The sequence below is a fragment of the Lepisma saccharinum genome, chromosome 6, assembly GCF_977018435.1.
Source record: "Lepisma saccharinum chromosome 6, izLepSacc3.1, whole genome shotgun sequence".
Taxonomy (NCBI): Eukaryota; Metazoa; Arthropoda; class Insecta; order Zygentoma; family Lepismatidae; genus Lepisma; species Lepisma saccharinum.
The window spans coordinates 27,861,916-27,934,004 of NC_139234.1; positions in this window are offsets into that span (position 1 = coordinate 27,861,916).

The window sequence follows — 72,089 nt, forward strand, 5'->3', positions numbered from 1 at the left end:
CTACCTGCCCTTTTACTTGATGTTATTCAGAATTGTATTAGTATCTGGAGTACTATCGTTACATAAAGTTATTAACCTGGAATACATTTTAAAAAAAGAATGGGGAGTAATTCTGTGTTTCGAAAGAGTATTGAAAATAAGTTTAGGTATTCATTCATTACTCTCTAGAATAGTCTTCTTTTGACTTAATACACGTTTATCAACGTTTCTAATTGAAATACTTTATTCCAAGCAAACAAGTATTTGCAACTGATTAAATATTTTGCTTTTATTTTTTCGAGACATTCGAGACGAGACGAGACTTTTCAAAAGCCGTCCCGTCCCGTCTCGTGTCTCGTCTCGAAAACGAGACGAGAAAGGCATTCCGTCTCGTCCCGTCTCGAATTTCAAAAGGCTTGTCCCGTCTCGTGTCTCGTCTCGAAAACGAGACGAGACACGAGACGAGACGGGACATGTCCCGTCCCGTGAGCAACACTACTTTGCGCGCACGCATGGAAGTAGTATCCGCGACTGTACATAACATTAAAATGTGTCAGGCCTTTTGTAAACACCCTGTATATATAATAAATGGACCTCACTGATAATGAAGTGGGTAGCACTCTTTCAATGTAATCCATGGATCCCCGGTTTGATTTCTTGTGGAGGCACATTTCGGATTTCACTTTGAGGACCGTTCCCAATGTTACTCTGTGAGCAGAAACTGGACTTAAGACAAACATTGCCAATAATTTGAGCGATACATACATTCATATACTATACATAAACATAAATAAATTATAATATAATAATAATGTTTATTCATCCGTTGACCCATTTTATTTGGGTATGGATTTAACTTCATACAAAACTACACTCAGACATTAGCTTTCAATGATGCACATCTTTCCCAGAAGTCTCGCTTGAACATGAAACGTGACTAGCCTATTTAGATAGAGTTTAGAGATAGTGGTTGAAAAAATCCTGCTTATTCATAGATCGAGAGCGGGAACGTATAGCAAGAACCCCTAACTCACGTAGGGTGAGTGGTGCAGAGACAGGTCTCGGTCCCGTCTCGAAATACGATATGGCATTGTGAAAGCGAGCCGAGAACGAGCCTAGGGGGGCTTCTCGAAACTAGACCGGGATCGATTCAGACTTCTTAGATTCAACACGAGACCGAGACTTAGTGTCAGAGTCTTGGGTATGACATGTGAAAAGTTGATTAAAACCAAATTTATTTCACTGTGCTAATTCTTCAGTCAAACCAAGCTGATATGTAAGTACCTGATTACCTGTAGTTTTATAGTAATGAACAATCAATCCATTAGTGGTTACTGTGAGCCTGTCCTGCGTGGTTGCATACATTCCAGGCTAAAAACTCCTCTTTTCGTGGGTTCATAATGGCGATGAGAGGTGTCAAACAGAGATACGTTATTGAGAGAAGTTGTTTACCTTAATGGCCTCTATACTGTGTAAGTTTGTGCAGTGACACGATTTATATGTTGTCTATATATTTCGAGACTCGAGACGGATGTTTACAAATCGTGACGAGACCCAACACTTTGCCAAGTCTCGTGGCGGCGCCGCAAACTTAACTCTACCATTTCTCACTGACCGCTTCGGAGGAGCTTTCCACCCTCTTAGGCAATCGAAACACGATCCGCTTAGAATTCATCTCCTCTTTCAAATGCGATTTTCGAATCGCGATAAGATCTCAATCCAGGTGAGTTATCTTCCATTGCGATCTTCTGCTCCGATCTCTCCAGCTAACAAGATGTATCTGATTTTCCAAACCAAGAAGCAGATACATCCATTAAGGAGAGAGAAAAAGGAATTTCACACTAGTTTTACTTCATGGAAACGCGCTTAAACTCTGATTGAATCTGAAAAGTAGATGAGGGCTTGATACGTTCTATCAAGCACAATTACTTCACGCGTCGTATTATTTTACTATTAATATTAACTTAATAATACTCAGTGGTGAACGATGAGACTCGGTGAAGTACACAGACTCCTCTCAGGTACAGAGATAGTGTTAGGCAAAGACAATATTCACAGCTCAGAGAAATAAAACCACGTTACTGCAGTATGTATAAACTGAAAGGTTTTATTCTTTATTTATTGCAATTATAATGCAAATATACTTCAGACGAAGGCGAGGATTTCGCTTTGTCGATGAATTGACTCAACTAAAACGCATAAACTCAATGCGTGGCTATCGGCAAGCTTATGATCACATAGACCTAGCTTGCGCCCCGAACTACCACACCAAGAGATATGCAATGATAACTCATCCAATATTTGCTCTTTAGCCTTTTATTTCCAAATTAATCCTTAGGCTAACTTTATTATTTGACGTAGAATGGTTGCAGTATTGTGCACATCATCAATGTATGGCTATCGGCGTACCTATGATCACATAGGCCTAGCTTGCGCCCCGAACTACCATACCAAGATGTATGCACAACACCGAGGAGTTCTTTTTAAGTTTAAAAGCTTCGTCGATCCGTGGCGAAAAAGTGTGATGATTTCTTATGCGATATCCTCGCTTTTGTACTATTTTCGAGAACACAGATTAAAGTACAGATGAATCACTCACTATCTACAAAAAGATACTATCAACAAAACTGACATCTATACATCTTTAGAAATACAAATTCGTATAGTGCACTCTTGCAAACATCAAGATACATTAAACTACTTTTAACAGAGCTTAAAATACAATAAACATTAAACAAAAGATATATATTACAAACAGGGTGCAATATTGCATATAATAACACAACTTTCATAAAGGTATAATATATCAGTGACATATTTTAAAGTTGTTACGTCACATAAAAATATGGATCATATCATCTGCCCCTTCCTTTCGGAAACTAAGTTTCAGGAAGGAAGTTATCTACCTGGAGGAAACTTAGTTTTAATGTACAAACTCTTTCTTTTTATCCTCCGAAAAACGCACCAGTTTTAGGTTATCCAAGTTAACCTTATCATATAATTCTTTAGTCCTTGGAATAAGCAATGTCACAACAATTTTTTCCACTTTGTCCACTAGATAAGGTCCTATCCACAACATAAATAACTTTTGAATGGTCCTATCTAGTGAGGAGCTTAAGGAATGGTTTTTAACCATCACGAAGTCTCCAACTGTCACTGTCTTGGCGTTTCTCTTCTATTTAAATCCTTCGACAGCTTCTTCTTTTCCCTGACTTGGGCTAAGAATAATTTGGACTTCTAATCCGGTTGGGCTTCTTCCCGTTCGGGCCAATTGAAATGAGTTAGAATCTCTCTGGGTATAGGATGATTGAAGAATAGTTCAGCAGGCGAATATCCAGTTGTTTCAGAAATATAATAATTAATTAACAAGACGACTGCAGGCGTATGTTACCATCAGACTTACGAACAATTAAGGTGCTCATTCAAGATGAATATCAAGGCACAGTAATATCTCGTCGTCTCCATTTTTTTTTCAGTTCTTCTTTCAGGAGCTTTCTTTAGGCTATCGGTATGGGATATGGAGATCGATACACAGGTTCTGTGGTGGTGAGTTCAATCTCACACTGGAAGTTTTTAATAGTACCTGGTCTCTCGGAAAATACATCTCTATGCTTCAATAAGACTTCTTTCAATTGGCTTCTACCCCATTCGCATAAAATCTCATTCGCATTGACCTTCTGAAGAATGTCGTCAGGACTAGCCGTCCACTGATCGACATGGGAATCTTCACGGACATTTCTTACATACGTCCCTTTCGAAGATCCATTATTCACGAGGTCCTGCTCTACCGGAACTCCGTCTACGGTGAGGGATAACTTCTCGCGCTGTAGGTCAATTCCTGCTTCATACGCGTATTTCCTGAGGAATGGGTAGCCCAAAATAAAGTCAGCTTCGAGACCTTTCAAGACAAACATGTCCTCCAATAAATTTCTTCCAGCAATCTCTAGATATACTAGTCTACATCCCACAACTCTAGTTTTGTTTCTCCCAGTGAAATCAGTCAGCCTAACATCTGGACATGTTTGTAACTGCAATGACGGCAGCTTCTCTTTAATCTTCTTCCAAATGGCGTAGCTCATGAGATTACATTCGCTGCCAGTGTCCAGAACACAAATAAAATCGACGCCTGTTACAGTTGCCTTAATTAATGGAGCCCTGGGTAAATTTTCCTTTCTAACTGCCTGTTGTAGTGCTCTCTCAAAACTTTGTTCTCCTTCATTGAGAGTCAGCACAACAAAAAGATGATTATCTTCACTATTTATAACGCTATCATCTGTTCCCAGAGAAGTCCAAGATTTTAGCCCAACCGTGATCGGGAACGAAGAATTCACGTTGGGCGACTGGCTAAATCCGACTGCATACCATTCGGATTAGCACTAATCGATGGTGCCCAACAAAAGTCTCTTGTTATGTCGACGCTTTGACGTTGCTCGTTCGTCAAACGTGAAGCAGAAGGTTCAAACGGAGGCGCCGTCGCTCTGAAGTTACTGGGTTCAGAGGCGTTACGTGAAGAGTCACGGGAATGGTCTTCTGGATCAGATCTGGAACGACGCGGCCCACGTGCGTAGTTGTTCCTGCCATCCCTTCTAGGAGGATTACATCGTCTGTTGTAATTGGAATATCCATTCCTCTGGTTCTGCATAACTTGTCTGACTCTGGGTTGTTAGTTTCCAATTCTATTTTGTCTGGGAGCATTTCCCTGGCCTGCACCTTCCCTATTCCACACAGGCTTCCAACTGTCCTGCTCTTCAAGCACCTCGAATCTTTTCAAAAAATCAGCAAGCTGTCGTACAGTTCGAGGAGAATTAGCCAAACTCAGGCTGCGGGCTCTATATGGAAGCTGAGAAATTATTAAGTTCACTATCTCTGGTTCTACATAACGGGCAGACAGATTGCGGTAGGCTGAGTAAATAGACCAGGCATATTCCTCCATGCTCATACCGGACTGCTTTAAGTATCGGCGAGATCTCACTGCTGTCAGCTGCCTCTCTTTGGCCTCTTCTGAAGCATATTGTTTGCGAAAACGACGGCAGAAATCAGAATAGGACTTGAACTCTAACTGGTTTGCTCGAAACCAATGCTCAGCCTGGCCTTTGAATAACCGAGGAATAATTTCCAATCGGTATTCGTATGGAACTTGCATTAAGTCAAAGTTGATATTGAGTTCTTTTAAATACTGTTCAGCATTCTGGGCTTCCAGGTCTCCCTTGAACTTGGACAAGGAATTAAGGTCTGCCATCCTTGGGGTTCCTGTCGTCGTTGATCGCTGAGTTCGCGGTGGTGACTCATCTGACCCGCTTCTCACATTTCCATGCCTTCGTGTTCGCTTCCTGATATTCGCTTGATACTGAGAGTCCGAGCTGGTGCTGGAAGAGGAGGAACTGCGATCTTTCTTCCTTGCTAGACGTTTCCTCTTTGCCCCTTCTTCATAACGACGATGCCGTGCCCTGGGAGATTCACGCTCTCTGTAACCTCTATCATCGCCCGAAAGACTAAAGGTAGGTGGAACTGCAGAGGCCACTTCATTAGCTCTTGAATCAGCAGTAACTCGTGGGCGACATACTTGTTTGTCCTTTCTAGTTCTCTCTCCACCTGTTCTGTCCATCGCTTCATTTAGTTCAATGTTAATGGTTGGCAACACTGCACTCTCAGCAACTGCAGACGGATGACCAGCTGTTCGAGATCCAGTTTCTGTTTCAGTTTGCCGGGAAACGTGCATAGTTTCTAACTGATTCGTAAGTTGTTCTACTTGAGTCTTTATTTCCTCAACATCCTTGCTTCTTTGAGACACAACTACGGAAATCTAATATTTTCTTGGACCTCAGCCCGGAACTGTATTTTGTCAGTCTCGGCCAATATCTGTTCCATCGTCAGCTGTTTTTCAATAATCTTATTGCACTCCTCAGTGAATCTCGAATTAATATCCTCTACATCGATGCGAACACTTTCCGTGGCTTTATTAACATCGGCTGCCAAGCTACGCCGGAACTCATCAAAGTCCATCTCTCTAGCCTGCCGAATTTCTTCAGAGAATCGGGCCCTAGTTTCCTCGTTCTCAGACTTTAGTTGTTGTATTTCACAGGCCATCTCGCCTATTTCAGCTCTTAAAGCTTTCATAGATTCATCTTGGTGCTTACCGATATCATCCTTTAATAGCGCACATTGTCTACAGATATCAGCCTTCAAGTCGTTAATGGAATCAGCTTGCTGTTTAATATCAGCCTGTAATGTTTCAGACTGTTTGCAGATATCAGCTTTCAGTGCTTCAGACTGTTCGCTAATATCAGCTTTCAGTGCTTCAGACTGTTTACACATATCCGCCTGCAATGTTTCAGACTGTTTGCTAATATCATTGCTAATATCAGCCTGTAATTTTTCCATACTTTCGACTTGTTGCTTGCTAATCCCTTCAATCATGGCTTTTAATGCTTTGAACATATTTAATGGATCAGATGAACTATCCGTAGACAATGATTCACAATCTTTACAAACCAAATCGGTAACATCGTGGCTTTCAGTTCAAATATCTAAGCCACAACATTCATAATGTAGAAGCCTTGTACATTTCTTGCATACAAATGTGGTTCTTTCTTTATCAATGGCCCGACAACAATCGGGAACATTAAGCTCTGAACTTGAAGCAAGATTTTTATTTGCGCTACGCAAATGTTTTCTTTCCATTTCGAACGAAGTAGTTCTGTGCTTTTCTACAAATATAAAAGTTTAGTGCTCTTGCACAATGAATCTCAACTTTAAACAATTATCTTGCCCTTGTACACTACAAAATCGAGCCAACACGTTGAGCCGCCACTTGATACGTTCTATCAAGCACAATTACTTCACGCGTCGTATTATTTTACTATTAATATTAACTTAATAATACTCAGCGGTGAACGATGAGACTCGGTGAAGTACACAGACTCCTCTCAGGTACAGGGATAGTGTTAGGCAAAGACAATATTCACAGCTCAGAGAAATAAAACCACGTTACTGCAGTATGTATAAACTGAAAGGTTTTATTCTTTATTTATTGCAATTATAATGCAAATATACTTCAGACGAAGGCGAGGATTTCGCTTTGTCGTAGAATTGACTCAACTAAAACGCATAAACTCAATGCGTGGCTATCGGCAAGCCTATGATCACATAGACCTAGCTTGCGCCCCGAACTACCACACCAAGAGAGATGCAATGATAACTGAGCCAATATTTGCTCTTTAGCCTTTTATTTCCAAATTAATCCTTAGGCTAACTTTATTATTTGACGTAGAATGGTTGCAGTATTGTGCACATCATCAATGTATGGCTATCGGCGTACCTATGATCACATAGGCCTAGCTTGCGCCCCGAACTACCATACCAAGATGTATGCACAACACCGAGGAGTTCTTTTTAAGTTTAAAAGCTTCGTCGATCCGTGGCGAAAAAGTGTGATGATTTCTTATGCGATATCCTCGCTTTTATACTATTTTCGAGAACACAGATTAGAGTACAGATGAATCACTCACTATCTACAAAAAGATACTATCAACAAAACTGACATCTATACATCTTTAGAAATACAAATTCGTATAGTGCACTCTTGCAAACATCAAGATACATTAAACTACTTTTAACAGAGCATAAAATACAATAAACATTAAACAAAAGATATATATTACAAACAGGGTGCAATATTACATATAATAACACAACTTTCATAAAGGTATAATATAACAGTGACATATTTTAAAGTTGTTACGTCACATAAAAATATGGATCATATCAGGCTGTTTTCAGCAGCCGTGTACTTTTTGGGATCATACCAATTCAACGCGGTTCCCTTCCATCAAATAACTCTGTGGCATTCCTAAACCAGAAGGTTTATTGCACTATCAACATAAGCCTTCTGCGAGTTTCTTTCATGAGCTGAGTTTTCCTTTAAGCCCACCAACGACTGTCCTTCCATCTTCTTTGCTTTCTACAGGCATCCTACCACAGGGTTTTTCCATCACTCGTTCTTTAACTCCCCCTTCCTTTTCCATATGTACCACAATGCTTGCCCTTCAAAGCTCTCGTAATTATTCTAATAATTTGTTTCCTAGTGAAATTGTAATGAAAACTAGTGCTCAGTAATGTCAGTAGTTTTTCACCTTGTCTTTTTAGTCACTATTTTTTGTATTTTTTAAATTGAAAATCGTGTATTATTCCATTTTGGGTAAAACCTTTCCAGTAAATGACACTTTTTTCAGTTGAGTTCATGGAATGGCATTATTATGCTTTTTCCTTAACGTGGTAATAACTGTTATTGCACCGACAAAACACCCCAGTTGTGAAAGCGTTTCTTGAGCATTATGATATCATAGGCTAATCTGGAAGTGACCTTCAGTTTAAAGTGGTATCCCAGCTACTGTACCCCCTGTGGGTACACCCGGGACCCCTTGATTACAAGGCGACAACGTTACCTCTACCCCATTTGAGACGCCGTCGCTTGTTGATATCAAATTACAATTGTGAGAAAACTATTCAACATAGACACTTCCATTTTTCGGCATCATGTAAATCAACTCAATGTTTTTATTCTTTTTAATTTAGTGCACTTCTACGTGGGCTCCTTTCGTAACCTCCAAAATGTCTAGCCGATAATCGATCTCGTCCCATGCGCGCACTTGCATGTCAAGGGTGATGGAGTTCTCCTGCGGAGATCACGAAGGTAACGTACAGGTGAAGTGTAGCTATGTCTTTTACGTAACCCATGTAACCCACAAGAAGAAATCCAGAGTGGTTATGTCCGGAGATCGCTGTGGCCACCTGAATGGTTAATCGCGTCCTATCCATCGCTGTGGAAACGTTCTGTCCAGAAATTCACGAATATCCAGATTCCAGTGCGGTGGTGCACTATCCTGCTGGAAGATCACATTTAGCTGCAGAGGAAGGAGCATAGGGACAACAAATTGCTCAAGCATATCTAAATAAGAGGTCCCGGTTACTGTTTGAAAAACGGTCCGATAATTCTGTCTTTCATCAGTTCACACCACACATTCACCGTTTTCTGTTCCTGACATGTTCCCCCCTCCCCCCCGGGAACCCTGGATGCAAAACGTTGTGCCGATTAACCTTCCCAGAAGTGTGGAAGGTTGCTTCGTCACTGAAAATCACATTCGTGAGGTAGTAGGGATTTTGCTCGAATTGGCCAGCATCTCAATAGCAAATTGTTCGCGTTGTGGTCTGTCTTGTAGCTGCAGAGCCTGAATAATTTGCACTTCTGTATGCATACAGATGAAGGCGTTTGTGCAGCACCTTGTGAACTGTTGAGCATGATGCCGCAAACAGCAAGGTTTTATGTCGAAGTTTCCTCAGAACTGTAATTTCAGAACAATGATTTTTCATGTGGACACCCTGTATATTAAGCATATCAAGTCATGCATATTTAATGTGTGAGTGTGCGATAAGCGTAAGTAATATAAATAATAGCTACTGTAGAGGGACCTCAGTATACTGACCTCCACTGCGAGGAACCCTCTTTTTGTTGTCGGTAATCCATTTTTGCTCAGAGAAAAACAGACTTTGTAACTTATGGGCATGTGCAGAGTACGCCTTGCCACACGCGTTCATTAATGTTGAATGGAGTCCGGAGAACTGTCAGCTTAATCAGACGGAGCAATGGCCTAATCCAGTCGACCACACAAAAGGCATATCACGGCCGTATAATTTTTTTCTCTCTCCCAAGGGATAGAAGATCGGCGAATCAGAGCCGAATTATGCATGAGAGAAGCCTTAGCTTTCGAGGAGTTAATCGATTTAAGGAGATACGGCTCTGCGTGCGTAGTGTGACGCAAGAGTTCTCCAACAGTACATAATTGCGTGCTTCTGTGTGTGTGTGTGTGTTCAGGATGTGGTGGGAGGGAAATTGCTATTTAATACTAGACGCATAGATCATCTACAATTGATCGCCACCCAATTGGCGGCTGACCTTGAGAGCTATTTCTCTCTGCCAATCGTGTTCGTGGGTGTGCACAACGTTGCCAAGCGAAATTCTGTCTTGGTGTGTTTTTGTGTTCTGTGTTTATTGCCGAAGAAACCATCACATTTTTTTTCTTTGAGGTGCTTTGTGAGCTTTGTTCCCTTTTTTGATATTTTTAATTTTGGGCTCTCGCTGCGAAGGAAACTATGCGCTTACAGTAGATATGGCAACACGCGGCAACGAGATGACAATCGGCGATTCGTTGCTTCCCGAACGCCAATGGAAAAGGCTGTGTAATGGGTGAAATTCTGGTAAGGCACCGACAGGTCAATCTCACCTGCACGTAGTGCACCTCGGTAACTGCTCCTTGCAGGCCATCGAGGCTGTGGCGTCTGGATTTACGTGCAGTATAATCCTCTTTAGGGTTGTCAGTTTTCTTGCGTTTTGTCCATATATATGTGCTGATTAGAGCCTCAGCTTTTAACCTAGGTAAGGAGGTTTTAGTCCTCGGAGACAATATAGTTTTACTTCTTGTTAAGTAATGAATGAATGAATCAGTCTTAAAAATTGAGTGAGGAAGTTTTTAAATTTTCTTGTTAAGCGTCTGTCCTCAATTTTCTTTTAGTTAAGGGGCTTATCCCCGTATTGCGCGACGCGCAAAAATAGCCTATGTGCTAATGTGCCCATACTATAAAAATCAACGAATCAATGAAGCCAATTATGGCGGCCATTATGATCGGCAAGAGCTCAAAAAAGTACTTCATGCGTCAGTGGTGAGATTTGATGGACTGATAGACGTGTGAAATAGTAGCCCAGTAGCACATAACTTTATTCGATCGACCTGGAAATGAATTCACTTTTCTTACTTATAACAACCACACCTTTCACTGTAGCGTCGCTGTCTCCGAAAACCCGGGTTCGATACTCTGCTGCTGAAATTCAGAAAGAAATTCCTGAGAGGAAGCCGTGGGAAATTAAAAAGAAAACTATCATAATTATGTGTATTAATTTCAGTATCCTTGTGTGAATGTCCTGCTCAGAAATGTTTAGTTTGTATGTATGTATGTATGTGGTGTGTTTTTCTATTTTCTTTATTTGTATGTATTCCTCAGTTTTATTATTTTTTTGTCTTTGTTCTTCTCTTTGTAACCATTTTTCTTCTTTTTTATTTGGTTTATGTAGACAAGTTAAATGTATAAACTGGGTTAGGTGAGAACAGCCACAGGCTGAACCTCGCCCTTTAATAAAGAAAATTTGAATGAAAATTATGGTGAAAAAGTTGCCAGGAGTAGGTAAGTAACACTTTTTTCACCATAATTTTCATTTTCTTTTTTTCCTGTTTCCAGTATTTCCATGTCATAGACCATCACTAAACACACCTTTTGTTGCCTTCAAACATCAACAGTGTTTCCACTGTACCTCATATATTTTTTAAAACACCCATTTGGACCGGTACGCCTTTACGAGGCATTTCAGGATTGGCTATACGCGAAAACGATCGGTTTTCTTCTCTGAACTATAGATGGCGAAATAGTCCACCTACCCAAGGTGGAAATTGACGTCCAAATTTCCGTACGAATGTTTGACATGCAATTTTCCATGCTTTGTGGAAAAATAAATTTACACTTTCACTTCCATTTGGCAACACTGCATGAACAGCACTGCACCCCGTTTGTTGTTTCTATGTTTAAAAATATCTACTTGGACAGGGCTAACATTTGGTGTATGACTTATGTATGTACAGGTTTCGGTTACAAAGTAACGCCACTCTTAATTCCCAGTTGCGCCGTTCGTGAGACACCCTGTATCATTCTACCTGATAGACAGAGAGATATAGCTATCTTCGTGTGTGTTCTATCAGAGAAAGCCAAACGATAACATCCACCTCGTCTGTTATCAACCGTATCGTTCTACTGGTAGGCCGAAATATGGGGATACCTTTCGCATCAGTTCTACCTAGCAGGCAGTCTCCCGACAGATACCCTACATGCACTACGAAGAGTACTATTTCTACGGGGTAGACCGCACCGCAGTCTTTGATGACACCGCACAAATGTTCCCAGCGTATAGAGGTAATTAAAGCACACCTCTTTTCTTCAAAAGTTTTGTTGTTGTTGCTGTTGTTTGATGCCTCGTTTTGTAGGCTGCGAACCCTCGAGAACGGAATTTTATCCTGAATTCATGCAACCATGCATAGTTTCTCAAGTACCTCTCCGGGTTTGACTAACTCTCTATTCTTGTTAAACCTGAAGGATAATGGCTGCAGCAACACAAGCCTTTCCATCTGTCCCTATTCTGGGCAAGATCAATTCTTGGCCTTCCTACAGGTTTATTACCATCAGGTTTCCCAACAAGAATCCTGTAAATAATTCTTTCCTTTCCCATTCGTGCCACATGCCTGCCCATCTAAGTCTTCTTCATTTTATTATTCTAATAATATCTGGACATGGATACAAATTATAGAGTTCTAAATTATGTAACCTTTTCCGCTCACCTCTCATCGCTTTTACGTCCAAATATTTCCCTAAGGATTTTATTTTCAAATACTCTTCATTTATGTTCCTCTTTTAATGTAAGGGAAAAAGTTTCATATCCATATAATACTGCAGGCAAAATTACTATTTTGTATGTTTTAACTTTTAGTTTGTTAGATATTATACGAGAATATAAAAGTTGGTGAAGAGAAAGGTAACACGCATTTCCTGAATTATGTCTGCTTTTTTATTTCCCCTTTAATATCATTTTCATTTATTAGTATTTCTCCCAAGTACTTGAATTTGGAAACTGAATCAAACAAGTTATCAAATTTTGATTATTACCTAACAATTGGTTAGGTAATATATTTAGTTTTCTGTTTGCTAACTTCAAAACCTGTCTCTTTAGCTGCTTTTAAAAATATTTTAGCATTATTCTTAATTGTCTAATAAGTCTACATCATCTGCATATGCTAACAACTGAGTCATACCATTTAATTTTAGTCCTTCATTAGTTTCTTTTACCTTCCTTGCAGCATATTATAAGGCAAAATCAAAGAGCAATGGAGATAATGATCTCCTTGTTTTAACCCATCATGAATTGTAAATTTGTCAGACCTATTAATACCCACACGAATTTTACTTTCCGTTTCATTATTACATACTTTTATCATATTAACAAGCTTATTAGGTATTCCAAACTCGACTAATATATAATTCATCTCTTTTAACCGAGTCATATGCTTTTCTAATAACAATGAATACCTGATGGACATTTTGATTATATTCCCACTTTTTCTCAAGTGTCTCTCTCCGGGGTTGACTTTTCAATTATTATGAACAAGATATATGACGTTTCTGTACGAAAAATTCAGGTGTCCCGGGTTCTTCGAATCCTGGCCTGGGCATGGATGTTTGTAAGTGTCCATTATCAGTTTCATCATATCATCAGTCATCACCATCTTCGCAAATTAGCCAAAAGTGGCACAAGAAGCGACGTAAAATAAAGGTAGATATCTGTTTGGTATGTATGAAGAAGTTGCAAGTAAAGTAAATTTGGGTTAGGTGTTTTCAATATCGTACAGCCAATGGCAGAGATAATAGTAGGCAAATTATATATCTCTCTCTAATTTCATTATTTTCTGTTCTACTCCCTGTGTTGTTTTAAAGAATGTAATTCTGTTTACTCGAAGCAGATATTGTCCTCTGCTTAGTGACGTTTTTATTTCAATTTGTGATCACCACGTTGGAGAAAACAGACTGAATGAAAATGGCGATGTACGGTTCATCTTGTGATAACCAGACGAACGTAATTTCAAATAATGCAGTGTTTTGATTTAATAACGGTTCGACTCGCTTTGGGAAGCTCCCTTTGGAGTTAAATCGATGCGACGTATCTTCAACTGTTCTCCTTAGCGGTAAAATGCGGCAATATATTGATTCTTTTTTTTTTTTTTTGATGCGTCGATCAAAACGAGTTTGCCTACATTTTTTTGTCGATGGGTGTACCTATCTGTCGCCCTCGTCTCGATTCTACAGAGCTCCGCCTCGTTCTCGTATCTACAACTCTCGGAGGGTTTGATCACCTCCTCGTCTCGCTCTCGGACTAGATTTTCGAGAAGAGAAACTGAATGAGCGCATGGGTGTGGACCTGCTCCCAGTGAACGATCCATTGCTGAGGAACTAAAGGTCGAGAAAGGTTCCTGAAAACACGGAAGGAATCCCTAATGCACACTCATTGTTGCAAGGAAGGAGCCCCTTTTCTTCACAATTCAGGGGAGCTAACCTCCAACAATGGGTTAATAATGTTGATTTTTTTATGCAGAAATGCAAACAGGGCTTGGTAGGGTTATTCTACTAAAAGCTCACAATGCTCGAAGAATGAGGAAGCATGTTTAATGAAGTCCATTGTTCTAAGGTCAACGAAGAAAAAAGCTGTTAGGTTCTTTGTAAAAAGGTCAACACACTTCTCTATCAAGTCCCTGTGTTCTGTCATTGCTTAGGAGTAACGCAGCATCATGAAGAGAACCTTCGGCTAATGAAATGCATTATACTTCAACGAGAAATGTGGTACTTTAGGTCGGAATTGAGCATTAATAAGTTGATTGATTCGTAGATGGACTTGTGGCAGGCTCTCCCCGACTGGATAGAGGCAACGTCGCCGCCTTCTGATCAAGGAGTTCCGGTTTCGATACCCGGTTGAAGCACATAGTGGTTTCGATCCCACGTTATACTATAAGTCCAGTTCCGATTAACGTACTTCTGTATAAAGTGGACTTAAAAGCATACTCAAATTCAAGACATGTCGTAGGCCTGTTTTGTCCTAAGGAATATACACCATTGTTTCTTATGAAGTTGCGCACATGTTGTAAGTCATCAGTAACGGTGCACAGTTCCATACGATCGTGTTCTGCCCCATGACAAACAACGGAACAGCGCGCACAGGTTTTTCTCTTGTCACCCGTCCTAAGTGTGATTAAAAATGGGAAGTTCCTTGTGCGCAAGCTTTCCAACATGCCATTGCCAATAAATAAATAAAACTTTCATTGATGAACAGTTTCGCCAAATATTGAAAGTAAATGTGAATAAAAATTTGCTGGTAAGGGAGGTTTGATATGCGGCATACTGATTTGCAGTTGGAACGATGGATGGGACAATTGAAATAATCTAAGTCGCGTTGAAGAAACATTTACGAGGTTCTCCATCACATGTGATGTTATTCGGGATATCGACAAGTTGCTTTAGATAAGTAATGAGTTTAATCTCAAATGCGCAAATCATGTTTCAAGCTTCCAGTGCGTGAGGAGTAGTGAGTTACTCCCTAAGCACTCACTGAGAATGAAAAAGAATCATATTTAGAATGGGATTTGTGCGCTACGCGCTCGAGCATTCAAAGCTCCTCCACCCACCCCCCACCCCCAAACCTCTTCCCATAAGGACATAGCACTGAATAATAAATATCTCAGTGATATGATCCTTATTTTTATGTGACGTCACAACTTTAAAATATGTCACTAATATATTTATTTTGAGCAAGGAAAGCGTAATTTGCGTGTTATTATATGTAATATTGCACCTTGTTTATAATGTATATCTTTTGTTTAGTGTTTATTGTATTTTATGCTCTATTATGAGTAGTTTAATGTATCTTCATGTTTGCGAGAGTGCACTATGAAATTGTATTTCTAAACATGTATAGATGTCAGTTTTGTTGATAGTATCCTTTTGTAGATAGTGAGTGATTCATCTGTACTTGAATGTGTGTTCTGGAAAATAGTATAAAAGCGAGGATATCCCGTAAGAAATAACACACTTTCTCCACGGATCGTCGAAGATTTTAAACTTAAAAAAAGAACTCCTCGGTGTTGTGCATACATCTTGGTATGGTAGTTCGGGGCGCAAGCTAAGCCTATGTGATAATAGGTATGCCGATGGCCATCCATTGATGCTCTGCACAATACTGCAACCATTATTCGTTAAGAAATAAAGTTAGCCTAACGATTAATCTGGAATAAAAGGCTAGAGAGCAAATATTGGCTCGGTTATTATTGCATATCTCTTGGTGTGGTAGTTCGGGGCGCAAGGTAGGTCTATGTGATCATAGGCATGCCGATAGCCACGCATTGAGTTTATGCGTTTTTAGTTGAGTCAATTCATCGACATAGCGAAATCCTCGCCTTCGTCTCAAGTATATTCGCATTATAATTGCCATAAATAAAGACTAAAACCTTTTAGTTTATATACTGCAGCAATGTGGTTTTATTTCTCTGTGCTGTGAATATTGTCTTTGCCTAACACTGAGAGGAGTCTGTGTGCTTCACCGAGTCTCATCGTTCACCGCTGAGTATTGTTAAGTTATTATTAATAAAAATAATAATACGTTTAATAAATAAATAATACAGGCTTGAACGTATCATGAGTATGTTGCCAGTGTCTCGAACGAAATCGAGATTCTTGGACACTACGTCTCGGTCTCGTCTCGAAGGGTTTGCTCTCTGTACCATCTGTAGTAAATGTTTACAGCCAGATTGCGTCAAAGTGCCCTGACAATTATGCCAGCTGCTATGTTTTTCTCTCCTTGTGTTAGGATAGTCGATCAGTCATCTGACTTTTAAATGGTCGCGTTGCATATTTTATTTTTGCCCACATGACCATAACGTGTCGTGATATTAAAGCTGAGTCGCTCTGTTAAACCGGCAGCGCAGCTTTTGGTGTTTGGTGGGTTGAGCGAAATGGGTCTCCTGGTGTGTGTGTACGCCGGTCATAAAAAAAATCCCCACACTGTCACCCGTGCGCAAGCAATAGTGTTCCCCTTCCACTTCTCTCTGTCAGGTGAACTGGAAACCTCGTGCCTAATGAAGTGTGCGGGGGATATAATTAGCTTTTAGACATTAGTTGAGCAACCAGCAAGAAAACAGCCAGTCAGAGGTACTAAAAATCTCGGATTCGTTTTTCATATGGTTGTATGATCAGTACTTTGATGCATGTTCCCTGCGTTTGTTGGCAAAGCTGTGGAATTTTAGTGTGGCTAACGAAGAGTATATGGCACAAATATGTCACTTTTCACATCTCCTACAATATGACTATTTCTAAATCTATGGTCCCAACCAGTGAATATTTCATGACTGTTTTTTCCCTCCGAAATTAACAGCAGCATTATTAGGCAAAAGCCTATTTTCTTCTTCCTCGTTTTCCTGGGACTGACTGGCTGGTTGACTGTAAGAGTTTTCGCCTGTCTACCCTGGATGTATGCTAGTCGACATCCGGGAGCCGACTGAGACCACGGCCTTACTTTCTTCGCTGCTTTTATGCCTTTGCGATGGCAGTGTAATCAGGTGGAGGAAATCTCAACTACACCTGACGTCATCACGAGCAGCTAGCAGCTTGGAGATATATTGTCAGCAGAGCTGTTATGACATAACTTTTAATTGTCTGCGGTCCAAAACACACTAAATGTAACCTACCTATCCTATTAACATGTTTCTTTGTGATCTCAGATTCATAGGTTAGGCACGTCAAGTTTGGTGCTGTCAGCATATGGATATTCAAGTGGTCGTGACGCCACCTACCTCAGCAAAATTAATATAACTAAATCACATGATCTGACAATACAAATTACATATCTATGTGCTAAGGAATTAAGCTTTACAACAATGGTACAATAAACCACTCAACGACGTATCACACAATTCATTTAGGTAAATCTAAGGTAGCTACATATTTTGTACTTAAGGAACACACATTATTTGGTAATTAGAAGTGAGCAGTACAAGTAAGAGGATTGCGTAGATCTAGTAGGAGCTTTCTTATTAACTTTTACCTTTTAAATTCACATAACAGTATATAAGTTAAGAATTATACTAATGTGGCAACCTCACTGGGTCGTTACAAATCTCCCAGTTATCTTTGAGCATGGTCACTGAACTTTGGCTACAGAAAATCGTTTACAAATTTCATTGTAAGAAAATTTACATTCCTTCTAATGCCTCGCCGAATGATTCAGTCGATAATATCTTAAAACGTTCTTACGCAGGCTGCACATGACATCTTCATTTCTGCTTGGCTGTTCTCTCTCTCTCTCTCTCTCTCTCTCTCTCTCTCTCTCTCTTTCTCTCTCTCTCTCTCTCTCTCTCTCTCTCTCTCTCTCTATTTCTCGCGAGTTGCGGAAACAAGGTCTAAAAGCAAATTATGCGCACGGGAGGAATTTCGATCGCCGCTATCGCGCAGTGGATCCTGCTTCGCCATTAGCATGTGAGGTTGCCCTCGCGTCATGATTAATTTGTGAGAACTTATATGCATCAGTAAGCGTTAAATCATCTCGGTGTAGTGTAATTTGCATATTACATGAAGCTGCGGTTTGCTCGAGTGACCCGACTCTGGAAAGCAATGAATATCAACGACGTTATTGGCTCCCCGCGTTTATTATTGGTTGTTGCGCGGCTTTGGTGCGAATCCCGAAGGGATGCGAATTTCATCTCGTTCGCTCTGCTCGCTCTCTCATACCAAATCCACACACACCTGCTGTGTGAGTATCCTTTTGTCGGCATTTGTCCACTTATTATTTAATTCACATGAGAGCACAAGTATATACTCACTTCAAAACACGGTTACGATATCGAGTAACAATGTCGTCAGTGGATAAAAATGCTTTCAAATCAGGTAAGTATATTATTTGAACGTTAGTTCTGTCATGCAGGTCACTGTTTTGTTTTACTTTCAAATACACCGGGGATATTTTATTTAGTCCCGCTAAAAACCGTAAAGCGTTGATTGTTGACGGGAGGTGGTTATATGTGGATAAAATGAAGCACTAATGGTAATTTTTTATGTGTAGTAAGTCACAAAATGGAGCTCCTGTGATCCAGTCGGTATGAAGCCTGTCTTGTTCGATCCTGGGACAGGTGATCTCAAGTGGGAATTTTTCTAACAATGTCCTTGAATAATGAGGCACTGTGGTTCACCCAGCCAGTAATAACTTGGATAACTGATGGGGATAAAGGCGGCCGGAGTGTGGTGCTGATTCTTTCACCTTCAGAAATATCCGAGATTATGAATGTGTGGGGTCCTACCTCCACCTCCCCCTCCCCCATACCTCACACCATGTTGCGTTATGCTTTACCTAATTCGCGAAGTGACGTGAATATCATATTTTACACGATTTTTGAGGTTTCTTGCGAATTCCACCATTCTTACGTGTATGCAGCGAGAGTACAACGATTTGTTTACAGTACTTGAAAATGTCTTCATTAATAGACTCAAATTTATTTCTCGCGTGTAAGTTTTATTTACTTTACAAAGCCTTTCAGTTGGTTTACAAGAAAGTGTTCGTGAATCTTTTCTGTCTCGTCCCGAGCATAAGTAATAGGCGATATAGTGTGTGTCCCCTTGCAAACTTGCAATTTTGAATTGAATTGACTGAATTGTTGTTATAAGTCCACTTTATGCGCAGAAAGGCTAATCGGGACTAGACCTACAGTTTAAAGTGGGATCCGAACCACTGCGCTATCTGCCTCCACCGGGTATCGCACGAGGGACTACTTGATTACAAAGCAACGACGTTACCACTACGCCATCGAGGAGGCAAACTTGCAATATTTAAGGAGAACAACTATCATCAACAACACATTTGTATTTGACCGCGCGACCCTTTCGGTAAAGGTGTTTTATCCTGAAGTATACAACCGCGCTGCACAGTTTACAACTGCCACAACTTTGCAGTTGCGATGAGGAAAATGAAACATATCTACTAAATGATCAGGTAGTTTAAAAAGTAACGTAAACGAAGCAGAGATCGCAGCACCATAATCGAAATCGATGCACGGTCGATAAGTTTGATCCTTCAAACGATACCTTGCAGCATTTCAGCTCAGTGAGTTGTGAGGTTATTGTTTATAAGATTATTTCTCCTGGTCTGCAAAGTAACCGTTCGCAGCATGAATCACTTCATCGTTATCGGAAAATCGTTGTCGTCCGAGCTATCTTTGAGGTGAGAGAACAAATGGAAGTCAGAGGGAGCTAGAACAGGCTAATAGGGCGGATGATCCAACAATTCGAACTTAAGATCATGGACTTTAGCCATAGAAACCATTGACATGTGAACAGCTGCATTGTCCTGGTGGTTTTGACCATCAGGTTTTAAAACGCTTGCACGTTCATCTACTTTGCGTGATTAAACAATAACCTTACAACGCACTGGGCTGGAACTATGCAAGTACTCGTTTGAAGGATCGAACTTATCGACCGTACATCGATTTCGATTATGGTGCTGCGATCTCTGCTTCGTTTACTTTACTTTTCAAACTACCCTCGTAGTAATGTAATTTGGTTTTTCAAATACCTTACGTTGTAATTTCTAAACTCTCGAATGAGGTAGAGAGTGTCAGACAGTAAGTCTCGATTTTGGGACGTCTGCCTCTTTCTTGGTCTTCTCTCGTCAATTTTCGAAGAGCCTCGTCTCTATATAACTCTGCCCGTGTGTGCCTGGCCTAATATTATTACAATCTGTGATGTGTCCCTTTGTGGAAAATAGTGCCTGCTTCGTAGATTGAGATACGTGCCAATCTCCGCATTCACAGGATTTGGATCGTTGCAGCGATGACGGTGCGATGCATCACATGTAAGCGAGACTGCTTGTTTACAGATGTCTGTGTGACAAAAAATGCAGTTTCCTTTTGTGAGAAACGTGTATGCAGGGTTATCTACAGGATTGTCAACGATTGGGGCAAACAGTGCATATTTCAAAACGGAAAAGTTTGCCATTATCGTTGAGGGAGTAGTTGTTCTAGTCCGGTCACTGGTAATGCAGGGTGAGTCAAAAGTTAGTATCCGACATGTATATCTTCGTCGAGTGAAAATCGTCAAGAGGTTTCTTTGTGTATTAGATTAAAGATTGCACGTTTGTAACATTATGCCATAACGTAATAATCCATAAATAATGGAAATATATTAACTTCAAATCCCAGACAGGAACTCGACAATAAGGAATGCAGTGTCAGATATTACGTAAGCTTTACTGGGTCACCAAAGGCGTAAACAGGTGTAATCTAGGAAGAAGTTGCAGGTGACTGACTCGGCATTACTTAGTAAAATCCATCGCAATAAATATGTAGGACAATGAGGGTCATTAGGCAGTTTTGAGCTATGAATCAGAGGGTGCAGATTTACGATCAAGAAGTCCAGGAGGAAGAGGAGAGTGTAGTCTGAGTATTCAGATTAACATCACAAACGGACACCTCGTTTATTAACCAGTCCGTAGTTCGACACCTCGAGGCAGCACCTGCACACTGTGAGAGACAGGTATTTCCATTTACCATGCTGATCCAGTCTTAGAGGGTATAAAATCCAAGTGTTGCGTTTGCCATTCGGTGTGTATGTGTTAACCTCTCGCACGTTATCATAAGCTCTCCGTGAGCAGCGAGTATGTCATCATCGAGGATGAATGAGCTACGCCACCCAGATTCGATCCCAGTTCCTTGAGGAACGTTACGATAACCTCTGAATCTTGAATTCAAATCTGGAAGTTTAAATCCCAAACTGGTCGTATAACATCAAATTGGATGTAAAACTTCCGCCAAATCAAATGGTGAACTCAGTTTTCACTTATCTAAGTGCTTTCCTATGCTCTGCTTCTAGTTATTGCTTAAACGAATGACGTATATGTGGATTTCGCCACAGGGTTTTCCGAAAATTCAACATTAATTCCAGTGGTCGTACGATTCACTTTCCACTGAAACTTTTGCACTTTAAGGATTCGAAATGGAGGAGGACTATGGCAACACATGTCAAAGTGCAGCTGTCGGTGTGGCTTCCAAATATACAAAGTCTGTTACCTGTTTAATTATTTTGAATTGTTTGACGTTTGGAAGCAGACCTTTGTAAATCATATTCACTCGCTGCCATCATTCTCTTCTGTCTGAAGAATAAAAAGTAATGAAATTGAAGTCTGTATAACATCTCGTCCTTCTGTTCGACCCTTTTCTTCTATTCAACATTATCCTTCTCCTTGTCAGCTTAGTGTCCCTACCTTCTGTTTATCTCTTCCAAGATGTTGACATAATTTGCATCTGAAAGACATCACGTGAAAAAGCAGGCAGAAGGAAATGTCAATCTGGGCTATTAGGACCACTTGACGATTGTGTTACTTCTTCAGATGTTCGCATGCAAAGAAGTTAGCGATGACTCAAGTGTCCTATAAATATTCTAGCATCTTAGTGGCACGGCTCTGACCAGGAAGTACATGTGGAGTACGTCATTACTTTTTGCGTACATCCGCTGTGTATCGTCGTGCCTTGACCTATATCTTGGTCTTCGCAGATGATTGTTCAGAATGAGGGTACTTCTTCTTCGTATATGAAGATTTTCATGTGTCTGGTTGCTGATATTTGTGACGCATTACTTTGATCCTAGTCTTTTGTAGGTTTAAATGTCTGCGAATGTCTGGCGTGGAGCTAAAATTGTCCCGATAGCGTAGTGGCTAACGCTGTCGCCTTGTAATAACGGGGTTCCGCGCTCATTTCGACGTGTAGGTGCATAGCACGATTTTTCGTAGTTCCAATTTCGATTAGCCTATTTGAGCATAAAGAGATTTCTGTCAAAATGTTTTTATGTTTCTGATTTGTACCAAAGGACCAAATGCAGACCTCTCGTGATATGATTATGATAAACTAAGATAGCGAATCTTATTTTGAGTTCCAAAACAGTTGGACGCGTAAGTTCGGAAAATGTAAATTGGTTGTTACGAAATTGAACTGCAACTCGTTCCTTCTTGGTGAGACGTAACTGAAATTATTTAGTTTCTTCTTGTTGACGTTGAACTTCAGGTGATGTCACCTCTGCATATGTTACGAGAGTTAATCAGAAGATAGAAATTTACAAAGCTGTCATTAAGACCATAATATTCACCACCTGGTGTGAAAAAGGATAAAACGAACTATTACAAGAATATTACAAAAATTGTAGGGCACACTGTAGGGGAAAATGGGGTAGCCCCGGACATGTTCACACAGTGATGTGCTTCTTGGTAAGAAGATGCAAAATTGTTTTAAAACAAGCCTGAAATATTTATTTGGAATGTGATCTTTATTGACAAAGCAAAGTTATCGAAAGAAATGCAGAAAGAAGTACATAAACAAATGACAATACAGATCGCTACGTTTTACATATTGGCGGGTACCACCGGACACTTAAGATAATTGAAAAAAAATCATATTCTACACTTGGAAGGAACAATAAGAACACCTACCCAGGAAGTTTACAGTAATCACATGTGTAATGGATATCAGTTGATTCGATATCGGTGCAGTTGTCATGGGCCCAGCCATCGCAGGATTGACACTGAATCCAGCCTTCATTGAACGTTTCACCGCAAATGATGCATTCAGTTGTGCTTTCCTGTTCGTCTGGTCGTATGTCCTCTTTGTTATTGTCACAAGCAAGCTGATCGTGGCCCATTAGCTTCTTGCGACCTTTCTTTGCTAGTACATGTGTTGAGGTCACCTTTCTTTCAAGTTGCTTCTTATATGGTGAAGATGTTAGTATCTCACTCACTGCAGTTCTTCTTGTTCGTGACGCTAAACGACTCTTACGATTTTCTGGTATTGGTGATAACTTTTCAATAATGGAGAGCCCTTTGCTAGTTGATGGACGAGGAGATTCAGGTTCCTCGGTGACTTGTAGAGAACGTGGATCCACTGCAGACGACGGAGAAGAAGCAGCCCTCATTGTCTCCACCGCTGCTGAAGTTGAAGGTTCTGGGTCTTCACAGGTTTGCGGAGTGTAACATCTTTCAACGCGAGTCACGTTTGCGGGCAGGTAGTCAATGTCTGTGAATATATTACGGTTGAATGCACACAAATCCATTGAGAGCAATGTCCATGAGACACACCATACGGTATGTCTCTGCAACAAGGTGCGCTACATCATAATCGGTTATCTTTACTCCAGCATTCTTGCGCATCCACATCGAACAAGCTTCATTGTATGCTCCTTTAAACGGTTTCATAAAATACCTGTCAAGGGGCTGACTCTTGTGCGTGGTATGTGGAGGAGTACTGGTCATATGAATACTGTGATCCCTCGTATATTGGATCACTTTCAAATCCTTATGACTGCAATGTCCGTCAACAAGTAGCAGAACTGAACGCTATCACACAGTGTCAAGAACTGCTACATTTTGTCCGGTGTTACCCTCCAATTGCCTGTCCGGGGCTACCCGACACGCACCATTCGACAATAACATGCCTCATACTAACACACAGTCAAATATATACTTGCGGTTTCACACACGATTTGTTCAAACCCTAACCAGTACACTGACAACTATTTGTGTTTCATTTACTTACCTTTATAATAGCAATGACCTTCCTTAAGTTACTTCGGGACGAACACCGCATACGCAGAAACAGAGCGGCTTGCAGCACGTCCGCTATTCTTCACCGACCAACTCCTACTACTTGCACGTAGTGATGGGTCGTTCCTTTTGAACGACTCCCTCTTGGGAACTGTGAACTGCTCGCTCCTTCGGAGTGAACGAGCAGTTCCTCTGTGGTCGTTCCTCGGAGTCGTGAGCTTTGAGTGTACGTTGTCAACCGCTTCTGCAGTTCCAGCTCCGTCGATGACTCATGACTGCGAGAGAGAGCGACGGTGTTTTGTTTTGTTTCTGCTGTGTACGTGCTCTGGTTTTCTTGTGGTAGGTGGAGAAGTAGGCGGTGTTCCCTCTCTCCTAATTCTTTTCACTCAAGCTAACTCCAGCAAGTCCTCCCCCCCCCCCCTCACTTCAGCTGCACGAAACCAACATCGAGAGGAGTTGATCGTTCCTTTGAACGGCTGCTTGAGTGAGCGAGCTCCGGTGAACTGCCTCCCGAAAAGGAACTGCCATGACAAGTGGTAGTTCCTCAGGAGTCGTGAGCTTTGCTTGTATGCTGCCAACGCTCCCAGTCGATGACTCACTCCTACGAACCTGCGCGAGAGAGGGAGAGGGGGAGAGAAAGAGAGAGCGCGAGAGCGAGCGAGGTCCCGTCTTTTGTTGCTGGTTGTTGATAGCGGCGGTTTTCCGCTTAGTTATGCGTGCAACTCTGTTTACAACAGCAATGCTGCAGTAGCTCAACAATGAGGGAGGGATGATGATTTAAGAGGTTCTTCAGTTACCAATTTGGTTTTCCTGATTTTTTTAAAAAATACTTTTAGTTGAAACTTTTGAATTTCTCAAAATTTCGGGAGGGAACTGCAGCCCCATGAGTCCCCCTCGACCCAATCACCCATTCAATATTACATAAATTCTGAATTCAACCTAAATTTCAGGATCTTCCTAAACATTCTGTAGATACTCTTGTGAGGATATCAGTCAAACACATAATGTTCGTTCACTTCCAATCAATATATAATTCACTATTTGATATCGCTGTGTAGACAACAATGAAATTTAATATAAACTATAAAGGATGGATAATATTGAGTAATCGGAAGTCGACGTAGCTCATCGTCCCCCCCCCCCCCCGAGAGAATCCACTCCCAAAAAGGCCAAGCACGGCGAAGCCGGTTGCCTAGGGGTAGCAAGCGAAAGCGTGGGTCTCCGCCTCCCTGCCTCTGCCTGAAATGCGAGCGAGCGAAGGGTGCATGTTGACAGGAAAAGATGTCCTGTACGACTGGACAAAAAAAAAATCAGACTCTCAGACGTTTGGCAACACCACTTCCGCCCCGCCCCTTTTCACACTAGCACAAGTGGAGACGAAAAGTCTGGGGTTCCTCAAGTCCAAACTCTAGCCGGAGTGACTTTAGTAGCTGTTTATGTTTTCTTCCATTCTTGCGCGAAGGCGGATTCCTCCCCTCTAATTCTTTTCATCCCCTCCCCCGCCCAACGAAACCAACTTGGAGCTGTGTTGGTATGGTAGCTCCTGTGAACAACTCTTTCAACGAGCAAGCTCAAATGAACTGCCTTTCTAAAAGGAACTGCCTCGTCCGAGAGCATGCTCCGTAGCCTCGTCGTTCCTTTGAACGACTCCTGGTGAACGACTCCTTTCGGTGAGCGAGCTCCGATGAACTGCCTCCCGAAAAGGAACTGCCATGACCCATCACTACTTGCACGTGCAGGGGAGAACAAAGTCCTTTCTTTTTCTGCTGATACAGTGTTGCTAGCTCATACCGCAGTTTCGGAACTCACACTGTCCGATGTTACCCGATGTCCGGGGCTACCCGATTTTACCCTATACAGCTCAAATTTACATGAGGTATCAACTGTTATTTACAAAACTACCTCAAGGCTGTAACACTACTCAAGTGAACTTCAAAACGCGATTTTTGTTATTTAATAGATGGCACCTCCTCAACGTGTGTGAGAAACAACTTCTTGAGTGTTCCTCGGCAGGGGTTTTCATTGTGAGCATGAACAGCCCAACATCATGTTACATATTCATTGCCATAAAAAGCCTTCATTCTCTGATGAATGTCAATTGGGGGACACATTTTCTGCAGTTAGAAACTCGGTCACCACCTGCAGTTTCAGGTGCACCGACATAGTATGGTTACATGCCGCCATTTTCCTCGCTCTAGTTCAGCAACCCCTGGTGATAGAAGTTTAAAACTTGGAATGGAGAAGGGGGAAAGTCTGAAGAGTACAATGCATGGTTGCTCAAAATCCAAAATGTCTTTACACCGTCACAAAAAATAGGAGGCATTACTTTTCAGCCCGCCCTCGTAAAATCCTCTGAACAGCTTTGTTTGCAGCCAGGTCGACACATATTTTCACCTTTAATCCTTAGTAGTAAGGTTGAGTCACGTAACTCCAATTAACTGACTATTATTAAGATTGAGACATATTCCTAAGAGTACAGTATTTCCTTTCTCTTAAATTTGATAAATTGGAGATACGTCCCTCTGCTTCTCACTCACATGACGAATTGTGCTCTCGGACTCGCTTGACCAACTCGCGTGCACATGTCACTTAAGATTATACTTACCATATTAGCAGCACAACTGTAGCAATCAGAAACAAGCAGCAATAAAGTGTTGAAGGCAATATTCTTCATTCTTTACGGATACCACTTGATTATACAAACGAGAAAATAGCAATACATTATTGCAGTGTCTTTCGATTAAAGGCTTGTTGCAGTTCCGAGGTTAAAAGCACTGCGGGAGAAGGCGCAGTCTTTTTTCGCGGAACCACCGCTTGCGTTTCTGCCATAATTACAATGCCACATTGCGCTGTCACTCATATCATTTGACAAGAGGTTTTCCACTGCACGAACGCGGCCGCGAGGTATCCTGCCTCACTTTCCGTACTTTTCGCTCTGCAGTGCATACGAGAGAGCTTTTTCACAAACACGGTGGGTTGACCATTCCTGACCTTAGATGTCCCCTTTGATAAACTATCTCATTTCTAGTACGGCAGCGTAACAAAGACCAGAAGGTGACCAAGTGCTTGTTTATTTCACACCTGATGGGCCGACATAGATCATGTAGTAAGAAATAAAGGGTTATTCAAAGTGCAGAAGTGATGCTGACTTATTCATACCTGAACTGAGATTCAGCAACCGTCTCGGTATGAATTTTCACAAGAACTCTTGAACTCTTAGGGAGATTTCGGACCTAAGCCTCAGTCGGACGCAGTATTGTGTGGACTGTCATGCCGATACGGTGTGAACAGTTTCTGCCGATCGGCTCGTTCCCAAGCGACACGTGTCGCCTGTCGCTTCAGTGTGAAATCTCCCTAACATGCCCATTACAACCATTCAATGTGCGCCCTGTTGATCAAACGACATATGTCAAGACAATAGTTGAGTACGAATTTCCAGTGCCTTCGAATATCAATTATTCTCGGTGGATTCGGACATCTTCACCCAACGCTTAATGCTGTTTGTATGCGGTGCACTCTTGCCGAATTTGGTTGAAAGTGTCGCACCCTGTTAACATTCTCTTACTCAAACTGCCTTCTCCTGCTTTGAAGGCACACTACGTTACTATCGGCGGTCACACACCCATGTACACAGAGGCAAGAACATTGCGGTCCTCATCATTTCCTTCCATGAATGGTCGCTTACCGTTTTTACCCATTTGCAAGCACCTCATTTGATGAACAACGTAAAATGTGAATAATTTACTGCAAATATTTCCAGGTAGTGTTTTTGTGATGCATATCCTATAGTTAGCATGCAATATTGCTAAGTTTTATATTTGAATTCACCGTATAATTTACGCCCTTACTTAGTCCGCCGTCTTGTGCCACAAATAGCATTGCCCATGTTTTAAATTATATTCCCAAATCTTGCTGGCTGCAATTAGAGAAAGTGCGTGTTTTGATGGCATATTATGCAGTTACACGACTTACTAGTCACGGGCGTGGGCAGATCGTTATGCCGCATTTGTTATTCATGGCGATACGGGTTGGATGTGCGATACGTGCAAAAATACCCCTTGCGTTCATACACCATATTATTAGGAAAGAAAGTGTCGGAGGGAACCGACAAAGAACATATATTGTGCAAACTAATTTGTCTACAACTTATTTTCGGTGCGTGACGCTTTCACGCCAAACCTGCGTCACCAGAGCATGGCCTGATAATCTAATCGAAGTTGTTCCTAATAATAGCAGCCATTTGTTTAAGTTTATGAAGATCTGGATAGCGAGATTGTGGGAACATGATGTACAGTCACCGGTAATAGAAATGGGACACCTAGATCCTGAAATACTCGCTTCGCTGCAATGCGTTGTGTGTGTTGCCTAACTCTACGGCGATGAGTAGATTTTAATCAGGCTTGTTAAAGATCCAGGAATTTTAAATAAATTCAATTCCGGTCCAGGAGAGAAAATCAGCAAGCGTAAATGGGTTCTGGACCGTAAAGACCTTTATATCTGTAAAGAATTTCAATTCGGTCCAGGAACCTTATTACCAGCTCAATTTAAATACGGCCCAGGAACCTTTTTTCCGAATTAAATAAAACGTAACTTGGATCGATTTTAAATTGTGAAAGAAAGAAGGTTCCCTTCCTGTTACACAACCAAATAGAACCCATTAGAATGTATGGATTTATGGATCCTTAATAATCCCAGGGTTGTTAATTTCCAGGAATTGTAATTCAATTCAATTCGGAAGAGAAAATCAGCAAATGTAAATGGGTTCTAGGCCGTAAAGAACCTTTTCATATATAAAGTATTTCAATTCGATCGAGGAACCTTTCTCCAGATGAATTTAAATACGGTCCAGGGACCTTTTTCCGGATGAATTTCAATACGGTCCAGGGACCTTTTTCCGGATGAATTTCAATACGGTCCAGGGACCTTTTTCCGGATGAATTTTAATACGGTCCAGGGACCTTTTTCCGGAAGAATTTGAATACGGTCCAGGAACCTTTTTCCGGAAGAATTTGAATACGGTCCAGGGACCTTTTTCCGGATGAATTTCAATACGGTCCAGGGACTTTTTTCCGGAAGAATTTGAATATGGTCCAGGAACCTTTTTCCGGATGAATTTAAATACGGTCCAGGGACTTTTTTTTCATCAGCATTCGTTCTCATCGTCGCCGCGACTAATCTATAAAAATATATTTAAAGCACGTGGGAAATTGGCTCCTCTGCTTGCCAGCGGAACCGTCCATGCATATCAGATGTTTTGTCAGAAAATGTTCGTGTTACTCTCTCTTCGTTTCGAGTGACCTTCGGGGGCTTCGGGAAATGAAAAGAAGCCGACGGAAGGGAGAGAGAGAAAAAGAAGGAAAAACTTGTTAAAGTATTGTTTGCAGAGCTGATTACCTTGTTCTTAATTACTTTTTCGTTAATAACTTCGACGGTCTAAGACAAGTTTTAAAGTTTTTCTTTTGTCTTCCCGCCCACTGCACCTTCCTTTAGGCGTTTGGATATCTTGAATTTCTAGTTTTAAGAATTTGACATTTTTAACTCAGCCAGACTCTTCAACAAAGAAAATATTCCGTACTGTACTATGTAATTGTAAATACACTGTAAAGTTGGATTGTGCGGCCTAGCGATAGTGCCAGAAACTACGTACAGCATGCTGAGTACCATAAGGTTACTTCATAGGCTTGTCAAATTCTGGATCAAATTGAATACTCTGTTGGGTAAGACTAATATTAATAAAGATAATGCTTGTTTTAATTCGCGTGAACGTTGGCTTGCTTATAAATTAGGTTTTGTTTGTCCCAGCAAACATTTATAAATTACAAACATTATACGCTCTTGCGGATAAATTCATATCTACACTCACGCCCGGTCAACCGCTGTAATTATTGAAGAGCACTCTCGTATACACGTGTCCCGGGTTCGAATCCCGGTCGGGCTTGGTTGTTTGTGAATGTCCATTCATCAATTTTATCATTTCATCACTCATCCCCATCTTCGCAAATTAGCCAAGAGGCACAAAACGCGAAGTAAAATAAACTAAATCAAATCAAATCAAATCGTATACACGTGTGGCCTTCCAGAGCGATCATCGTTGCTGGAGCGGTGTAAGAGGAGAGGAAAGGAAGGAGGGAGTGAGACAGGCTTCGTCGATTGCGTTTGTGCAGTGGGAGAGAGCTCTCGGAATCGTAACTCTTCCACTTCTGTTGCTTACTGACCTTGAGGTACAGTGTGCACCGCACGGAGCGCTCGCTGGCCTCCACAAATGCACGCGAGTTACCCAAGCCTGTTTATAGCCCTACTGTCCTACATATTTCTTCTATCTATTGTACGTCGTAGTTTTACCCCAGTAGATAATGGCGGCCGTGAGGATGAAAGATGAGGACATTGATGAAAACACAAATGAATGCCCATAATGCTCACTGGGGCGGCTCTTACACTAGCCTGGGAATTCTGGGGAAATAAATGATCCTATTGGAGTGAAAAAGTCCGGGAATTTCATAGAGAAACCTAAATAAATAAAAATAAACATCATTATAAAATTGAAATATTATTGTTCTAATTTGGTGAATGTGTATTTTTCATATTATTCTATTATTGAATGTGTATTATTCACATATACAAGTACACCATCGTTTCAGAGACGTGTTCTGTCTCTGTGCACACACACACAAACAAACAAACAAGAATGATAACGAGATCTAAGACAACTGTTTATAATATCGAGACCAGAACGAGAGCAAACACTTCGCGATTTGTTGAGATGTTTGTAAAATCGAGAAAATTGCTTGCTGTATCGTTTTGTTGAATTATATGAACCGAAGGTTTTGCAAAGTTTGTTAAAGCCCACTTTATGCTAAGACAGGGTAATCGGAACTACAGGACACTGTGTGCAATCTGCTTCTACCAGGAATGGAACCCAGGATTCGTCGATTACAAGGTATACCAAGGGTTGCCACTCTGACTCGTTTTTTAACATGCCAAAAACGTATGTTGTTTTTAATTTTATTAACTTTATGTGTGTGGGGGGGAGGGGGTGTTTTAGAGCCCCCTTGGTGTCTAATGATCCACCACGATTTCTGGGCGTGGGTGCCTCCTTCCTGAGTGTACCTAAATACATTTCATCCAATCCATCGTCGTCATGTTTAGCCCAAAGAGGAAGAAAAGCTACGGAAAATAAGAATAATGGTGTGTGAGCCCGAATTTTCATGTACTCAAGATGTGCGAAATATGTAGAAAAAATCGCTGAATTACGTAAAAAATATATATAAATACACTGAAATGTGTAATAATATGCGTATTTTTCTGATTTCTGTGTTTTTTATAAAGGTTTGTGGCAGTAAAATATCCAATTAGGGGAGAGTCGTTCAGTACCGGCCACCTTAAGCTTATTGATTATAACTGATAAAGGATTAGGAGATAGTCTGATTGAACATAGTAATATGATACCTCTTTAAGAAACACGGGTTTAATTTCTCTGAAATGTTTTCAGAATTAAAAGATATATACAAAAAACGAAAAGCTAAATTTTCAATGAGTGGAAAAATATTCGTCCAGTATCGGCCAGTCACTCTGTTAATTGATAACTATTGATAAATGCTTCAGTTTTATGAAGAAACTGTGAACTATGTGTACAAAGGTATGGTAACTAACAAATGTGGAAATAAAGTCCGTTAAAGCAGAGTTCAAATCACAGTTTTACAATAGTCACAAGTAAAGTACAAAATATTTTCTTGGTCTACGTATTCAACATGTGCCCAAACTGCTCATTCGATACACTGAACCCAATCTTCCTCAAAGGACTCGAGACAAATTATGCATTGCGCAGTTTCTACAGTTGTCTTCTTATCTCCTACGAACTTCAGTTTCGTTTGGCACGTTTTACGCGTAGTTATCTTATCACCTTCGTCCTTGTTTTTGCTTTGTCTGGAAGCATCTGACATCCTTCCTTCACCTTTACCTCCTTCTTTATTTCTGTCTCAGTTTTTCTCCTCTCTGCTCTTAATATTTTTTCTTCAACTAGTAGGTTTTCTGAAGTAGGTTCAAGAGTAGAGACAATTGGAGAGTTCTAAGCCCTCATTTGAGGCTCGAATCATCATGTGAGGCTAGTCGTAGCCTTTTATGATGTATATTTTGAGGGCAGAGTTGGCAACACTGTGGGCCCACTGTAGCCTTTTATGAGGGGCGTCTATTGCCCTCTGTTTACATCTGGCAACACTACCGTAGATTCTTTGACAGTGTTGTTAAACCTACTGGGTTTTTCATTGTAAATTTTTATTAAAGGACCTGAGAGGCCCATGTATTTTTTATGTTTGGCAATACTGTTGGGGGCCTAGTGTTGGCAACACTGTGGGTTTTTACTGTAGCCTTTTATGAGGGGGGTCTATTGCCCTCTGTTTACATCTGGCAATACTGCCGTAGATTTTTTGACAGTGTTGTTAACCTACTGGTTTTTTTTCACTGTAAATTTTCATCAAAGGGCCTGAGGGGTCCATGTATTTTTTATGTCTGGCAACACTGTTGGGGGCACAGAGTTGGCAACACTGTGGGCTCTTACTGTAGCTTTTTATGAGGGGGACCTATTGTCCTCTTTTTATATTTGGCAACTCTATTGGATGTTTTTTTTTGAGGCTTGGGTTTTGCCAACCCATCCGAAGAAAATTCCACTATATGATCTTTTACTGGCTAAGCTAACCTACAAATAGAAATTGGCAACACCGACGAGTCTTGAATTATCATTTGAGCCTCGTCGGTGTTGCCTACCCACTCTACAAAAATTCTACTATATGATTTTTCACAGGTTAAGCTAACCTACAAATAGGAGTTGGCAGCACTGACTTATAAACCCATTGGGTGCTCTTGGCATGTTTTTTCATGATGTGTTGCTAGGCTATTGAGCATCTTGGCGTATACAATGTATATATTTTGAGAGGGGGGTTATAGCTTTTTATGCTGTACGAATACTGGAAGCTTGACAGTGACAACCAACAGAGTAGGTAAACCTACATCCAGGAACTGGCAACACTAGTTTCTGACAGTGAATTTGAAATAAAATATTAAACAAAATACATGAGTAAGCACTGTGATTACAAATAGTACCAGTGTTATGCCCCCAACTCCAACTGGACAACTGGGGAAAATAATTGTACAACAATTTGTACCTAATTGTACAATACTTGTACCTAATTGTACAACATATACACAGACATAAAAGAAAGAGCCTTCCCGTAACTTACTTCATGTACAATTTATATGATTTTACAACTGTGAAAAGAAAGCATATGTGTTCTGTATGCACATATTTATTCTTATTTTTCGAAGTTGAATGAAAGCACATGTTTTTACGTTCTCGTAATACTAACCTTGCTCCACTGATTTTAAATTGCTTCCATCCGCTTTTTTTTCTGTGTTATTTCCGTATGCACGAAACATTCGCTTTCAATAGTATAATGAAACACAGAAGGAATGTTAGTATAGCAGGCTCCGAGTTTACAATTTATTAAATTAAACAATAATTTATGTAAGAATAAACTTGTACTTACCGAACACAAAATAATAAAAGCACATGTGAATATTTGCGTGTGTTCATGTTATATGACGACTGAGTAAAAAAATAACATTGACTCCCCGAAAGATAAAGTTCCTAGTTCGACATCAGATGCATGCAAATTTTATGTTTTGCTCTCCAAAATCTTGATTTTATGTTTGTGCTATTTGTCATACAGCAGAGGAGGAGGAGGAGGGAGAGGGAGGGGAGGGGGTACTATTAGCGTCATCTATTAGCAAACAATAGAAATAAAAAGTAGGTCAAACTTTTTCAACACCCAAATATTTTAAACGTCCTCGCGTAGTAATACGATCTAGCTGAAGATGTTTAAAAGAGTACTCTTAGTCGACGAAGCTAATTGCTAGGGCCCTTATATTACTAAAATATTCTTTAATTTGCATATTTCTCATACCGCCATATGTTGTTCTAGTTGACTTCTTCCAAAAAAAAATGCTAATTAGCGAGAGTTAATTAAGCAAGGCAAGTAAAAGAAGCAAAATACAACAACATATGTGCCGGCGTGAAAATATGTAAAAAATCGATTCAGAGGTGGATCGAATTAAAATTGGGGGAATATTTTGCATTTTTTCCCTATAATGTACAAAACATTTACCGTACATAATCTTTTCCATTTACAACAGTATAAAATAAGAGGAATGTGTGACAATATCCATATTAATTAGGAAGGTATGTTGTATGCTAGGTTAGCTAATTGTGTCTTTTACAGCTTCACTGTATAGAGGGAAGATGGAAAAAGAGAGCTCTACGGAAACTGACGCTCTTAATAATATTGTACGCCCGTGAAAATTACATATAAATAAGACTTAAGCGTATTATCTGCTTTCATGTCAGATTTTACCAACCTGTGAGCTGTAGTGTTTAGGTGACAAGCGACCTGCTCAAATATGATACTGTTGACAATATTGTACGCCCGTGAAAATTACATATAAATAAGACTTAAGCGTATTATCTGCTTTCATGTCAGATTTTACCAACCTGTGAGCTGTAGTGTTTAGGTGACAAACGACCTGCTCAAATATGATACTGTTGACAATATTGTACGCCCGTGAAAATAACATATAAATAAGACTTAAGCGTATTATCTGCTTTCATGTCAGATTTTACCAACCTGTGAGCTGTAGTGTTTAGGTGACAAGCGACCTGCTCAAATATGATACTGTTGACAATATTGTACGCCCGTGAAAATTACATATAAATAAGACTTAAGCGTATTATCTGCTTTCTTGTCAGATTTTACCAACCTGTGAGCTGTAGTGTTTAGGTGACAAGCGACCTGCTCAAATATGATACTGTTGACAATATTGTACGCCCGTGAAAATTACATATAAATAAGACTTAAGCGTATTATCTGCTTTTATGTCAGATTTTACCAACCTGTGAGCTGTAGTGTTTAGGTGACAAGCGACCTGCTCAAATATGATACTGTTGATAATATTGTACGTTCGTGAAAATTACATATAAATAAGACTTAAGCGTATTATCTGCTTTCATGTCAGATTTTACCAACCTGTGAGCTGTAGTGTTTAGGTGACAAGCGACCTGCTCAAATATGATACTGTTGACAATATTGTACGCCCGTGAAAATTACATATAAATAAGACTTAAGCGTATTATCTGCTTTCATGTCAAATTTTACCAACCTGTTAGCTGTAGTGTTTAGGTGACAAGCGACCTGCTCAAATATGATACTGTTGACAATATTGTACGCCCGTGAAAATAACATATAAATAAGACTTAAGCGTATTATCTGCTTTCATGTCAGATTTTACCAACCTGTGAGCTGTAGTGTTTAGGTGACAAGCGACCTGCTCAAATATGATACTGTTGACAATATTGTACGTTCGTGAAAATTACATATAAATAAGACTTAAGCGTATTATCTGCTTTCATGTCAGATTTTACCAACCTGTGAGCTGTAGTGTTTAGGTGACAAACGACCTGCTCAAATATGATACTGTTGATAATATTGTACGTTCGTGAAAATAACATATAAATAAGACTTAAGCGTATTATCTGCTTTCATGTCAGATTTTACCAACCTGTGAGCTGTAGTGTTTAGGTGACAAGCGACCTGCTCAAATATGATACTGTTGACAATATTGTACGCCCGTGAAAATTACATATAAATAAGACTTAAGCGTATTATCTGCTTTCATGTCAGATTTTACCAACCTGTGAGCTGTAGTGTTTAGGTGACAAGCGACCTGCTCAAATATGATACTGTTGACAATATTGTACGCCCGTGAAAATTACATATAAATAAGACTTAAGCGTATTATCTGCTTTCATGTCAGATTTTACCAACCTGTGAGCTGTAGTGTTTAGGTGACAAGCGACCTGCTCAAATATGATACTGTTGATAATATTGTACGTTCGTGAAAATTACATATAAATAAGACTTAAGCGTATTATCTGCTTTCATGTCAGATTTTACCAACCTGTGAGCTGTAGTGTTTAGGTGACAAGCGACCTGCTCAAATATGATACTGTTGACAATATTGTACGCCCGTGAAAATTACATATAAATAAGACTTAAGCGTATTATCTGCTTTCATGTCAGATTTTACCAACCTGTGAGCTGTAGTGTTTAGGTGACAAGCGACCTGCTCAAATATGATACTGTTGACAATATTGTACGCCCGTGAAAATTACATATAAATAAGACTTAAGCGTATTATCTGCTTTCATGTCAGATTTTACCAACCTGTGAGCTGTAGTGTTTAGGTGACAAGCGACCTGCTCAAATATGATACTGTTGACAATATTGTACGTCCGTGAAAATTACATATAAATAAGACTTAAGTGTATTATCTGCTTTCATGTCAGATTTTACCAACCTGTGAGCTGTAGTGTTTAGGTGACAAGCGACCTGCTCAAATATGATACTGTTGACAATATTGTACGTATATTGTATTGTATAGGAGACTAGAAGCATATAATTTGACGAAAAAAAAAACCCAAATAAGGTCATAGAAAATAGTTAAAAAAAAAGTGAACAATTATATTTTGCATTGCACAGTATTAGGTATTAAATAACATACCCCCAAAAAATCTCTGCATTATGCGTTCTTTAAAAAATTGCCCTACGTGCCAAATTGCTGTGTCAAGTAAAAATTTTCAAAGGCACTCGTACTTGTGTGCCGGGAAAGCGAATATGTGCGACCAAACTGTGCTCTAAGTGTGGAAAAAATATTTCTATTGCCAACTTCAAGCGACACCAGCTTACTTGCAAGAGCACTGGAACATCTCTACCGCAACCTTCCAAGCGAAAGGTAGAAGTAACCTCCCTCGATGCATCGCCACCTGCCAAACGCGTCAAGCTGGCGAAGAAAGCAGACCGATTTGCGTTTGAGCATTTATTAGAAGACTTTAACATAACATCAGACAGCTTCTGCGATGTGCGTAGTTTTCTGGAGAGCGAGCGAGCTAAGATAATATCCATCCTCAACGATGCATTGGCCACATACTCCACTAAATTCTATGCTGTGCTATGCTGCAAGTATAAGAAACCGTCTGATGAAATATATAAATTCTTCCATGCGACAAAAGCAAAAACACTGGATCAGGCAGATGTCACTGACCTCGACAGCATCTACGACAAGTTTGTCGAGGAGTTTGTGGCAAAGCACGAGGAGCATCAGGCTGAAGGCTCGGGCGGTTCGCTGTGTGGCGACCCCCACGAACTTCGTCTGAAACTTAACAAATTCCTGCCACTGGCAGGGTCTAGCTATATTGCCCTGCCACCCGAGGTTGAAGCAAGGAAAGCTGTTCTCAATATTCAGAACAAAGACACCAAATGCTTCCTCTGGTCGGTGCTGGCAGCATTGCACCCTGTTCACTGGAAAAACCACTCGTACCGTGTTAACCACTACAAGCAGTATGAGTCGGAACTGGAGGTTGCAATGGCCGGGATTGCCTACCCTGTAGAAGTCTCGTATATTCGCAAGTTTGAGGTTCGTGCTCGTGACTTGTTGGGCCTGCAATTAGCCATCAATGTTTACGGTCTCACCGAGAACAAAAATGAGGTCCACCCCATCCGGGTGAGCAACGTGAGCAACAACAACGAGGTACGAGAAATCAACCTCCTGCTCATCAAGGACGAAACCCATCACCATTACACCCTTATCTGTTCCCTCTCTCGGCTTGTTTCAAATCAGAAAAATAGACATAATGGTCACATCGTGGTGTGTCGCAGGTGCCTGTCCACTTTCGACAACCGAAACCATTATAAATTCAAACACTCTCGAGGACCCAACATTGCTGCTGAGAAGCTAGCTCGCCACATGTTCTACTGTGGTACCAACAAGCCTGCACGAACTATCCTGCCCGAACCTGGTGCAGTAGAGTGTTTTCGCATGCACAGTGCTATGGTGAAGCATCCTGCCTATATTGTAGCAGACTTCGAGGCCTTTCTTCAACCTCTGTCTAACTGCCATCCCAACCCTGAAACATCCTCTACTATTCCTTTCCAAATCCACGAGGCCTCGAGTTACTCCTATGTTGTGGTGTGGCGAGACCAACATATTGCCTCCGAGCCCTATGTGTATCGCGGTCCCGACCCGGTCAAACACTTCCTGGTGAGAATGCAACAGGAAGGCATCAAGATAGGGAAGGTGCTGTTGGCCCCCAAGCCCATGCTGCCTCTGTCTCCGGAAGACAAGCATCAGCACGAAATAGCTCTAAATTGTCCTGTTTGCAACTCGGTCTTCACTGACGATAACAAAAAGGTCCACCACCATGACCATTATGGGAGCGGAAGCTACATTGGCCCGTGGTGCAACAGATGTAACTTGAGAGCCAGGGACCCGCGCTTCATACCGGTCTTTTTTCACAATGGCTCGGGATATGATTTCCATCACTTGGTCACACATCTAGGGTACGACAATGCGAGAATCAATGTCCTGGCACAGAACGAGGAGCGTTATATTAGCATCAGCAAGTGGGTGCCGATCCCCGACTCAAGCAGCAGCATCGAGCTTCGGTTCCTCGACTCTCTGAGGTTCCTCCAGGCAAGCCTCGATGCTCTTGCTGGGAAGCTCAGAGACGACCAACTAGCCATTACCACATCAAGTTTCCCGAACTTAGATGTCGCACTCATCAGACGTAAAGGGGTCTACCCCTACGAATACGTCACCGACCCTTCCAAGTTCGAAGAAGAGTTGCTGCCTCCCCAGGATAAGTTCTACAGCCAGCTGAGAGGTTCAGGTATTACCGACGAGGAGTACAAGCATGCTCAGTCTATGTGGGTCAAGTTGGGTTGCCGAACTTTTGGTGATTACCACGATGCATACCTGAAGCTTGATGTGACGCTTCTTGCCGATGTGTTCCAGGCGTTTCGGGCGACTGCGATAAAAATTTACAACCTGGACCCTGTATATTTTTACAGCCTTCCTGGACTGGCATGGTCGGCCATGCTCCTGCTGACTAAAATTAAACTTTCACTTATCTCCGATACTGATATCATGCTTTTCATCGAGAGAGCTATCCGGGGCGGCATGGTCCAAGTGTCGCAACGCTTCGCACACGCCAACAATCACCACATGGCCACTGGTTACGACCCCTCCCAACCATCAAGCTACATCATGTACACTGACGTGAATAATCTTTACGGGCACTCCATGATGCAGCCACTCCCAACAGGACAGTTTGAGTGGGTTGATCCTTTATACCACGACATCGAAAAAGAGTGCGACGAGTTTGGGTTTTTTGCCGAGGTGGACCTTGACTTCCCCGAGAAGCTGCAGGATACATTCTGTGACCTTTCGCCTGCTCCGGAATTCAAGTGTCCACCTGGCTCGGATCAACCGAAGCTCGTCATGGACTTGGAGCCCAAAAAGCGTTATGTGCTACACTACCGGAACCTCCAGTGGTTAATGCAGCAAGGGGTCTCGGTCAAAGCAGTTTACCACGTGCTCTTGTTCAGGCAGTCTCCATGGTTGAAGCCGTACATCGAACTGAACACCAACCATCGCACTGCTGCCACTTCGGAACTTGATCGCGATTTTTTCAAATTAATGAACAATGCGGTATTTGGGAAGACCATGGAGAATGTGCGAAATCGCGTTGATGTGAGGTTGGTGACGAAGAAAACACAGTGTCGTCGACTTGTTGCAAGCCCGCTGTTCAGGTCTCGAACAATTTACAACGAACAGATGTCTCTGATTCACATGAACCGGGGCAAGGTGCTACTCAACAAGCCCATCTATGTGGGAGCTGCAGTTTTGGATCTGAGCAAGTTGTGCATGTTCGAGACATATTACGGCATACTACGTGCACACTACAACCACAATATCTCGCTCCTCTACACAGACACAGACAGCTTGGTGTACCATGTTCGCACGGCCGATGCGTATGGTGATATAGCCAAAATTCCAGCTCTTGTCAAGCTCTTCGACACATCGGGCTATCCCCAGCTAAACCGGTATGGAATTCTGCCCCGGAACAAAAAAATACCCGGCAAACTCAAGGACGAGAAAGACGGGGATGTGATTGTGGAGTTTGCTGGACTTCGTGCCAAAGCCTATGCGATCCGGGCTGAGGGTTCTGTAACAAAAAAGGCAAAGGGTGTAAGCAGGCAAGTGGTTCGGGAGCACCTCAAGTTTGAGGATTACCTCGAGTGCCTCAGAACAAAATCGCCCATTCTACAAAAAGAGCATCGTATCCAAAGCGTCGATCATGTGCTTACAACTAATATTGTCAGGAAAGTTGCTCTGGATGCACACGACGACAAGAGGTGTATTCTTGAATGTGGGGTCCATACACTTCCGTGGGGCCACTATCGCCTCCAAACTAGTAAGACCTGCCCAGAGTGTAACAAAAAATAATAGGCAATGCGAAAAAAAACAATTTTAATTTACTTCCACTTCCTCGATTACATGCATGCATGGCACAGCAAAATTAAACTTCTGGAAACTGCTAATTGCAATTTGTACTTATATATATAAAATTCCACATTTCTTATTGTGTGCTATTTTTTTTTTATTTATTTAAAACTGTTCAGTCACTCTTTCATTCTTGACGTCATACACAAATGTTTTCTCTGCAATAAGAATGACACTGCACAGAGTATCTGCAGGCAAGGCATCGTGGAACTCGCATACAATCTTGATGTTGGTACGATCGTTGACCACCACTTGCTTTCTTTTCGTGGTGTTGATGACGGTCATGGGTCTCCGTGCTTTGAATTCGCTGGGCGCGTAGTACATGTCCACGCTTCCTTCGGTCACGCGTTTGTAAGCCGTGTAAGCTTCGTAAAGTTTGAGGTAATCGTCTTTGGTCATGTCGAGGTTGTAATTCTCGCGCGGGAACACTTCGTTCCTACCGTTCTTCAGATAAACGTTCTTGATCTTGCAGTCGTCGAACTTGCTGGAATCTTTTTCCTGATCGTTATCGCGTCCGGTCTGAAAAAGCACTACGACGAAATCTGACATGTCGAACTGTATGTTGTTGAACTGTGTCGTCACGTCGAATTCCATGTGACTTCCCGACGCCATCTTCTGCACGCACTGGTAACCGTGAAAGTGAATCGGCACCTGCGGACTTTTCAAGATCTCCGCTTTGTACTTGAGGGCGTAGTTCGTTTCGTATTCCACCACCGGCATTCTCAATTCCATGCTCCGGATGACGCATTTCGCTGCTTCGGGTAAAGTGTTGGCTATCGGCGTGGTGCCGTCCGGACCCAAAGTAGCGTATCGCATTAGTGCGTCGTTGTCGTTGGCCGCTCTTCGAAACGTGATCCTCAGTCCTCCCTTCCACATGATCTCCTTGTAGTCCGAGAAGAAACCAGGCAGCAGACGCATGGGAAAGAGCACCGTGTGACTTCTCGTCGATATTTTGGTCCCGGCTTCGAATCCCCCGGCCTGGTAGTACGCTGCGTCCGTTTTGGATAATTTCAACGTTCCCACTGCCGTCGACGTGATGCCTGGATAATCTATTCTGTCGATGACGGTGTTGTGTTTCCTCACCTCCACCTGCGAGAACAGGTGAGGCACGAAGTTGTCCACGAGTATCAAGTTTGCTGCTGCAGGAAACGCGTCTCCGCTTTCCTTCTTCACCACGTCGAATTGAAGGTAGAGGTCCGCTCTGTGAGGATGAATGAACCCGTCGCCTACGTCCACGTCGTATTCGATCTCCCTGTTCGCTTCGTTCAGATTGGCGAACGTGCGACGGTTGGGAGGGAAAGATTGCAATTCGTAACTTTCGATTTGCTCCATTTTACACTATGTGTGTTATTTATTATACGTTGATCTCCACGATGGCCGTCGTAGTGGCACCTGCGAAATCCACCACGTCTCCTTTCTCGTTCGTCACCACCAACTCTATGTCGTCTATGCGGTTGCGACATACTGGAAAATAGATCGGCGAAGAGGGCGTGTAGATGATCGGTTCCATGAACTCGGAACTTGGTTTGAAAGTGGCTATGATTCCCGTCTGCTTGTGACTTCCTAATAATCCGTCCGAAGATTTCGTGATCATGCCTTCCGCCACGTTGCAGTGTATGTTCAGAGTCTCTATGGCCAAGAATTTAGGAATGTTGGTTGCTACGTGCTTGATGCCAGCTTCGAGTTTTGGGTGGTTGTTCTCGAAACCTAAAAGTTCTCCCATGGTGCCCAGGTCCACGGTCTCCGTCGCGGATAGGATTTCCACTCTGTGCGTGACCGAATTTTGAGAAAGGTATGTGCCTTTGGGTAATTGAGCTTGCAAAGTGGAAAGATTGTATTGTCCTGGCGTGACGAAGATGTGTTCGCTTCCGACGCTAATTTTGTTGTGCTGCGTGACGTTAGGTATGAGGTACATGCTGTAGAATGCACGCAGAGCCACGGATTTAGGATAGACGATGTCGTCGTGCAGCGTGAGTTTCAAGATTGAAGATTCGCTCGTGAGATGGAACACGCCCATCCTAGTGATGCTGTTTGAGGTTCCACAATGCTTTCTGGAAATCCTCGATCGTAGGGTTATTTATTTTAGAGAGAAACGCGAGCACGGAGAGGCAGAGATGACCGCAGTTCACGTCTCCGAAATTTTGAATGCGTTCGTCGTTGTAGTATATAGAGGTTTTGTTCGTTTTCAGATAATGAATTAAATTTGTAGGTGGAACACCTCCGAAAGAATCGAAAACGAATGCTTTATCATCATTTTTGTGGTAACATATCCAATGCGTGCCTGGATTTTCTTGACCGTCCAAGTTGACTACTCCGCATTCTCTTCTTTTAACGCTTGAAGGTAACGAGTCGGACATGAAAACTCCTCTGAAGTGTTTGATTTGTAACGGTCCGATCAGAGATTCAATGTCTCGGTTGGTGAGTGCTGTTGTTTCTTTTTTTTAAACTTCTTCATCACGCCCTTCCCCCCTTTCTTCTCCATGGCCAGGTTGTGAAGTTTCTGTTCTTCCAACTCGGCCTTGTTCTTCTTCGAGTCGATGACGGTTTTCGCGATGGCGGCACTTCCGCCGGCCAAACTTCCAACGGCCCCCAATGCTGCTAGGATGGCCGGGATGCTGAATATGAAACCTCCGATCTTTTGCTGTTTCCGCGAACGCTGCAATCTTTTCAATTGAGGTGTGCTGAGCAGCAATTTCATTCCGTGTCCTTTCGACAAGCAAGAACGTTTCTTCTCGCGTTGTTTCTTGGTGAGTAACCCATCGAGGGCACCTAGATTTTTTAGATTCGAATATGTTATCTGGTACACGACACCCTTGGGCTTCATGTTGATGCTTTATGTGTTATTTTCACGGTATGTTATTTATATATATATTCTGAGATTTTTTCTTGTGTAGTTTTTTACGGTATGTTATTTATATACCCCACCCCAATTTTTGTTTTGTGTTCATGGCGATGGTGGTACCCAGTGCGGCGACCCGTTCACCCAGCGATGCGTCTCTGCTCACGAACCTTTCGAAAGCTGCATGTTCCAATTTTTTGTCTGCTTCGTGACGTGCGTCCAGATCCGTCTGCGTGGTGTTGTAGGCGATGTCGTGATCTTTGCATGCCGCGTCCAACGGATTCACACCCTTGTCTCCTCTCTCCAATCTTTTCTCGAGTTTGGTACCCGGTCCGCAGTACTGGTAGCCAGGTAGATGCATCTCGAAAGGTAACTTGTTGATGATGTCGTTCACGAGTCCCTTTCCTTCGGCCACGTTCCAAAATTTCGGAGGCAGCGTGTTGATGATTTTGATCAGGTAACCTATGCCCTTGTCGTCGTTCACGATGAAGTTGGAAAGTTTCGTGCTGATCATGTCCACGATGCCAACCTTCTCGTTGTAGAAATTACGGTTGCCTGCATTCTCTTCGCCGGCTATCACCAACAATCGGTCCACGAGTTTCCTAACGTCGTCCACCCAAACGAATTCTTTGGGTAACGTGTTGTAGAGTTTGACGCCGCTGCCTGTTTTGACCTGGTTCCAAATCGGTTTGATGAGATTCCTGTACTTCTCGCCGCTGCTCGATTTCACCCTATTCTGCGAGGCGTCGTTGTTCTGGTACAAGGCATCCGTCATGATCAGAATTTCCTTGTAACTTTGGTAATCTTCGTCGGTGTAATCTTTCGGCTGCTTTTTGGCGACGAGTTCCCACAGTCCCACCGTACCCGGATACCTGTTCCAACTATCCTTGTCGCCTAAATTGACTTTAATATCGTTGCCTTCGAAAGTCACCTTCGATTTCCCAATCTTCCACACCACACCACCGCCTTCGTTGGTTTCCATGCTGGGATACAATCCGAACACTTCATCCTTGTCGAATTTCCCCGTACTCAGGTAGTCTCGTGCCAAAGGTCCCAACTCGATCTTATCCGAAGACGACGTGCTACCAATGGCTCGACGCCGTGCCGGTGCATCCTTCAGTTCGAACGGTGTCGAAGGAATGCTCGAAATGGGCGTGGGTACGGCGTAATTTTTAGCTGCGAGCGGTACGAGTTCGTTGATCAAATTTTTATTTTGTTCCGTGACACTTTTAATTTCTTTACCTAGACCGCTGATGGCATCGATCACAGGTTGATCCTGACGTTTCTTCTCTTCGTAGAATCCGCGATTCTCGGATTTCCAACCTTTGAAGCGTTTCGCGAGGTAATCGCGAAGCTTGAGATTTTCGTCTTCGATTTTTCGTTTCGTCATGACGTTATTTATACACATCGTTTCTCACAACGTTGCAACGTTTAGAAAGTCGTTGATTTTGTTTCTGTATTTTCCATCGTTGGGTTTCCTCGTCATGTCGATCGTCGCGAATCCGAAATCGTCACCGTTCCAGCAAGTAGAGCAGCAGCGTTCCGAAAATTGATTGTAGTTCATGTCTCCGCCTACGTAGTCATCGTACGCGTGCTTGAGGTTGGTGTGATATTGACGAAACAAACATATGAAATTAGCGTTGTCGCGTACTAACTGTTTTGGAATTTTGGAAAACGTTTGAGCTAGGTAGAAGCAATCCATTCCTTTGTGACGACCTTGCGTGAAAAAGTTGCGAATTTCATTTTGATTTTCCAGGATGGCGTCGTCGAACACAACGACTGAATTTTCACGACAATCGTCGAGTGGTTTTATTTCCGAGGCGAACGTTGCAATGTCCAGACCATCGTACAGTTTCATCAGTTGCTGGTATTTGGATTGCTCCAAACTTTTCGAGAACACGTACAGGTGCCTGTTCTTCCAATCTAACCAATTCGGTGCGAGGAGAAAATTGTCCACGAGCAGTGTCGTTTTCCCACACCCCGAAGGACCTACGATCAGACAGCGGATGCTGTCGGGAAGCAACTTGCCGTTCTTTTTTTCTCGTTTGACTTTCCGGATCCGGTAGACGCTTCACCACGTTCCACGTACTCACAAGATCACTTCGTTCGCGTCGATCCAACTCTTTTCCGGAAGTCCCAGCCATTTGACCAAAAGTTTGTCACCTTTCCTACGCAATACTTTCTCGATGAGGTACGTGTCGGGGTGTTTCGTTTTAGAGAGTTCCTCTTCGTAAAATCTTCCTTTCAAAATCTCGCCGCTACTATCTTTTATTATATACGTGTGTCGGTTTCCGGGTAGAACTCGAACCACCGTAAAAAGTTCCGTGCTCCAATTTTTTGTGAATCCCTTCTCGAAGGTGCGTTTGAATTTGCTGATCCTCACCTGGTCTCCAATTTTGTATTTAGCTTTTTTTGTTGTGGGTGTGTACTTTGGACAGTAAACAGTAGAAACTAAACGCTGCTCGTCAGACTTGGTAACGTCAACTGGCTTCATGCCTATCGTTCTGTGTACCGTATCATTATAGGTGTCGACGAGTTCCGGCAGGATGTCGACCCATTTGTAATTTCCCCGAAGCGTGAATCGTTTCCACATGTGTGTTTTCAAGGTTCGATTGAATCTTTCCACGATGCCGGCTTTGATGTGACTGAAGGTCGAATAATGTCGAATCTTGTGTTTTTGAATAAACTTTTGGAATACGGCGTTGTAAAATTCTTTACCGTTGTCCGTTTGCAGAAACCGTGGTTGTCTGCCGCCGCTTTCGCGAAAAATTAATTTGAATGCTTCCGTGACGCATGTTCCCGTTTTCGCCTTCAAAGGTAGAGCCCATGCGAATTTCGAAAATGTGTCTATGACGGTGAGGAGGTACTTGTTGCCCTTGTTCAATTTATGTACGTTTTTCAAATTGCCGCTACTCATCTCCACGAGGTCACTTTGCCAGAGGTCGTCGATGCCCTTGGTTACCACAGCCAAACGTTCGTAGTTACGGCGTGCAGGTTTATGCAATTCTTCGACGATGGCTTGCCTAGACATTTTTTTAGAGATTACGTTTCAAGAGAAGCACAAGCGTGATGGGATTCAAAGAGGGTGGCACTTCGCTCGTGTTTTGAATGATCAGCTTATCGCCGGCACTCACGTCGAAAACGGTAAGATCTTCGTCTTCGTGTATTTCATATATGTTGCGCGTTTCGTTCCAACGTGCCAGAGGAATGTTTCCTGCTTTCTGGACACCACGATTCGATATCAAAGTCATGGTAGGAACGCTAGCTTTTCTGCCGTGAGACCAGTACGAAAATTCGTTTATCTGAATCGTGCCATCGAGGAGAAACTTGTAGTACGGATGATAAGGATGCAACATGTACAATTTGTTACCTTCGACGAACGTGGAGATTCTCTGTTGATTGGGAACGCTGTTGATTTCGATGGCTTGCAAGGTGAACAATTTGGGGAATTTAGTGTCGACGCCGAGCAGATTACTGTGAACTTGTCCGAGTTTATTTTCGATGGGCAGCAAATGCTCGATTATGGTATCCGTTACGGCAGAAAACGACGGTTTGATTTTCACTTCCAAGTTCAACTGCTTGTAGTTTTCGTTGAGTTCTTGCAACTTGGCACCGAAAGAGGCCAGCGTCGATTCCTGCGTGGATTCCAGCACTCCAACTTGATCTCTGATGTTGACGACAATGTTCTGAAGGTTCTCGACTTGATTCAATTTCGAGCTCTTCTCGGTAAGATCGTTCACGATCCTTCGCATCTCTGTAAACTGCGTGTGAAGGTCGGCGACGCTCTGCGAAGTGGGCAGCGTCGACACCAGCGAACTAATTTCGTCTCGAATCTGTTCCACGTTCGCCGTTTCCGTTTCTAGTCGTTTCAGCATTCGAGATATGTTTCTTTTCAAAGCGTGCAATTCTTTGGAGGTGGGGAGATTGGCCACCCTACTCTCGAGATCGCTCAATGAGCTTTTGATGTCGCTCGAATCGGATAGTGCCGTCACCGCCGTTTTCAATTTTTCCAAATCTTCGCTCGAAGGCACGCTCGTCCGTAACGATTCCAAGTCACCCTGTATGTTGTCGAGTACGTGATGAAAATGAGCGAGATTCGTTTCGACGTTTAAATTTTCTAAATATTCGATCTTCTGCTGAACCGTGCTTAACGTGTCTTGAATGCTCGTCAACGCTCTTGCTTCAGCGTGAATATTTTTAATTTCTTCGTTGATCAATTCCAAGGACGCCTGAAGCGTGGCGATGGTGGTTTGAATGTGTTCGAAATCTTGATAGGCCTCCAATTGAATTTTTATGTTCGCGACGCTTTTACCGATGACCTGCAGTTCGTCCGACGATGGTAGGTTCGTCATTGTATCTTCCAAAGTCTGCAACTTGGATTTAATTTCTTCCAACGTGCTGGTGAATTCTTCTTGTAATTTGGAAACAACGACATGTAAGCGTTCTGCATCTATATCGTTCACGACGGTTTGAAGTTCAGAGAAATTCTTTTCTATTGCGGAAGTTCGTTCTTCGATTTCGAGTTTCAATTTTTCCAAATCTTCATTTTTCGATTGAAATTGCTGTAATTTGGCCAAATCATTTTGAAGCGAATCCACGCTCAACTGTATATTTTGAACGTTGTCGTAAGAAGGTACGTCGACATAATTTTTTATCAGCGTCTTCAGTTCGGAATCGATTTTCAGAATGGGGTCGAGACATTGCGTTTGGAGCGTAGCGATTTCCGACTCTAAACTTTTGTTTAAGGTCTCCTGCAAAGCAATCAAATCGGTCCTCAACTTCTTAACTCGAATGTCCAACATGAGAATCTCTTCTGCGTGGTCTACACGCTTGGTGTTGCCGAAAATGTCGTTAGGCATTTTTGGTTAACGGTTATTTATAATAGGATAAACGATTCGTAATTCTACAAAGAGAGGAATGAGTTTGTCGTAATCTCCGAGAAGTTCCATGTAAAGATAATCTCCTGCAGAAACATCGTACGTAATGTTAGAAAGTATCTTGTCGTGCTTGATTCAAAAAATATTCTTGCCGGTAGAAATTTTGATTTCGCCTGCGTTTTCCGGATTCACGGTGATTTGAAGTTTCCCGTCGATCGGAATTTCGTAGAAATGTAAATTGTTATTAAAAACATAAAACATCTTGCCCACATCGTCATTCAGTTTCGTCCAAATGCTGTTGAGATGAACAATCAGTAAACCATTGAGTTTAGATAACACGGAAGGTAAGAGGTTATTGAAATTTGGCGGTGCAGTCTCCATGTTGATCTGCTTGCGGAAGCCAAAAAGATTCATTGTCCTTGTTAGTTATTTAAGAATACGGTCAAAGTTTTTTTTTTTGTAATGACACGCAAAGTTTTTTTTTTGTTTGCTTGCGTCACAATACAGGCACGCGCGCGCGCGTGTGTGTGTGCGACATATTGTTCCCGAAAGAGGTTTACAAAGGTCACGATATATAAACATTTGGTCCCACAGTTGGAAAATTACGATAAGTTGCATTCAAAAGTTTCAAAATATCATATAGTGGAATTTTTGTAGAGTGGGTAGGCAACACCGACGAGGCTCGAATCATCATTTGAGGCTCGAAATCATTATTTAATACTCGTCGGTGTTGCCAATTCCTATTTGTAGGTTAGCTTAGCCAGTAAAAGATCATATAGTAGAATTTTCTTCGGATGGGTTGGCAAAACCCAAGCCTCAAAAAAAAAAAAACATCCAATAGAGTTGCCAAATATAAAAAGAGGACAATAGGTCCCCCTCATAAAAGGCTACAGTAAAAACCCACAGTGTTGCCAACACTAGCCCCCCAACAGTATTGCCAGACATAAAAAATACATGGACCCCTCAGGTCCTTTAATAAAAATTTACAGTGAAAAACCCAGTAGGTTAACAACACTGTCAAAAAATCTACGGCAGTATTGCCAGATGTAAACAGAGGGCAATAGACCCCCTCATAAAAGGCTACAGTAAAAACCCACAGTGTTGCCAACACTAGGCCCCCAACAGTATTGCCAGACATAAAAAATACATGGACCCCTCAGGCCCTTTGATGAAAATTTACAGTGAAAAAAACCCAGTAGGTTTAACAACACTGTCAAAGAATCTACGGCAGTGTTGCCAGATGTAAACAGAGGGCAATAGACCCCCCTCATAAAAGGCTACAGTAAGAGCCCACAGTGTTGCCAACTCTGCCCTCAAAATATACATCATAAAAGGCTACGACTAGCCTCACATGATGATTCGAGCCTCAAATGAGGGCTTAGAACTCTCCAATTGTCTCCACTTTCAAGAAAACTTTAAAAAGTTCAAAATTCTTGAAAAATGCTGATTAGGTATAGTCACCGACAATGAAATGGGACACCTATATCCTGAAATACGCACTATCGTGCATAACGTTGGGTGTGTTGCCTAATCCTACAGCGATGGCAGAACTTACTATTGGAAATTTGCTATTAAAATACACTCTTCGCCGTACAGTTAGGCAACAATATTGTTTCATGTTATCCACAGTCAGACTCCGCAATTTTGTCTGTGAGGATCATCTTTATCTGTGAGGATCATCTTATATGCTGAAAATAATCTTTTAACAAAAACATAGTCAGTGGTGCAAACTTCAATACTGGAATGTTAGTTTGCAAGGCTTGAATGCCAGAAAGCACCAAAGTGACGCGAAAGTGAGCAAGACCGCACAGAGGAGAACACTTTGGATTGTACAGGTAACAGTGTACAAACAGTGCACCAGATATTTTGCTTTGTTTACAGCTTTCAAATATCAGCATCCACTTGGAGGAAGGGAAATCGACAGAGGGTACGTTTCAAACACGTTCGTCATTGGAATTTTTCGTGACCAAACAAAGCAAATGCCTCTGTGTGACACAAAAATTTTGTAAAACATTCAAAAATATATAAAAACCTAAAAAAAAAAGGCTTGATTTAGGCTCAAAAACTTAAAATAGGTTCTAACAAGCAAAATAGATTTTTATTCACTATAAAACAGTCATCAGTTGTTGCGTTTTTTAACAAAACGCTAACATAACTTATTATTTCTTGCATACCTGTAAAGGCAGAAAAGCGAAGTAAAATAGACCAAATCAATCAATCAAAAACCAGAAAGGTGGTCCAAATACGGCATTTTATGTATAAATATGTAAGATAAACTGGAAATATGTAATAAGCGTCAAAATATGTGAGACCATATTCATATATTCCGTTCATAACGTCTTAATTCGCAGAAATTTCCATTTCGTGCTTGCCTCCATACAAAGGAGAAAATATGTACTTTCAAAAAAATCCGGGCCGTAGTTGTCGCCATGCTCAGGGAGCAATGTGCCGAATAGTGAAGTTCGTGTTGCGAAAACTGAGATAATTGATGTGTTGCAGGTGTTTCTCGTCGCTCTGAAGGTAGAACGATGACACACGCACAAGCCTCCTGCAATTACATGCAGCAAGAGTCAAGGACGACTTCGCCTTGCTCCGGTATTTCCGTCTGTGACACAAGAATGAGATCAAAGCGACGACTCCTTGCAACACAACATTTCCGCTTTTCTTGGCCACCGATACTCAACATTCATCCCAACCTGATTGAAATTAGCATTCGGATTGTTTGGAGTCTTACGTTCCTTACTTACTCATCTAGAGTTGGCAATAGAAGTCCTGAAGTAGTTTTCGTTGCACAGTCAGAATAATATTGACAGTAGTATGGAATCACTTGACGGATCCTTTAGCCTTTAATCTTTTTAATCGTCCAATTCCTACAGTCTCTAATTTAACTCAATCAATCATCATCTAATCCCGTCAGTCTCTAAGTTACACACATTCGCACATATGATTTCTACCATCGGCATCCGCAGTGGTTGAATAAGTACTGCTGCTTGCCTACCCTACACTTAATAAGACTCAATAATATACAGACTTCTACCTCGTGACAAAATAATCGTGTAGTATATCAACACGAGTGTGATTCAACACTAACTTTCCTTTCTAAATATTTAATGTACAGAGTGATCCGTTTGAGATGTCACCAGTTTTGTGTCCTGATCATTAACACATCGTCATGAACACTCAACACGATTGGCGCCTGTAGGATCCGGCACGCTTCATACCACATGGATAAGCTGCTTCGGTGTCAGGCGTAGTCGGTCCATTTGCCAGGAACGCGTATCCTTTCTCAGTGTCCCGATGCGAATGGGGGTGGGGTCATAGGACGCACTATGTTTGCTGTCGGTGTGACCGCCATGTTTGTTTCTCATACACAAGCGCCGTCACGCGGCTGTGCACACTCACCTCCGCACTGCAATTCTTTCCGCTCATATACAAGCAAACTGCTCACAGGTGCGTACATTACTTTTTTTTGTATACAATTGTTTACTTTTGTAAAATCTCTTAACGGATCACCCTGTATATTAACTTACAAGATCATTAAGTAAGTATCTGAAATAGAAGTTCGTAATATCCGTACACAAATGTGCAAACATTATGTACATAATATTATGCTGGCCTCCGGTGTGGCACAGTCCTAACGTCGTCGCCTTGTAATCAAGGAGCCGCTGGTTCGATACTCTGTGGAGGCACGTAGTTGTTTGACGCCACGTTATACTGTCTGTGCATGAAGTGGACTTAAAAGGAAAGTAGCAAGAATGCACGATGCAAGGTGGTGGTTCAGGATAGGGTGTAAGTTGTAGGAACTTTAGCGTGTTGTTTAACAAGTGTGTAAGAAAAGTAAACCTGTCAGAGCTTTGTAAATGTTTTTTTAAAAGAAAAAAAACTGGATATATATTGACGCATTCATGCTCTACACCTCGAGACCACTGCATATGATGAACTGGGGCTGAGATTTTCACACGAGGATCTCCGAAAGTAGTGTGCATTTTACTTCGGAACTTGCACTAATGTGAATTGCGTAAGAGTGACAGAGTCTGAAGCCTGAGGTCATCACTTTTTCATACTGACACTGAGGTTTAGACACGGGCAGAAGCAGGCATCCACGTGGAACCATGACATCTGGCGCATCAACAGACTCCTTGCATCATGCCTTCCAGTTGACAAATTGGACTGTAATTTCCCTAAGTGAATCCATTGTGGGGTTATCTCATACCATGAGAATCTAACTGGTAATTGTGGGAACTTCCAGAACGACGGCCTTACATCAATAACGCAACTTCCTTCGCTGTACAAACAGGAAGTAAACTCATTCGACGAGAAAGAAATCAGATTTTGTTGTTTCAGGGTTAAGCACCATAGCAAAGAAGAATCTTTTCTTCTTATGGGAAATAATAAATTTGCAATTTTATATTTCGTAACTTCTATTGACATTGGCACGGTACCTCTGAAACGAAAATGTCTTTCGCCATACGCAGTTCAATACTATTACACATTTCTTACAGCTCCATATTTGTGAACATTTTAAAGTTTATTTTAATATAAGGTGTGATCAAAAAGTGTTGACACTGGTTGTGCCCAGAATGAAACTTGTCTTTTTAAAAGTAAGGAAAGCACACAAAATATAGTCATCTATAGTTACAAATGAGTGTATCATTCTCTGTCCCGAGTCTCGAAGTATATACAGTAAACCCTCGTTAACACAAACTCGCTTAAGACGAACACTCGGTTAACATGAACAAAATGTTGGTCCCGGCAGGGATGTATTATATCTTATAGTTTTATTGGTTTAAAGGTTATTCGGTTACCACGAATTACGAACTGCTTTTTAGTCCGTTGCGTCATTAGATCTCATTTAACACGAACTTTCAAAGTTTTTCATAATTTTTTTCTGTTCTTCCTCTGTCGTTCCTCTGCTAGGTATGTAAGAAATCTCTCAACAATCTCTATATCTTGTCAACAATCAACTTATATAGTATTGTAACCAACAGATTCAGATCAACAATGTGTTCAAATGTGTGTTTCTATTCTTTAGAACATAGCCAGTACGAGTAACATCAAGATTAAAACTTGGGTGCAATTGCTTGACAATCGCGGTCATCATGTCTGTATATGAGCTTATACGTATTTAACCAACAAATTCATTTGTGTGTTCAGATGTGTTTTTCTATTCTTTAAAACGTAGGCAGTACAAGTTTGATCCGAATTGACCGCTAGTTTTACGGAAGCTATGAGTACAGTTGGCCGTGAATTTACCAGGCATTTGCGTTCCCGTCTACGACAGCGCAATATACTGGAATTTTTCACCAGAAAATGATCAATGAGTACTTTTTAAAAAAAAGTTAATTACTGTAATACTGTAGTAGTGTTTCTATGATGATATACATAATGCGTATTGTAAATGGTTAATGTGTAGAAAGAACTGTATTGCAACAATAAAATTTGAGTCCCCGGTTAGCACATTTTTTTAACACGAACTCTTTGGTTTTTCGGTCCTATGGGATTCGTGTTAACGAGGGTTTACTGTAGTGTGAACAGCAAATACATTGTGCCACCGCACAAACATTCACAGTCATTAAGGCAAGCAACTTTTTATTATAAAGATTTCCTGTTGACGCTACACACTGTCTGGAAATGGATTTTTCAACTACGCATTCCAGGTGCACGATATTCAACATCTGTAATTCCGATAAACATAATATAGGTATGACTTGATTGAAAATATTCCCTTGGTGTGCCAATAGAAGTCGCATAGGAAACTACATTTGATTTATGTAAATATTTCAATAGCATAACAGCAAGTCTCCGTCTGGTCGCGATACCACCGCTATTACTTCTCGAGACACGACGGCTGAACGTGTTGTCGACTTTCGTTCATGCACGAGTCCTCATGGGCATGGGTGTACTTTGCGAGCGTCCCGTCATCATTTTCATCAGATCATCCTTCATCGTCGTCGTTCTAATTCACCAAAAGTTTAAACTAAAGCGACGCTAAGTAACAAAATTAGAATCCAATGAAGGAGATAATTTTTGTACATCCGGTTTCATATTCTGACTAGAATTTGTGGGTTCATCAGAGTAAATGGTTTTCCCGCCCATCACAAGTTGCAAGGAACGGTCGTTTGAAAGTGCACTTTGATCGTAACCATTTGAGACCAGCCGCCAACGCTTACAGAAGCAGTAAAGGGCTGGATAATGAGAAAACCTTTGAACGCCGGAATAAAAGCCAACCCGTTGGCCACTTCGTAAGAGGCCATCACTTATACAAGGGGAAAAAACAATGAAATGGAGGTGGAAGAGACATAGAGATGAGCCGTTAACGACGCTGTGCCCTTTTGGACCAACTTTCCTCTAAAACGTTGAATGCTGGAAGAACTGGCAAAAGTATGCGACCCTTGAAGGTCCTATCTTGTTGCGAAATTCATGGACATATCCCAGATTAAATTCATAATTCAAGTTGCCATAGGGATCCCTCCACCCCCAAGACACTCTACAATTAATGTTCCTGGCCTTTTTGTATTGTGTCAGTGATGGCGCCGGAGTGGTCAACGTTACACGCAACTAATTCAGAGGTTTCAAGGTTGAACCCTGATCAGTCATGTACGGATCGTTGTGTCCGAACAAGGAACTAAAGGAGTTGATTGATTGATTGACTTTGTGTTTGAAGTCCACTTTTTGCACATTAAGTCTTATCGACACTGGACCTACAGTTTACAGTGAGATCGGATCCACTATGGAACTGAAGAAGTGGTAGACATGTTAAAGAAAGCAGAGAAGGCCATAATAGTAATAGGTACATTGCACAGTCGTTCAGATCCCACTTCAAACTGTAAGTCCAGTCCTGATTAGCCTACCTGTGCAAAAGATGACTAAAAACAAAAAATCATTTCGGTTCTTTATTAAAGCAGGTGTTTTTCGGCGTGTTGTCCTCTCTTACAACCAACCCCTACCAATAAAAAGCGGGAGAGAAGATAGAAGAATACATGATGAATGATAATACAAAAATGCATAAAAAGTGACAAAAATACAAACAGAGAAACATAATAAAAAAGGTAAAGTAAAGTGCTCCCCTGTGCTTAGCACCACGTCATGAAGGCGTATAGAGGGTGTGGGGGTAACGCCCCACACTTTCTTGATCCGGTCATGAGTGGGGGTGATGTGATCAGCATCACGCCCCTAACCGCCTTTACCCCCCAGGGTTTCCCCCAGGTACCCATGTTATTCGACGCTGGGTGGGCGCCGGGGCCGCTTCCAACGTTAGAAAAGTTCCCGGATTTGAACCGGCCGGGGATCGAACCCGGGACCTTTAGCATGGTAGTCAGACGCGTTACCGACTGAGCCACCGCGGCCAACTCTGAAATCAATACAGTTAAAGATATATATTGATTGATTTGCTTTATTTTACTTCGCTTCTTGTGCCACTTTTGGCTAATTTGCGAAGATGGGGATGAGTGATTATATTTTGAAATTGATGAATAGACACTCACAAACATCTATGCCCAGGCAGGGATTCGAACCCGGGACTCCTGGCCGCAGGGGCCGGCTTAAAGCGATAGAAATCCACGAAAGATAGGTAGATAAGATGAAGTTCCCTGTGCATTTTTAAGACACATATAAGGGGTATGTGGAGATAGGACCCCACACAATCTTGATCACTGTCAATTTTAGAAGCGTTATCAGTACCACACTGCTCCCATAAATACCCGTTTATTTCAGGCTGGGTGAATCCCAGAACCGCTTCGTGCAGAGACAAGGCCGAAGAAGTTCCGACCTTAGATCACGCAGCCCGGGAATCGAACCCTTGTCTCTCGTGCCGATAGTGCAAAAGGGAGGAAGGGAACCTGCCCTGTGGCATCCGAAGCTGAGACTACCGGAAATATTTCGTCCACCCTAAGAAAATATCCTGGTTCCGCCACTGGTTTGATGCAACAATTAGATCAGGACTCTGAGTGTGATTTACCGATCACGCTGACTAAGTGACTGTTCTGTGCATCGCCTACCCTCGCTAACTTGCAAAGGGACTAATGTATGCGGAACAAAACGGACACGTCATACACACGCCGAGAAAAGCTTTCGACGGATGCGAAACAATCGTCTTACGTAATAATCTGGCTCTTGATTCTTCTTATTTCTTTCTTTTTGTTCACCACAGAATACCAACCGTGACACGGGTGCATGATGTGTGAAGAATTCCCCCCGGAGCAAGGTCAAAGCGATCGGGCAACGTTGGCAACAATTCTACAAAGAAGCGAACTGGTTCTCTGAGGAGTCTTGCTCTTCACATGAGAAAGCTAGTGCGGTGGCCTTGCAACCACGACGGTGGCTTCGCTTTCGTTCGTTTGTGTGTGGAAAATATGTTCCACGTAACATCGCAACGTGTGGGGAAGGTGTAATCGCATTAAAAGTGACGTAGAAGTCATAAGAAGAGGAGAAGGCATTATTCTCTTGCATCGGCTTATCCGTATGGCTTCGTCCACATCGCTGGCTTCAGTGTCAGCGTCCGTGGCTCACCGAAAGGGCTTCAGGGAGCGGCCCCGTTACGTGTCGAGAGGAAGAGTGGTGGTAATCTGCTTAAGGAAGGGGTGGTCACCATGGGACGTAAATGGTGCTGTTTTGGCTGTTCTGGATCGCCAGAGAGGTTAGTTATTTTTTGCCACATAGTCGTACAATGGGGCAGTAGAACTGTTTGGAACAATGTCGCTGCGAAACATGACTCAGAAATTTTTGTAGGGGCGGTCAGGACATTGATAAAACTTTAATAGTAGAAATAATAACAATATTATTGTTATCATGGTTATGATTATTATCATACAAGAATAACGACATGAACCAATAAGGATAATCCAGTTTTATTCCAATTTATATCGTCTTAATAATATCATCCTTGGCGAGACTTCTACTCAGTTCACCAAATGAGTGAATATACTCGACTGTTTTTCATTATCTTTTTACACTTCATGCAGTTAGTGAGTGCACTGTAATGCATATTTATTCTATTTTTGTTACTAACTTTTACACACCTTGTCCAAAGAAGGTTTTAAAAGCTAGGAGCACTTTTAGTAAAGAAAAGCAAACTACAGAACCATTTGTTTGTTTGGTTTAAAAGGTAGAATATGAAAACGAAACCTGGTTTCTGCATTTTAAACTTATTGATTTCAATCTAAAGCAGGTTTTACTTTGGACATACTGTTCAAATACTAACTGCACTTTATTTTTGTTATTAACAATAAAAATAACAGGCTACAGTTCTGGAAAAAAAATCAAAATTCAAATGAAGCATGCCAATTTCCAGGGGTGGTTGGACGGACCTGTTCGACCCCCTCCCTCCCGACGACCATGCTCCGAAATTCCCCTGGCAACAAGAACAACAACAACAACAAAAATAAATAAATAATGACCTTGCGTCCAAGGAGTGTAATGTTCTTATATGCAAGCTCTGGGAACTAGAATCGTTTGGTCCACTCCTTTCCATCTCGAAATATCTTCGCTGCTGACACGAGCCCACATTATTCACACTGTATTGCAGAGATATGATAACTTGGACTGGATCCACAGTTTAATTTGGGATCCGAACCACTGTGTCTCTCCATCAGGATCGAACCCGAGCCACCTTGATTACCCACTCGCCATCGGGGAGATTCGAAGTGTCTTCAAAAATTCTAGCACAAACGACTTGTCGGTCTTTCTTTAGCCCAATGCAACGGTTCAACATTTCGTTCACCTCTGACCCCTTTAAATACCCTTTGTTGCGGATCTCAAAAGGCATGGAACATTTGAACTCCAAAAGTGCATCCAATATTTATTTAATGCAGCTCATCAAGGAACTTCTATTACAATTATGCAGTTGGGTATGTTACAATACTTTTATCTTTATTGTAATAGTAATAATATTTACCACAGTGAATGATGGCCTAACACTGATAAGAAGATCAATGTTACATTTCATTTACAAATCTTGTTATAATGTGCATTTTGTCAATCATTGATTGATTCACTAAATTAGGTTATTTTACGTCACTTTTCTGCCACTTTGGACTAATCGCGATGACATTTGGTCATTGGTGAACTTAAGAAAGCGATGATGGTGCTCTCCGATAGTTATAATGTTCCATTGTAATCAAGAAGTTCTGGGTTCGATTCCCGATAGGGGCATGTAAACTTTGAACTATAGATCCAATTAGCTTATCGCTGCATAAAGTGAACATAACTATTCTTGTTACTTTGTTACGTCATCAGACGATCTTTGGTCTGATAGCTTCCTGGGAGAAAATTCCCTTAAGTGCCAAATAAGTTCATTTCTCCTATTTTAGAAATTGAAACCAAGCAACACACGCACACAAAAGGAAGCCGGGAAAGAAATGTGTTATGAGTCTAAAGAACGGATTTTTTAGAAAATTTCAGGAAAATATGAAATTGAAAGTGCCGAAATATGAAAGTTTATTTCGAAGTATTTCTACATGTTTAAAATATAAATGGAATAAACGACTTTGGTCACAAAATTACTTCCTCAGCTTACAATTCTCCACATCCTGCTCACAACAGCCACAAGTCACGACAAACAATGACGTACGGCAACTGATGGACAGAGAAATTCCATTCACTAGCCCATCCCTCCCAAACGCCCCCAAGGGTTTGAGAACTAGTCATCCTCAGCAATCGCTGAAGATAAACTTAGATTTATGGCCTAAGGCAACATGCTTTCCCAGCATTTTGCTCCAGAAATGCTTGGAAAAACCCAAAGAACAGGAAAAAAGAACAAATATACCTTAATCATATTGTTGGCGTTTCCGGGAAGATTTTTGTAATATATATAAGACATGTTCGGCATAAAACATTAAAATATAGAGAAAATATGAAGAATTTGATAAAATATGAAGCTTTTGTCAAAATATTATGAAATATGATTTTTTATGCTCAATGGAGTTTATGCCTATCGGAACGTATAGATCTCATGTTTTTTCGCTGTCCGGTAAAATATACAGAATATGAAATTTCATAAAAATCCGTTCTCTAGCTTATGACAATAGACTTGACACTGGATATACATAATAAATTTAGAAGGATAAGCGAAATGAGGGGCACAAAGTGGATCCACATATCTTTCTCACGTCCCTGTTCGGTATTCTTGATTGGCCCGTGTCTGTCTCCAGGCACATCCAGCTGCCAACAGTCACGAGAATTGCTTGCTAAAAGCTTTAAATCTGGCCCTCCTAACCTAATCACTAGGGAGACAAATTTATGGTAAATAAAAACTAAGGAGAGCACACTTTTGCATTATGAGAGGAAACAACATACAAAAGAGCTATAAATTGATAAACTACTTCATATTTATATACTGTACACATACACAAGTACTTAGCTGTCCAACCAAAAAGAAAACATCAACACAAAATCACTTCATTTCTAAATTGCATATCTCAAATGATTTATTCATTGTATGTATTTTATTTGAAGGATATCCTTGCTGTCCAACAAATAAAATTATCACTACTGCACATACACAAACACAGTTGAAAATCACATGATGATAAACAAAATTCATTCATGACTGAACACAAATGACACCATTGTTTTTCTTGATGTGCGGGAACAGACTAATCTTATCGCTGGTACAGCTAGCAAGTTCAATGAAACTGGAATTTGAGTAGACATTCGGGGGAAGAAAGGAATGCAGCTTGACAGGGAGCGAAGTTTTCGAACTGAGATTATGTGCATGGGAAATCCAAATTTGCAGCGTCTTCCTGATGTGATCGAAGATAAAACGTTCTTCAGCTGCAAGTGGTAGGAAATTTTAGGCAAACGTTTCGTTACAAATAAACGTCACAATTTTTCCAGACAAATAAATAAATAAATAAATAAATTGACAGTTTGTGCGCACAACCTCGATTGCCGTTTTTTGCGTGTTTTCTACTTAATTTGATGATATTTCACGCTTATTTCGCGAAAAAGCGTTCATTTCGTGGAAAAGCACACATTTCGCATTACTTCGCGAATAAAACTCATGCATATTTCATCATTGGGGGTGTAGTTACGTGCAGAATGTTCAAAATTGCATCTTTCTTTCACATTTCGCGATTTCGCGAATCGCGAAAATTCAATGTCCCTACTAATCACATATGCATTGTTGGAACTAGGCGGATTTGTAATTTCAACAAATGCATATGTGGTTAGTTAGTCGCCCTCCGTGGCAGAGTGGTTATCACACCGAGGGACGACGCCAGAAATTCCTGGTTCGAATCCCGGCCTGGGCGTGGGTGGTCTTTGTACGTCGTACCTTCATATCATCGCTGATTCTCATCTTCGCGATTACCCAAATTGGCAGAAATGCGAAGTAAAATAAAACAAATCAATCCACCAATCAATTTTCGTGACTGTTGGCAGCTGGATGTGCCTGGAGACAGACTCGATTGGCACTAACCTTATCAGTCCTCGACTTACATTATTAGCATGACAATTCCGTAACCCGCTTCTCTCTTTATGTGCATGTAGCAATGTTACGAACAATCATCTTTCCAGTGGCTATACTGCGATAAATAGCTGCGTTGCTCTGCCAGGTGACGGTATGGGGCATTGACAGCAAACAGAATCAGGAACCGGTGCTGAAGCGGTGTTGCGTGTACTTCGTCCCTTGCCGTACATTGACATATTGGCAATTTCTGTCCACTGGTCTCTGTCCATCAACATGTAATTTACCCTGCTCCCCGGTGGGGCTATACGGCTTATGTTTCCTCTCGGATCAATGAAAGCAAATCAGGATTATAAGCGGGAAGGGGGGAACGCAGGTCACCGGAATGTACCATGGTGGTCATTTGGAAATGACCGTTCTCGGCATGGAAGGACTTAGCTATTTTTATTTTTATGTGGTAATCTTATTGGGAGTGGTGCCCTTCTGTGTTCATTTCAAATTGCAAAATACAGGACAATTTTTTTTGAAGGCATATCACATTAGGCTGGTAATGGTGCCGTGTACGTAATATTCAGTTTGCGTGCATTGTGTGAGATTTTTACATTGTGAGTTATCAAAAGTGTGTATATACTAGACAAAGCTAGGCTATCTGTGAGTCGCAGGGAGTAAAATACAGAAAACCTGTTAAAATTGTGAACAAATTTACTCATTTCAATAAGATGATGCCAACCTCCGTGGCGGAGTGGTCAGCGTAACGCGCTAGGACCAGTGTTGTCACATGAAGGGAAATTCGAATCAAATTTTAAGCGAAATGGAATGAAAAACACCAAAATTCCATGGAAATATTAATTCATCAAACTCAATATTAGTACAGATTATGTACTATTTATTATTACTATTATTGTTATGCGATTTTTAGTGAAGGGGAAAGCTGAGTGCCAGACGGGAATTTTTTCCCTTAGAAAGGAAAATTTTGCCCTCAGATTGTGGCAACAATAGGACACCAGGGGTCACGCGGTCGAATCCCGGCTTGGACATGGGTGTTGTTTGCGAGTGTCCCCTCATCAATTTCATCATATTATCACTCATCCTCATCAACGCGATTAGCCAAAAGTGGCGGAAAGCGACCCTAAGTTGGCAACCTGATATCTTAGGACTTTGCAACCTGGTTGCCGTTGGCATGGCAACGTGACTTCCTTCATTGATTGTTTTAAACCACTTTAAGCATTGATTGAATTGTTTTAAATCCACTTTGTGCACAAAAAGGCTTATCGGGACTGATCCTACAGTTTAATGTGAAATCCGAACCACTCAATGTGTCCACCGGGTATCGAACCCGCAATCCGTTGATTTCAAGTGACTTCCTTGAGGACGCCGAGGAGCAAAATGATGTGTCTAACCACATAAACACGTCCTTTACGCTAGCCTAGTCTTCCCTCTTCCTCCATAGCCTAGGACCACATGTCATAGTGTCTAGGTCTTGGAGTCAGTATACGCCACTGTCAGTTATATTCTTTACACATCGCGATGTACAGTCATGGAAAAAAGTTCTTCCCCATAAGGCTTTAATAGGAGCAAGTAATGCAGGAGGGTAGGCAACACATATTGCACCCTTCGATGATCGGGTGATTTTGCCTGTCTTAACACCGAGAAATGTGTTCCACGCGAAGGTCAACATGACAGGAAAGCAAAGAGGGTCACGTGACTATTGGTTACGTGGAGTGTTGTGCTTCTCCACGTCCCCAGTTCTTGATCCACATTGCAGAAAAAGTAGAGCTGCATGCAATATATGAAAATATGTTGTTTTCAACTACACGCTTAATTATGATTTTCCCAATTGTAAATCTATCAGACGTGTCTCCCGATTTAGTCGGGACAGTCTTTTACTTTGAATTCCTGTTTGTCATAGGCGTAACTTGACGGGAGCAGAAAGGGCATTTGTAACCCCCCCCCCAAAAAAAAATCAGGTTTCTTAAAGCTGCTAAAACAGGAATTAAATACTATGATTTGACGCGTCCAAAAAAAGTATTATATTGAAAGATTTTTCCCAAATACGTAGATAGCAATTTAATACTTTGAAAGTGTCTCAGATTTGTTTATTGTCACAACTTAGTGTGGCACAGGTCTACTACAAAAGTGGAATTTCGTAACAGAAATATGAACCCACTCCTTTTATTTCGTAGCCGATTTCATCTTGAAACTGAAATTAAGAATATTAGTTAACAATGTCATTGGTAAACAATAAAAAAATGTGTTAGACCCAATTCTTTAATACCTTATCATAATCTTTATCGCAAGTTTAAATTTTGTTGTAAGTCCACTTTATGCAAAAAAGAAAAAAAAGGTAAAGTTCTCACCTGTGCTTGGCGCTACGCCATGAAGGCGTATAGGGGTGTGGGGGTAACGCCCCACACTTTCTTGATTCGTTCGTGAGTGGGTGTGATGTGATCAGCATCACGCCCCTGACCGCCTTTACCCCCAGGGTTTCCCCCAGGTACCCATGTCATTCGACGCTGGGTGGGCGCTGGAGCCGCTTCCAACGTTAGAAAAGTTCCCGGGCTTGAACCGGCCGGGAATCGAACCCGGGACCTATAGCACGGTAGTCAGACGCGTTACCGACTGAGTCACCGGCACAGACAGACTAATCTGAAGTGCATACAGTTTAAAGTGGGATCCGAACCACTATGTGCGATCACCTGGTATCGTACCCCAGACCCCTTGATTACAAGGCCTTCCACTACGCCATCAGTGAGGCGCACACAATCTTTGTATTTCGACCTTTTTAAACCTATATGTATCATATAAGAGGTTGTTTAACGTTGCTATGCCTCTATGGATTATATTTAGCCAGTATTCGAGCACATAGCGTCAGATTTCATAGAATATAAGCTTCTCTTCCATGTTTATGGTTTCCTGTCTGCAGTAGAAAAACTGGCAGGTTCCCATAGCTTTTCTTTCAATAGTCTTCCAATGGTTGCATATCATATCACTCAAATTTGATTCATTCGTTTCGAACACAATCCCTGATGGCGCAGTGGGATCGTGGGCGCCTTGTAATTAAGGGATCCCGGGTTCGATACTCGGTGGAGGAACATAGTGGTTCGGATCCCCCTTTAAACTGTAGGTCCATTCACGATTAGCCTAACAGGACATAAAGTGGACTTAAGACACCAAATCAAGCAACCAACACAATCCCGTTATTGTCCAGATTATCGAATCCAGAACCTTCGTCGCGAATAACATAAGCAGGAAGACAACGTGAAATAACCGAACAGAAACAGAACCTAAAACCTACATCGGATAGATTGGATTAAGTCGACGATACAGCACGGGTTCTGAAATGAAAAAGAATACGAAAGTTGAATGACCTCTATACGCACCCACTTTTCCTCCACTCAATGGGGAAGATATCCTTGTAGCTGAGAAGCCTTTACGTAGGAGTGCCCTGAGGGAACTTCAAGGCCACGATGATAAAGTGTTTTACGTGCAATGACGAGACCAAAACATACGTCAGATAGCTGTGTTCCTCCTTATTTCGTACGCCATTGATAACTGGAACACGTGACCTCGTCTTTGGTAGAGCAGAAGCCTGCTTGCTTGCCACCACCCTTTAGTTCAGTGACCTTCGCCCGTACTCAGCAAGAGTGAATGACTCACCATATACTTGTTGTCTGTGAGGCTACACAAGAATAGATATTTCGTCAGTGGCTGTAAGTATTGTTTCATCTGCAGTTATATCAGTTAACATTTCAATAGTTTCCTTCCTAATGGTTACGTTAGTGATAAACATGTAAATTAGTTCTCGAGAGTGAACGTTTTATCTATTTGAACGGGGGATTTTTATACAGCCTGCATGTATTATTTTTTCCTGAAACAAGAAGAAATTCGAAGACGCAAAAAAGAGTTGTATAAGAGTAGTTAACAAAAGGAAAAAAGAAGAAGAAAACGAAAATGTAAATGCTGAAATAAATTATGGTAGAGATCGAGTGAATAACATTTTGCCATGGGGCCTCCTCGATGGCGTAGTGATAACGTCGTCGCCTTGTAATCAGTGGATCCCGAGTTTGATACACGGTAGATGCACATAGTGGTTAGTATCCCACTTTAAACTGAAGGTCGAGTCCAGATTAGCATATCTGTGCACCAAACCAAAACTAAGAAAGAAATTGTCACAGTGTAAGAAAATTTCATGTTCAACCAGATACGAAACAAAAGGGAATAATATATTGCAGGTTGGAGTTCACATCTGTAGCATCTAACCAGCACAATTATGAATCGCAACATATCGTATCAGATCCATTTTTATTATACATGTATGATAATATAAGAGAAGTAGAGGAAAGAGAAAACCAAGCGAAACACGGACGCCTTCTCCAGAATTTCAAATCTCGTTACATAAGGTTCTGGGTTGGAGTCCCGAACAGGCATGACTTTCTTGTTCTTGCCCTTTTATCTGCTTCATTTCATCATAATTCATCGTTATGGTTTACCTGCAGGGGAAGAATAATGACAATAATTGCCAATACAAAGCCAATGACAAACAGAACAACTCGATTACGGAGGTGCCAAGGAGAAACGAGACTTGACAGTGTCTCCGTCTCTCGGTTTGTCGAATTGAAAATTGCTCTTCCGTTCTCGGTCTCGATTAGTTAAATATAGAAATCGAAAATGTATGTGAATGAATATACATGTATTTTATATATTCCGGTTTTGTAGGAGATTTCGTGAGAGATGAAATAAGTACTCTTCCATCGTATTTATTTTTATAATTTTTATTCCCTGTTCGATGATCGCGACGATAAGGACGAGTGACCATTACATGAAATTGATGACGAAATAGTCAAACACCCCCGACAAGGACGGTACTCAAACCCGGGAACTTTGGCGACGATATCGAATGTCAATCACTTAATGAGCTTGACCACCGAGCCTGCTTAATGTTGTTTCTGTCAGGTAATTCGTAATAATATCCCACATTCACTATCATTTGCTTCATAATTTATCTTATTGTTGTGATTAACCTGAATTCAAAGAATTAGTTGAAAGGCAAAAATGCAAGATTGAATGTCTCTGATGTTACTTCGTGCCGAATAATATGTCGTGGTATTATGATATGAATTTTTTAATCATATAATATGCCTATTCATTCCATTGATTGATCCCAATTGCACACACAAAATATTGTATAATGTCCACTCCATGGAGGAGTGGTTAGCACAGCGCGCTACGATGCCATGGGTCCCTGGTTAGAATCTCGACTTGGGCGTGAGTGTCCTTGGTGAGTGTCCCTTCATCAATTTCATCATAGCATCACTCATCTTCATCGTCGCTATTTGCCAAAAGTGAAAGAATAGCAAATCTAAATAACAAACATCCAATCAAATCGAACATATCTACCGATTTAATGCTATACGGTACCGAATTCCCACTTTATTACTGCATCTTAAGTCATTTTACAGCATCTCAATTGTTTTCCGATTCGAAAACATTTGGAATGTTGTTTTGTGCAGTTGATTGTGCATTGTTTCGTTGTTTGGATTGTTTAATTAACGTCGCATTAATTAGTTTTAGACCAATCGTGACGGGGGAAGCAAGAGCACAAAGAAAGCGAAAAAGACAAGGAAGAGACCACGGCTTTCTTTAAAGATAGCATCCCGTGAATACAACTCAAGTGACTGCAGAATATTATGAATAAAATTTATTTCGCTTTTTCCTTTTATTTCTGTTTCAGTTATTTTACTTCGCTTTTCTTCTACCACTCGCGTTACTCGTGTCGGTGAGGAAGAATTATAAACTCGTGAAATGGACGATGGTACAAAAAAATATATGCCTCTCCCACGGTTCGATTTGGTTTGGTTTGATTTGGTGTTTTAAGTCCACTTTATGCGCAGTAAGGCTAATCGGGACTGGACCTACAGTTTAAAGTGGGATCCGAACCATTTGTGCCTCCACCGGGTATCGAACCCGGGACTCCCACGGTTCGAAACTGTCAGTACAAAATATTGTCTTATTTTTAAAATTTACGGGCAAATATGGTTTGTCACGTAGCAATTTTCGCTTATCTCTTTTTCAAGGGGTTCCATTGCCTCTCTGATGTCGTAGTGGTAACGTCTTCGCCATGTAATGAAAGGCTTCCGAATTCAATACCAAATAGAGACGCATTTGGTTCGGATCCCACTTTAATCTGTAGGTCCAGTGCATGAACTGGACTTAAAACAATTAACGTGTGGCATGTGGTCTGTGATGAGAACCATCATTTAAGCGAACCTTCTTGACAATGACTCTAATATCACTTGAAAGAATAGTATTTCCTTACGAGTAGCTCTTGTCAAGAAACCAGTTCCTGAAATTTTCTTCTGGAGGCATCGTAGCACCCAGCTGTTTGTTGTGGCTGGGGCACGAGTCATGTGACTCATGCTATCAAAGCTCAATCCTTCCCGAGAACTCGGAATCACCAGGCAAACTTAAGCGAATATTTTGTTATTTGGGTTGCATAAACAATAGGCTTTAAGACGTTACGAAATTCTACGTCCCGTGGCCCAGGTATTATTTTCTAAGACTGTACAGTCACCGGCAAAAAAATGGGACGCCTAGATCCTGAAATACTTTCTTCCCTGGATGGAGCTATGTTGTTGCCTAACTCTATGGCGGTGACAGGAGTTGCCATTGAAAATTTACCATTAAAACTCACTCATCGCCGTAGTGTTACGCAACACACTTAACACCATGCAGGAGAAGCGAGTATTTCAGGATGTAGTTTTTTTCCCGGTGACTTTACACCTCACCAAGAGTCGGAGGATCATGATCAACTCAGACTTTCTTTCTGGGAATGGGCTTAGAGAGGGTCGAAATCAGCGTTACCACTTAATTTCCTACCTCGTGTCCGATTTCCGCCTTTGGTCAGTACGTCTGCACACCCAGCACGCGTGTGTCAAGCCCAGAAGCCAAAACTGGATGAAGTTACATCATGCAAGTGATTAAAGTAGGCCCATCATCCCATGTATTTTGAAACGCATCTCCGTAAGGGCTAATTGCGTTGCCTACATTTTTCGTAAATTAATGTTGCGCAGCATAACCGGATGCGGCCAAAAGATAAAAATAAAACTCATATAATGTAGGAAAGCAATCCCCTCACTTTTCCACGCCACCGTTTGAACATGTAACTTCTCTTCTCTACATTTTTGTGAGTGCCTGGGTTTGGTCAGTACACCTCCATCCCCGATACTTACAAAAACAAATATGTAAAGTCCTGATGATAAGGTTGAATGAAGATGAAATTAAATTGATGATGGGACGCTCACAAACACTCTCGAACCCCTAACCTTCGGTGGCGATATCATGAACCGAACACAGAACGCGCGCTACCATCGAGGCGGCACATTTTCCAACAACTTAGCATTTTCTGACTAATAAGATTTGCTAAGCATATAATTCGGTTGTAAATGTTTGAGATTTGGACAGTGTACTCTCTCCCTCATGCAGACAGGTATTACAATATTGTATTTTCTCGTATGTTATTTTTCTCATTTTTTTTTTCATGTAAAGCGAACTTAATTTCTAGTTTATGTCGCAATGTAAGAATGAATGATTTAAAATTTTTGGGTTCGTCGGCACATAAGACCATTCTGCACCCTTCAATACAGCGTGAGCACAAAAACACTCCCTGGTTTTGAAAGGGTATAACTTTAATACCAAAAGTAGTATTCTACAGAAATGTTCACAGTAGTTGTAAAAACTCATAAAGTTTTTGTGGTGTTCATTGGAATTACAAATGCTCAATGTGCGCGCCACCTGTTACGCGGGAAACATCGAGACGATAATCCAGCTCCAACCACACCTTCTCAAGCGTATCCGGTGTGATGAAGTTGACAGCTGTACTGATGACTTCCTGAAGATGATTCAAGGTTGTGGGTAGTGGAGGTACATAGACCTGGTCCTTCACGAACCCCCAAAGGAAATAGTCACAAACTGTCATGTTCGGTGATCGTGTTGGCCACTTGCATAGATTTTGATCATTGGGTCCAGCTCGTCCTATCCAACGGTGTGGGAGGTCGTCATTCAGAAAGCTTCGTACAGATTGATGCCAGTGTGGGTGCGCTCCATCTTGTTGTAGAATGTAGTCACCTCTTTCTGCAGCAAGTAGAGGAATTAACCAGTCACGTAGCATTGTTAAGTAGCTTTCACCTGTGCTTGTTCGCCCCTCAAAGAAGAACGGACCGTACACTCGACGCTCTGACACTGCACCACAAAAAACATTCACCTTGGGTGAGTCACGTTCCACATCAAGAGTGGCATGCGGATGCTCTCTTCCCCAGATCTTAACAATATACCTGTTCGCTTTTCCACTCAAGTGGAAGGTCGCCTCATCACTAAAAATGATCTTTGTCAGAAAGGTTTCATCGTCCTCCATTAAAGTGTGGATAGACTCACAAAACTCACGTCACTTTACCTTGTCTTGTGGATATAACTTTTGAACCAATTGCAGCCGGTACGGGTGAAAACGCAAACGCTTCCGTAAAATCTTGCTTACGGTAGTTTGTGGCACCTGCAACTTCCTGCTGGCTTGACCTGTTGATTTTCAGAGACTGCGTACAAAGGCTTCTCGCACACGCTCCACAATTTCCTCCGAGATGGACGGTCGGCCAGAACGTTCTTTTCTTTGATCACAAATGCATCCTCTCTCAACAAATGTTTTATGCCACTGCAGAATGGATTTGTGTGTAGGAGGATCAACATTAAACTTCCGTTTAAATGCACGCTGCATTCTCACAACACTGCTTGTTTTGGCAAATTCTAACACGCACCAGCTTCTTTGCTGCGGAGTGAACGCCATTTTCGATGTTACTGCCCTCTAGCTACCGAATTCACAACTAGCGATTCTGAAAAGAAAGATATTAAAATATTGTGAGTTAACTGAGCTTTGGATATCAATTTTATCAGAATATTCAAGTAACTATTAATTTTATGACATCGTGAAACCAGGGAGTGTTTTTGTGCTCACGCTGTATATTCCGGGAAATATCCCCTTACCTAAAATTCTGACTTAAGTGATTAAAAAAAGCCCATGGGGAAAATTAAAAAGTGCAAGGTTGTAAAAAGACCTGCACGAGACAAACACAACACATTAAAATGTCAGAAAAGAAAACTAAAGCGTGCTTACAGACGGTGGAAGAGTCCAGCTCTTCGCAAGAAACTAAAAACATTTGATAGAATACTGTTGTAATCACCCAACAGGGATGACAAACAGCCGGTAAGCAAAATCGGCACATTCAACCAGAATATGCCGAATACTTAAAAGAATATTACAAACACGACACAACGAAGGGTCCTGCCCTTGCAACAAGTGACCATGGCTTAGAAGGCTGTGTCCAATACGCATTCTGGTTAGAATAACTTCTTCTCGGCGAGAGGGACGGGACGAGGAACGCCAAGCACCTATGGTGGGTTTAAAAGCGTGAAGCTTGTTCCCCGTTTCCGTATCCCACTCGGCCTGCCACGTGTCAAGAAGGGAACAACGAAGCAAATTCTGCAGGTCGCTAGCTGGCAAAAGGTGGACGAGAACGTCGTCATCTGCATCAGCAGACTTTGCGGCAGCATCAGCTGCTTCGTTCCCCTGAATGCCCACGTGGCTAGGGACCCAACAGAAGCGTACATCGGCACTGGCAGATAAAGACACAAGCCGTCTAAAAATGCTGCACAACCGGATCCCGGGAATACGGCGAATCCAGAGTCTGCAACACCCTGGTCGAATCGACGCACACAAGGACTTTCTTCAGACCGTAGACTTCTGCAAAGTCCAGTGTCTTTAGAATGGCGTACAACTCTGGCGTATAGATGGAACAGGCAGGATGTAGTGAGTAACTGGCACTTTGGGAGAGGAAGAAGGCGCAACCGACTGATTCAATTGTCTTGGACCATCCGTACAAAATACATTAAAATTTGGGTGCTTCGCGCGAAGCTCTAAAAACAGCTGCTGGTATACAACCATTGGCGTTTCTCCCTTTGGAATGGCGTTCAGAGAGAAATCGATAGAGGAGTAATGTAAGAAAGAGATAACATGTAAATAATTTTTCACGAAAGGTTTATTAAATGAAGTAGATATTTAAATGCACTTGAAATCTTATATAAAGTGTTTTTATTAATGATTTTTCCTTCTGTTTCAGGTGAGTAGCTGTGTTCCGCATTCCTACCTTAAAGAGGCTGGTTCTTGTATTCACTAAGGTAAATTAGTGTTTCCAATTTCTCTTCACTAAATATTTGTTTCAGTGCTCTTAATTCATAGACGAAAAGACTAAAGGAGACTTATCCCTCTCAGTGTATACCAAAAACATCCTTCCAAGTCGGATATGTATATTAATTCAACATTTCAAAATAACTTTTTTATTAAAAAATAAAACCTTAATGTAATTGCTGCATATAGGAAATTTATGCGTTAGTTTGTAACCTGTTAAATGTTTGTAACCTGTTATTACATCCATAATTACGATTTTATAGAATTGAGGAAGGGGGTCTTTCTCATGAAGAGCTACTATAGCTCTTTTCAGTTCTTACGGCGGGCGCTCTAGAAGCTGGCAGGGGAAATGGGGAGCGGGGAAGCGACCAATCCAGCACAATATGAAACGTAGCGGCCAGTAGAACGAGTTTCACGTAGTACTTTTTTCGGCCGCGTCGTGTCTCTCGGCGCCACTGCTGTTGTCTGGTTGGTCTGTTGCGTAATCCCCGCTCCCCACTTCCCTTGGCAGAAGTTGGACACGCCGCCGTAAGAACTGAAAAGAGCTATAGTTTTGAAGATTCATGTCAGTAAATGTGTGTTTCAGTAAACGAATGTTATTCGATATTGAGAGACCTCTCAAATGAGGTATCGCTAGAGAGACAAATTTATGGTAAATAAAAACTAAGGAGAGCGGTAAATAAAATGTTAGATCAGCGGTTATACCAGCGGTGGAAAAAGAAATTGGCACACACTTTTTCATTATGAGAGGAAACAACATACAAAAGAGCTATAAATTGATAAACTACTTCATATTTATATACTGTACACATACACAAGTACTTAGCTGTCCAACCAAAAAGAAAACATCAACACAAAATCACTTCATTTCTAAATTGCATATCTCAAGTGATTTATTCATTGTATGTATTTTATTTAAAGGATATCCTTGCTGTCCAACAAATAAAATTATCACTACTGCACATACACAAACACATGTTGAAAATCACATGATGATAAACAAAATCCATTTATGACTGAACGCAAATGACACCATTGTTTTTCTTGAT